Source organism: Triturus cristatus, chromosome 7 (assembly GCF_964204655.1).
Source record: "Triturus cristatus chromosome 7, aTriCri1.1, whole genome shotgun sequence".
In the NCBI taxonomy this organism is placed as follows: domain Eukaryota; kingdom Metazoa; phylum Chordata; class Amphibia; order Caudata; family Salamandridae; genus Triturus; species Triturus cristatus.
The window spans coordinates 58,612,726-58,684,814 of NC_140590.1; the positions used below are offsets into that span (position 1 = coordinate 58,612,726).

The window sequence follows — 72,089 nt, forward strand, 5'->3', positions numbered from 1 at the left end:
CCTACTAGTCGTGTTCCCCCAATGAAAATGGTCCCTGAAGGTCAGCGTCGGCGGATACACCTATGCTCGAGTGTGAATGCAAGTATGCGTGGCGTGTGCCATCCCTGGACACGTGTTTCGAGGTAGTTGCCTCTCGTCAGCAGGGAGTAGGAAAATGTGTGGGGTTGCTGTGTAAGCTGCTAAAATCGTTATCAGGTCTAGTACCTCTCGTAGCGCGCAGGTGCGTAACCAGAGTCCGTCGACTCCACCGGCTCAAGGGAGCCTGAATATAAAGTTAAACCCGATTGGTCGCACACTGCTACACCTACCAGTCGTGTTCCCCCAATGAAAATGGTCCCTGAAGGTCAGCGTCGGCGGATACACCTATGCTCGAGTGTGAATGCAAGTATGCGTGGCGTGTGCCATCCCTGGACACGTGTTTCGAGGTAGTTGCCTCTCGTCAGCAGGGAGTAGGAAAATGTGTGGGGTTGCTGTGTAAGCTGCTAAAATCGTTATCAGGTCTAGTACCTCTCGTAGCGCGCAGGTGCGTAACCAGAGTCCGTCGACTCCACCGGCTCAAGGGAGCCTGAATATAAAGTTAAACCCGATTGGTCGCACACTGCTACACCTACCAGTCGTGTTCCCCCAATGAAAATGGTCCCTGAAGGTCAGCGTCGGCGGATACACCTATGCTCGAGTGTGAATGCAAGTATGCGTGGCGTGTGCCATCCCTGGACACGTGTTTCGAGGTAGTTGCCCCTCGTCAGCAGGGAGTAGGAAAATGTGTGGGGTTGCTGTGTAAGCTGCTAAAATCGTTATCAGGTCTAGTACCTCTCGTAGCGCGCAGGTGCGTAACCAGAGTCCGTCGACTCCACCGACTCAAGGGAGCCTGAAAATAAAGTTAAACCCGATTGGTCGCACACTGCTACACCTACCAGTCGTGTTCCCCCAATGAAAATGGTCCCTGAAGGTCAGCGTCGGTGGATACACCTATGCTCGAGTGTGAATGCAAGTATGCGTGGCGTGTGCCATCCCTGGACACGTGTTTCGAGGTAGTTGCCTCTCGTCAGCAGGGAGTAGGAAAATGTGTGGGGTTGCTGTGTAAGCTGCTAAAATCGTTATCAGGTCTAGTACCTCTCGTAGCGCGCAGGTGTGTAACCAGAGTCCGTCGACTCCACCGGCTCAAGGGAGCCTGAAAATAAAGTTAAACCCGATTGGTCGCACACTGCTACACCTACCAGTCGTGTTCCCCCAATGAAAATGGTCCCTGAAGGTCAGCGTCGGCGGATACACCTATGCTCGAGTGTGAATGCAAGTATGCGTGGCGTGTGCCATCCCTGGACACGTGTTTCGAGGTAGTTGCCTCTCGTCAGCAGGGAGTAGGAAAATGTGTGGGGTTGCTGTGTAAGCTGCTAAAATCGTTATCAGGTCTAGTACCTCTTGTAGCGCGCAGGTGCGTAACCAGAGTCCGTCGACTCCACCGGCTCAAGGGAGCCTGAATATAAAGTTAAACCCGATTGGTCGCACACTGCTACACCTACCAGTCGTGTTCCCCCAATGAAAATGGTCCCTGAAGGTCAGCGTCGGCGGATACACCTATGCTCGAGTGTGAATGCAAGTATGCGTGGCGTGTGCCATCCCTGGACACGTGTTTCGAGGTAGTTGCCTCTCGTCAGCAGGGAGCAGGAAAATGTGTGGGGTTGCTGTGTAAGCTGCTAAAATCGTTATCAGGTCTAGTACCTCTCGTAGCGCGCAGGTGCGTAACCAGAGTCCGTCGACTCCACCGGCTCAAGGGAGCCTGAATATAAAGTTAAACCCGATTGGTCGCACACTGCTACACCTACCAGTCGTGTTCCCCCAATGAAAATGGTCCCTGAAGGTCAGCGTCGGCGGATACACCTATGCTCGAGTGTGAATGCAAGTATGCGTGGCGTGTGCCATCCCTGGACACGTGTTTCGAGGTAGTTGCCTCTCGTCAGCAGGGAGTAGGAAAATGTGTGGGGTTGCTGTGTAAGCTGCTAAAATCGTTATCAGGTCTAGTACCTCTCGTAGCGCGCAGGTGCGTAACCAGAGTCCGTCGACTCCACCGGCTCAAGGGAGCCTGAATATAAAGTTAAACCCGATTGGTCGCACACTGCTACACCTACCAGTCGTGTTCCCCCAATGAAAATGGTCCCTGAAGGTCAGCGTCGGCGGATACACCTATGCTCGAGTGTGAATGCAAGTATGCGTGGCGTGTGCCATCCCTGGACACGTGTTTCGAGGTAGTTGCCTCTCGTCAGCAGGGAGTAGGAAAATGTGTGGGGTTGCTGTGTAAGCTGCTAAAATCGTTATCAGGTCTAGTACCTCTCGTAGCGCGCAGGTGCGTAACCAGAGTCCGTCGACTCCACCGGCTCAAGGGAACCTGAATATAAAGTTAAACCCGATTGGTCGCACACTGCTACACCTACCAGTCGTGTTCCCCCAATGAAAATGGTCCCTGAAGGTCAGCGTCGGCGGATACACCTATGCTCGAGTGTGAATGCAAGTATGCGTGGCGTGTGCCATCCCTGGACACGTGTTTCGAGGTAGTTGCCTCTCGTCAGCCGGGAGTAGGAAAATGTGTGGGGTTGCTGTGTAAGCTGCTAAAATCGTTATCAGGTCTAGTACCTCTCGTAGCGCGCAGGTGCGTAACCAGAGTCCGTCGACTCCACCGGCTCAAGGGAGCCTGAATATAAAGTTAAACCCGATTGGTCGCACACTGCTACACCTACCAGTCGTGTTCCCCCAATGAAAATGGTCCCTGAAGGTCAGCGTCGGCGGATACACCTATGCTCGAGTGTGAATGCAAGTATGCGTGGCGTGTGCCATCCCTGGACACGTGTTTCGAGGTAGTTGCCTCTCGTCAGCAGGGAGTAGGAAAATGTGTGGGGTTGCTGTGTAAGCTGCTAAAATCGTTATCAGGTCTAGTACCTCTCGTAGCGCGCAGGTGCGTAACCAGAGTCCGTCGACTCCACCGGCTCAAGGGAGCCTGAATATAAAGTTAAACCCGAATGGTCGCACACTGCTACACCTACCAGTCGTGTTCCCCCAATGAAAATGGTCCCTGAAGGTCAGCGTCGGCGGATACACCTATGCTCGAGTGTGAATGCAAGTATGCGTGGCGTGTGCCATCCCTGGACACGTGTTTCGAGGTAGTTGCCTCTCGTCAGCAGGGAGTAGGAAAATGTGTGGGGTTGCTGTGTAAGCTGCTAAAATCGTTATCAGGTCTAGTACCTCTCGTAGCGCGCAGGTGCGTAACCAGAGTCCGTCGACTCCACCGGCTCAAGGGAGCCTGAATATAAAGTTAAACCCGATTGGTCGCACACTGCTACACCTACCAGTCGTGTTCCCCCAATGAAAATGGTCCCTGAAGGTCAGCGTCGGCGGATACACCTATGCTCGAGTGTGAATGCAAGTATGCGTGGCGTGTGCCATCCCTGGACACGTGTTTCGAGGTAGTTGCCTCTCGTCAGCAGGGAGTAGGAAAATGTGTGGGGTTGCTGTGTAAGCTGCTAAAATCGTTATCAGGTCTAGTACCTCTCGTAGCGCGCAGGTGCGTAACCAGAGTCCGTCGACTCCACCGGCTCAAGGGAGCCTGAATATAAAGTTAAACCCGATTGGTCGCACACTGCTACACCTACCAGTCGTGTTCCCCCAATGAAAATGGTCCCTGAAGGTCAGCGTCGGCGGATACACCTATGCTCGAGTGTGAATGCAAGTATGCGTGGCGTGTGCCATCCCTGGACACGTGTTTCGAGGTAGTTGCCTCTCGTCAGCAGGGAGTAGGAAAATGTGTGGGGTTGCTGTGTAAGCTGCTAAAATCGTTATCAGGTCTAGTACCTCTCGTAGCGCGCAGGTGCGTAACCAGAGTCCGTCGACTCCACCGGCTCAAGGGAGCCTGAATATAAAGTTAAACCCGAATGGTCGCACACTGCTACACCTACCAGTCGTGTTCCCCCAATGAAAATGGTCCCTGAAGGTCAGCGTCGGCGGATACACCTATGCTCGAGTGTGAATGCAAGTATGCGTGGCGTGTGCCATCCCTGGACACGTGTTTCGAGGTAGTTGCCTCTCGTCAGCAGGGAGTAGGAAAATGTGTGGGGTTGCTGTGTAAGCTGCTAAAATCGTTATCAGGTCTAGTACCTCTCGTAGCGCGCAGGTGCGTAACCAGAGTCCGTCGACTCCACCGGCTCAAGGGAGCCTGAATATAAAGTTAAACCCGATTGGTCGCACACTGCTACACCTACCAGTCGTGTTCCCCCAATGAAAATGGTCCCTGAAGGTCAGCGTCGGCGGATACACCTATGCTCGAGTGTGAATGCAAGTATGCGTGGCGTGTGCCATCCCTGGACACGTGTTTCGAGGTAGTTGCCTCTCGTCAGCAGGGAGTAGGAAAATGTGTGGGGTTGCTGTGTAAGCTGCTAAAATCGTTATCAGGTCTAGTACCTCTCGTAGCGCGCAGGTGCGTAACCAGAGTCCGTCGACTCCACCGGCTCAAGGGAGCCTGAATATAAAGTTAAACCCGATTGGTCGCACACTGCTACACCTACCAGTCGTGTTCCCCCAATGAAAATGGTCCCTGAAGGTCAGGGTCGGCGGATACACCTATGCTCGAGTGTGAATGCAAGTATGCGTGGCGTGTGCCATCCCTGGACACGTGTTTCGAGGTAGTTGCCTCTCGTCAGCAGGGAGTAGGAAAATGTGTGGGGTTGCTGTGTAAGCTGCTAAAATCGTTATCAGGTCTAGTACCTCTCGTAGCGCGCAGGTGCGTAACCAGAGTCCGTCGACTCCACCGGCTCAAGGGAGCCTGAATATAAAGTTAAACCCGATTGGTCGCACACTGCTACACCTACCAGTCGTGTCCCCCCAATGAAAATGGTCCCTGAAGGTCAGCGTCGGCGGATACACCTATGCTCGAGTGTGAATGCAAGTATGCGTGGCGTGTGCCATCCCTGGACACGTGTTTCGAGGTAGTTGCCTCTCATCAGCAGGGAGTAGGAAAATGTGTGGGGTTGCTGTGTAAGCTGCTAAAATCGTTATCAGGTCTAGTACCTCTCGTAGCGCGCAGGTGCGTAACCAGAGTCCGTCGACTCCACCGGCTCAAGGGAGCCTGAATATAAAGTTAAACCCGATTGGTCGCACACTGCTACACCTACCAGTCGTGTTCCCCCAATGAAAATGGTCCCTGAAGGTCAGCGTCGGCGGATACACCTATGCTCGAGTGTGAATGCAAGTATGCGTGGCGTGTGCCATCCCTGGACACGTGTTTCGAGGTAGTTGCCTCTCGTCAGCAGGGAGTAGGAAAATGTGTGGGGTTGCTGTGTAAGCTGCTAAAATCGTTATCAGGTCTAGTACCTCTCGTAGCGCGCAGGTGCGTAACCAGAGTCCGTCGACTCCACCGGCTCAAGGGAGCCTGAATATAAAGTTAAACCCGATTGGTCGCACACTGCTACACCTACCAGTCGTGTTCCCCCAATGAAAATGGTCCCTGAAGGTCAGCGTCGGCGGATACACCTATGCTCGAGTGTGAATGCAAGTATGCGTGGCGTGTGCCATCCCTGGACACGTGTTTCGAGGTAGTTGCCTCTCGTCAGCAGGGAGTAGGAAAATGTGTGGGGTTGCTGTGTAAGCTGCTAAAATCGTTATCAGGTCTAGTACCTCTCGTAGCGCGCAGGTGCGTAACCAGAGTCCGTCGACTCCACCGGCTCAAGGGAGCCTGAATATAAAGTTAAACCCGATTGGTCGCACACTGCTACACCTACCAGTCGTGTTCCCCCAATAAAAATGGTCCCTGAAGGTCAGCGTCGGCGGATACACCTATGCTCGAGTGTGAATGCAAGTATGCGTGGCGTGTGCCATCCCTGGACACGTGTTTCGAGGTAGTTGCCTCTCGTCAGCAGGGAGTAGGAAAATGTGTGGGGTTGCTGTGTAAGCTGCTAAAATCGTTATCAGGTCTAGTACCTCTCGTAGCGCGCAGGTGCGTAACCAGAGTCCGTCGACTCCACCGGCTCAAGGGAGCCTGAATATAAAGTTAAACCCGATTGGTCGCACACTGCTACACCTACCAGTCGTGTTCCCCCAATGAAAATGGTCCCTGAAGGTCAGCGTCGGCGGATACACCTATGCTCGAGTGTGAATGCAAGTATGCGTGGCGTGTGCCATCCCTGGACACGTGTTTCGAGGTAGTTGCCTCTCGTCAGCAGGGAGTAGGAAAATGTGTGGGGTTGCTGTGTAAGCTGCTAAAATCGTTATCAGGTCTAGTACCTCTCGTAGCGCGCAGGTGCGTAACCAGAGTCCGTCGACTCCACCGGCTCAAGGGAGCCTGAATATAAAGTTAAACCCGATTGGTCGCACACTGCTACACCTACCAGTCGTGTTCCCCCAATGAAAATGGTCCCTGAAGGTCAGCGTCGGCGGATACACCTATGCTCGAGTGTGAATGCAAGTATGCGTGGCGTGTGCCATCCCTGGACACGTGTTTCGAGGTAGTTGCCTCTCGTCAGCAGGGAGTAGGAAAATGTGTGGGGTTGCTGTGTAAGCTGCTAAAATCGTTATCAGGTCTAGTACCTCTCGTAGCGCGCAGGTGCGTAACCAGAGTCCGTCGACTCCACCGGCTCAAGGGAGCCTGAATATAAAGTTAAACCCGATTGGTCGCACACTGCTACACCTACCAGTCGTGTTCCCCCAATGAAAATGGTCCCTGAAGGTCAGCGTCGGCGGATACACCTATGCTCGAGTGTGAATGCAAGTATGCGTGGCGTGTGCCATCCCTGGACACGTGTTTCGAGGTAGTTGCCTCTCGTCAGCAGGGAGTAGGAAAATGTGTGGGGTTGCTGTGTAAGCTGCTAAAATCGTTATCAGGTCTAGTACCTCTCGTAGCGCGCAGGTGCGTAACCAGAGTCCGTCGACTCCACCGGCTCAAGGGAGCCTGAATATAAAGTTAAACCCGATTGGTCGCACACTGCTACACCTACCAGTCATGTTCCCCCAATGAAAATGGTCCCTGAAGGTCAGCGTCGGCGGATACACCTATGCTCGAGTGTGAATGCAAGTATGCGTGGCGTGTGCCATCCCTGGACACGTGTTTCGAGGTAGTTGCCTCTCGTCAGCAGGGAGTAGGAAAATGTGTGGGGTTGCTGTGTAAGCTGCTAAAATCGTTATCAGGTCTAGTACCTCTCGTAGCGCGCAGGTGCGTAACCAGAGTCCGTCGACTCCACCGGCTCAAGGGAGCCTGAATATAAAGTTAAACCCGATTGGTCGCACACTGCTACACCTACCAGTCGTGTTCCCCCAATGAAAATGGTCCCTGAAGGTCAGCGTCGGCGGATACACCTATGCTCGAGTGTGAATGCAAGTATGCGTGGCGTGTGCCATCCCTGGACACGTGTTTCGAGGTAGTTGCCTCTCGTCAGCAGGGAGTAGGAAAATGTGTGGGGTTGCTGTGTAAGCTGCTAAAATCGTTATCAGGTCTAGTACCTCTCGTAGCGCGCAGGTGCGTAACCAGAGTCCGTCGACTCCACCGGCTCAAGGGAGCCTGAATATAAAGTTAAACCCGATTGGTCGCACACTGCTACACCTACCAGTCGTGTTCCCCCAATGAAAATGGTCCCTGAAGGTCAGCGTCGGCGGATACACCTATGCTCGAGTGTGAATGCAAGTATGCGTGGCGTGTGCCATCCCTGGACACGTGTTTCGAGGTAGTTGCCTCTCGTCAGCAGGGAGTAGGAAAATGTGTGGGGTTGCTGTGTAAGCTGCTAAAATCGTTATCAGGTGTCGTACCTCTCGTAGTGCGCAGGTGCGTAACCAGAGTCCGTCGACTCCACCGGCTCAAGGGAGCCTGAATATAAAGTTAAACCTGATTGGTCGCACACTGCTACACCTACCAGTCGTGTTCCCCCAATGAAAAGGGTCCCTGAAGGTCAGCGTCGGCGGATACACCTATGCTCGAGTGTGAATGCAAGTATGTGTGGAGTGTGCCATCCCTGGACACGTGTTTCGAGGTAGTTGCCTCTCGTCAGCAGGGAGTAGGAAAATGTGTGGGGTTGCTGTGTAAGCTGCTAAAATCGTTATCAGGTCTAGTACCTCTCGTAGCGCGCAGGTGCGTAACCAGAGTCCGTCGACTCCACCGGCTCAAGGGAGCCTGAATATAAAGTTAAACCCGATTGGTCGCACACTGCTACACCTACCAGTCGTGTTCCCCCAATGAAAATGGTCCCTGAAGGTCAGCGTCGGCGGATACACCTATGCTCGAGTGTGAATGCAAGTATGCGTGGCTTGTGCCATCCCTGGACACGTGTTTCGAGGTAGTTGCCTCTCGTCAGCAGGGAGTAGGAAAATGTGTGGCGTTGCTGTGTAATCTGCTAAAATCGTTCTCAGGTCTAGTACCTCTCGTAGCGCGCAGGTGCGTAACCAGAGTCCGTCGACTCCACCGGCTCAAGGGAGCCTGAATATAAAGTTAAACCCGATTGGTCGCACACTGCTACACCTACCAGTCGTGTTCCCCCAATGAAAATGGTCCCTGAAGGTCAGCGTCGGCGGATACACCTATGCTCGAGTGTGAATGCAAGTATGCGTGGCGTGTGCCATCCCTGGACACGTGTTTCGAGGTAGTTGCCTCTCGTCAGCAGGGAGTAGGAAAATGTGTGGGGTTGCTGTGTAAGCTGCTAAAATCGTTGTCAGGTCTAGTACCTCTCGTAGCGCGCAGGTGCGTAACCAGAGTCCGTCGACTCCACCGGCTCAAGGGCGCCTGAATATAAAGTTAAACCCGATTGGTCGCACACTGCTACACCTACCAGTCGTGTTCCCCCAATGAAAATGGTCCGTGAAGGTCAGCGTCGGCGGATACACCTATGCTCGAGTGTGAATGCAAGTATGCGTGGCGTGTGCCATCCCTGGACACGTGTTTCGAGGTAGTTGCCTCTCGTCAGCAGGGAGTAGGAAAATGTGTGGGGTTGCTGTGTAAGCTGCTAAAATCGTTATCAGGTCTAGTACCTCTCGTAGCGCGCAGGTGCGTAACCAGAGTCCGTCGACTCCACCGGCTCAAGGGAGCCTGAATATAAAGTTAAACCCGATTGGTCGCACACTGCTACACCTACCAGTCGTGTTCCCCCAATGAAAATGGTCCCTGAAGGTCAGCGTCGGCGGATACACCTATGCTCGAGTGTGAATGCAAGTATGCGTGGCGTGTGCCATCCCTGGACACGTGTTTCGAGGTAGTTGCCTCTCGTCAGCAGGGAGTAGGAAAATGTGTGGGGTTGCTGTGTAAGCTGCTAAAATCGTTATCAGGTCTAGTACCTCTCGTAGCGCGCAGGTGCGTAACCAGAGTCCGTCGACTCCACCGGCTCAAGGAAGCCTGAATATAAAGTTAAACCCGATTGGTCGCACACTGCTACACCTACCAGTCGTGTTCCCCCAATGAAAATGGTCCCTGAAGGTCAGCGTCGGCGGATACATTTCTGCCTAATTTGTAGGCCGTATTAAATTGACCAGAGGGTCCTGTGTTACTATATAACAAACACCCTGGGACATCCTTAACACTCAGCCAGCATAAAACCCCTGTGTAGGCCCTTCTGTTCAATATGTAGGCCTCTTTGTTAAATTGACCATAGTTCTGCCATTTTACTGTATAGCAGGTTGAAGGCAGGTCTGACCCAAATCATATCCAGCTCCTCTTTCTGCGAGGCCTCCTGCTCCAAACTAAGAGCCCCCACCCTACTTGTGTGCTAAGTTCACTATCTCAAAGTTCAACATCCCCCTGTTCTTTCGACATGCAGCAGACTACATCCTGGGCTGGTACATACTTTTAAGGAAGTAGCCACCGCAGATGTGTCAAGCTAAGGAACACAGGAGATTTATATATGTATATATAGAATCCCTTTACAATGCCCATTTTTAGGTCTCGCCTGACCCAGCGCATGCGCTGGTCTGGCAAGACTTTTTGAGAGGGCTCCAAAAAGTGCTACCAGGCCAGCCTAGAGCTACAGTGCATGTGCACGGGCGCGCGCCGCGCTTGACGTGATTACTTTCACTTTCGCGGCCGCTTTGATGTTTGATCACGATTGCGATCACTTTCGCGGCCGCACGGCCGCTTGTTTGTAATGCTTGCGTCACCCCTTTCGCATCTCCCTGCCTAATCGGGTATCTGGATTGGGATATAACATTCTCAAGTCCACCTTACTCTCATCAAATGTTCGGGGTCCCGCTACACCTAATAAGTCCATTGCTACCCCTTCTGTTTCTACCCTGCGTTTACTCACTTCATCAAGGGTGTAAGGCTGCCTCTTTGCCACTCGCTGCCCTCCGATGTATCTTGGCATGCATTGCGGCTGCCATTATATTCCCTGGGTCTCCGTGCCTTTCTTCACCTCGTGATCCCTCTCAAGCTCTTATGGAAGCTGGTGCAAAAACCATATTGCATCCTAGTTTAACCCCGGAGGTGGAAGTACCACTGAATAGGAAATACTAACGAACAGCTGTTATTTAGAGCACTTAAAAATGACAGGAGCGCTGTGAGAAGCGCTATTTAAAAATGTTTTTTAAAATTTTTATTCTGGGTTATTATTCACAAATATACGAGAGGTTAAAGTGAGCATCTTGGATTTTCACAGAGGATCAAATTACGAAAGCTTACCAATCTCAAGGTGCCAGGCGGCAGCCGTTCTTTAGCCCAGCAACTCTTGTGTCCAATGTTCAAGCCACCAAACCCGAAAAACCTTTCATAATCTTTCCATGTCGAGTCTGTCTCAGGTCTTAATAAAGAGGTTTAAATTGGTTTCGCAATCTAGAGATTTGTTTTGTATCAAACTATTTCGAAACAAGTCTGATTCAGATGCCATAGACCCAGATCTCAAAGGTGTGTGTTCCCTGGATTCACAAAAGCATCGTAAAATGATCAGCCTTCTAGCCCATGCCATCATGACCGTCCAGAGCCGAGGGCGCAGTCTGTTGGTGGCTCTCCTTCAACAAGAATTAGAGCAGTCTCGCCCTCTCCAGGGGGTCTTCCTCCTCGATGGCCAATATTTCGAAACAATAATGGTCAAGAAAGTTAAAAGGCAAATGAGAAAAAAATTAAAAAGAACCTGCCAATGTGAACAATATAGCTTGTTGTTAGTCAAGTTTTAATACACATTTTCTGTGGCTCCAATTTAAAAACAAGCATTTACAATGCAATAGGTCGCGAGTTTGAGCTATTGACATTGCAAATAACAATGCCTTTTATTTTTATTTTATTTTTAAAAACATAAATAAAAGGCATTGTAATTTACAATGCCAATAGCTTAAACTCGCGTAACAGCGAGACCTATTGCATTGCAAATGCTTGTTCTGCTTGCCCTATGCAATTTACGATGAGCGCTTGGCCTGAGAAACTGACCTTTTCCCCTAGTCTAGACGTCTGATAAAAACTGCAGACCAAGCTTTTAGGGTAGACTGACGTAGGTAGAAGTGGCGTGAGATGACGTTATTGTAGGCGCTTCTCATAACCTAAAACCATATAAAAGGGGAGCTCACACAATCCTCGGCGGACTACCCCACCCGTCTGTTAGTAGATGGCAGGCGGATCTAGGTGGTTCCCAAAAGCTTTTGTTTTTAAGATACAATTTAACTTGGTAATATATTTGCTGTATATGCTATGTATGCTATTTTGTTCCTAAATTGGTGTTTTCTTATTGAGCATTCCATACTTATATTACATTTGCAAAGTTGCTTTCTTTTAGGTTTTAGGTAGGTACGTGAGTATTCTCAGTATTTTTGATCAAGTGTGTTATACATTCTGAGAACATTTTCCTTGATGTAACTTATGTTTCTCATAATGCATTTATAAATGTGTCTTTGAGGTTTAGTCTTTCTCTCTCTCAGACAGTACAATAGTTTTAATACAGAAATGCCATCCTATCCATGTGACTATCTGGATTCTGTATTTTGTATTTTTATGCCTTTGTCTTGCAGTTTTTGAAGTTGTACCTTCTTAATTAAACTGCTAAAACTCTCAGTATCAGTTTCTATGGCTCACATGTCTGTTTCCTTCATTTTTAGAGCAAGCGTTCCCAGACACCCTGGCTCAAATTAAGGTGCCCCTGTTTCCCTAACTCGCTCCCTCGATCACTCCGTGAGACAGCTGGGACCGAGAGGACGCAGACTAAATGCTCGTGACTCCTTTCTGACTGAAACCTCAGAGAACAACACTCGGGTAAGTCTATGAGTGCTGCCTGACGTGACTGTCTTTTGGTAACAGTTTTTGAGAGGAGCGCTTGTGAGACCTCTACGTTCCTTCTCCCTTTCAGTATTTCTTCCCTGTCTGGCTGGTCTCGCTTAAGGACATTCTAAAGCTGAGGAAGCTTGTGTGCGAAATGGAATTCTGAGCCAGAGAGTAAAGTTAGGAAGTTAGGTGCTTTACGTGTTTTTCTTGCTATAAATAGACGTATGTTATTACTGTGCCTCTCGTAGAGCCAAAGAGAAAGACTGCGTCTGGCATTTTTCAATGGCTCACTTTGCTTCATTTATGTCATAACTTGTTACCGTGCCTTTTTTTTAAAAAGCCAAGGGAAAGACTGCGTCTGGCGTCTTTCAGTGGTGCTCATTTTTTTATTATTATTGTTATAGCGTGTTATGGTGCCTCTCAACATATAGTAAAACAGGGAGGGCCTCTGTCCCAGGAGGTCACAAGGGACCACCTGACAGAGATGGAAAGGTTGCATTTACAATCTTTCTGTGATTATTTATGTGTTTTTTATTTCCAGTGCTCCTCTGATAATTCAGAGGGGACCCCTATTTCAGTACCAATAGGGAAGAGGTTGATTATTCCGGCTCGCGTAGCTAACAAGCTTAGGGGTATCTCCTGGTTAGAGTGGCTTACAAGTGGTTTCCCCGGGATGATTTATTAGATATTATGTTTTCGCTAGCTTAAGCATTGTTTTTTTTAGGACGCGCATTATGGCTTTTTTACTATTATATAGATATATTTTGTGTAACGGAGATAGAGTTTATGCCTGTGCAAGAAGGCAAGGAGTTTGCATGATGCAAATCTCAGCTTTTTGCGGGCTCAGGAGCGGTTCCGAGTCACGGATAAGATGTGCCACTCTGCGTCTTGTGACTGGCACATGAGAATTTATGATAAACAGCTATCAGACTTCCTCGGCTTTTGCGAGAGACTGTCAGTATATATTTTTATTTCCAAAGACAGTCAACATGAGTATTGTGTGATTATGGTTTATGAACAGAACACCTTCCAATGTGTTTTTTTGTTCTCTTCCTGTGTTAAAATGAAATGTAAAGACGTATATTTTTTGGCTATGTTATTTTAAGACACTCTTCTATACGCATTTAGGCCAGCAGAGGAGAATGCGCAAATAGCGCTGTGGGTTTATATATATAGATAGACATGTACATAATATGCTTCACAATTTGTATAATTGAAGTGCGAATATTTTACGGTCAAAAGTCTTTTTATTATGGGCCTTTTTTTTTTAGCATGCATTGTGGAAATAGTATTATATAGTTAACCCTTGCCCCCCCCCAGCACCTGTCTGACCCATGTGGCGCAGCACCACATTTAATTAGCACAAGTCATTTTCAGATAACTGACCACGTAGTGCACAACAATATACCCCAAATTGTTTAACTATTTCCTCACATTTATAATTTGAAGCATGTACTTGGTGACAGGAGGTTGTATCTGGCGTCTCAAACTTTGTGCCACAAATACATGTTTATGGAACTGTGTCTGGCAGCTCACATTTGCTTTGAATTTTGATTACTTATTTGGTGTAAATTGTATTGTTTGATAGTTTATTTCTGCAGGGAATGGGAGGCATCTTATCGCATTGAGTTTAACAGTGTCTTTTTTTTCAACTGCGTACTTCCAAAAGGGGAGCTACTTTCCTTCATCACATCGCATTGTGTTTTCCTATCTCAGGCCTGGCAGTAGCCAACGCCTTTCGACTTCTCTCTCCATATTGTAATGGGTGTCCTCTGTTCTTCTCCTTTTTCAGCTACATGCGGTGTACTTTAATAGATATAATGTCTGTCACCTTCTCTCGATTTGTAATTTAGCGTCTCTCCCTCTCTTACCTGGCTTATAGCCCTTTCTCCCTGAAGTGACGCAAATCCTGTTCACAATAGGTGCTCAATTTCATTATGGTTCATGGTCAAGTATCCTGTGACCTTTGATAAAAAATTTGTAGCGTGGGTGGCACTTCAATTTTTTTAATATTTCCCAGAAGGGACCACAACTGCGTCATGTCCTATAGCTCAGAGGCACTTGATAATGTTGTCCTTTTGTGGTCAATAGTTCATCATTAAAAGAGTATAAAAATCAGCTCCTTAGTCGTTTCGACGGACTACCCCACTGCAGTGACCCCTTGGGTCACTGACACCTGTGTGGTCCCCTTCAGCCCTCTATCTAAGCATCTTTGGCTGAAGCTTTAATTTCTTATTGTACTTCGAATTGATCTTTTTCTCTCTCCTCTGCATTGCCCTTATTCTAAAACATTATAACAAAGCACTAATGGTTGTCCCGCCTAACTTAACATGTGTATTCCTAGCATTGCAGTAAAGTGTGTGTTGCATTTTGAAAGTATTTCCATTGACTTAAAATATATTTGCATTACATGAGTTTGTTCTTCGCTCCAGAAATGTTTCTTTAAATGCCAAGACTTTGTTAAGACTTCCAGCCTATATATTGAATATTTTTTTTATAAAAGGGGTTCTTCTTTCATATAGGACAGACAGCTATTTTTCCCTATCGTTCACAGGTCTATTTTATCATACTTTTGCAGAAGCACCCCCACAAATAAAGCTGCCTTGGTGAAGTGCCCAAGGACCATGAAATTTCACCCTTTTCATTGCATTTAAATGTATTTTGAAATTGTAAATTCTTGCACGATTAATTTTCTCATTTAAGGGTTTACCTTCTAGATACTTGAGCGTCATAAACATCTATTCTTGTGTTACTATTTTTGGCTGATTACAATTGTAGTTTTGAATAGTCTTTCTGGAGCTAACAAACTGATGAATATATTCTCTGCTGTGTAATGATTTGATGAATAAAAGTGTCACTTCAACGTAAGACCTTTGTTTTTAGAAGGGAAATACTTACCAATAATATCTTATTTTGCTGCTCATCTCTTTCTCTCACAGTGGTACCAAGGAGATGTTATATATGGGTGTACGTCTCTTGTGCACTGCAGTAAGAAGAGATGAGCAGGAACATCTGGGTATGTGAAAGCACACCAACTTTAACTGAGACAGGTTCAATTAGAGACCAAGCAACTGGTGCGCGGTACATCCAGTGAATACTGTGTTTAGCTTCCAATTAGCTGCCTTCACGACTATTAATTACGTCTTTTTGAGCACGGTTTTAAATAGGATCCCCTATTTTAACTCATTACACACTAAATTAAGTACATTCTGTTCCTTGACAGTCACACCTCACGCTTCTCATCGCACCTTTCTGGCGTGCTTGCACCCATAGTAAAGGATCCTCCCACTTGAATATTCAGTAAAGTGGTAGTAAGAGGGGGAGGAAGGCTTTTTGAATGCTTTTTTCGCCACAACACACAGCACCTTTTTAGCGTTTTCAGGTTGCTATTACGCCCTAGACTTGGCCCAGCATTAAATGGTAGACCGGCCACACAAAAGAAAGAGTGACATAATATGGTGAGGTCAAGGAATGCCGTCCCTTACCGCCCAGAGCACAATGATAGAAGATGTAATACCAGGTGAAATGGAGCTGTTCCTTTTGATATTTTTGGATCATGGCCCACAGTATTAAAAGGACTAAAAATGCCATCAATATAAGTAATATAGTTTTCTGGCAGAAAAGGAGATACTTTCAGTTTCAAATGCATATTAATATCTCTCTATTTGTATGGCCAATTACAATTCACACTGAAGATTACGCCAAATGCTGTAGTACTGAGCAACCAAGTACAGAATAATTTACTCCTACTTGCGTCCAAATTCAGCAGCAACTGAAGCAGGCACAAGCAGTTGCCCATCATGCTAGGGCAGATCCAGTAAGTGCTGCCACAAAGAGCACACAGTTGGGGTTAGTTAATAGGGATAATTTTGAAATTGTGTCTCACGGCCAAGAAAGTTAGTGACACTAGACTTAGGGCAACGTAAATGTCGGAGCAGATGGTGAACATTAGACAGAAGATTGGAATAAGCAAGTTAAAACTGGAGACTGTTCCCTTCCAATTTCTTGTGCGCCGAAGTGCACAGAATAGGGGAGATAAAATGATGGAGTGGAATGCGCGCTAGATATACCCATGGTTTGACTTCATGGGCACACGTCAAATGCTGCTAGGCCTCCTCAGCCTTTCATCTTTCCAAGTTGAATAAAATAAGTACGATTGAGTTAGGGGAACAATAAAGATTTGCTATTTTGTGCCACAACACCATTCTGAGTAAACGTGTGCTTTACAAAAAAGCCATATTATTTTAAAATAAGCTATATTTTACGTACAATTAAAGACAACACGTGTCTGGATATTACATGGTGTTGAAAGGTTAACAGATTTTTGAGGCTGCCTTCAGAAGTAGCATTCCTGGCCGACCACAGATTCTGGGCGTTGAGCCAGGCAGGAAAAGGTCTTCCTGTGGTTGGCAGCGAACATAGGATTTAGTAGAAAGAATATGTATGTGTAGAAATATATTTGTGTCTGTGGAAGTGAAGAGGAATAGTTGCCTAGAATCACACAATTTGGTAACGGGGGAAGCCGAGATTGAATACAGTGTTTTCAGGTTTCACCTGGTGCAGTTCAGTGAAGGAATATGTATGTGTTTATGTGCAGATGGGTGAGAGGAAGTAAGGAATACGTTTTCGGATATGCACAGCTGTGTGCAGCCTTCAAAATATGAGACAACCAGAGATTCGTAGGAATAAGATTACCCCAGGTAGCCACCACATGCCCCAGTACTAGGAAAATACAAAAGAATAAATAATACGCGCAGAGATAAAGTAGATCTCAGTATTAAAGGATGGTATGCATAGAGTAAGCAATACTCAGTATTGCAGTATTGCCAGAATAATAGGTGTGAATTAAAAGAAGCCTTCTAAAATTAGATTTGCAGACTTTAGAGGTGGTTGCATATATTTTGCAGTTCGACCACTACAAGTTTTTATCTCTCTTAAAAGTTTCTATCTTCTGTTTGGGTTCTTCTTCGCTTTCTTAGTTAATGAATGATTAGAGGTTATTATTATTAGATTCTTCCCTGCGTCTCCAAGAAGTGTACTGGATTTCCTGTCTTCGGGATGTATGCTTACATAGGCTCAATGTTATTGCTTTCATCACCTCGTGTCTGGTTAGAAATAAAATACAAATAGGAAAATTAATCATACCACAGGCTCAGGCCTACCACATTTCCCCACACGTTTGGTTGACAGCTAGACCATGTGTCCATTATGATATAAAAGCAGCAACAACTTTCAGCAATACCTGAATGGACTGTTTAAAGGTAATAAATTGAGAGAAAGCAAAAATAGTTTATTGCCCATGGGTCACTCTGTTTTCACTCACAAATATTACAATGTTCTGACAACAACTTAACGCCCCATATACTTCTCCCTGATCAATTAATATATGTATAGGTCACATCAACTAGACATCACAGTGGCATTGAAATTATGTAAGAAGGCATATATTTGTATAAATTAACACCCGCTGCGAAGTTTCTTTCTACTCAGGTATTCAGGCAGAAGGAGAAGGGCCCGCCCCATCATCCCTGAGTCCAAAGAAGAAGAGGACAGGTGATCAGCCACAACAGGAACACTGCCGTCTTCACAAGCAGATGTTCTTCAGAGCTGGAGAGAATATTGGAGTAATAAATTACAGTGTAAGGTGGAATGTGCTAAAATGCATTCTAAATGCAGTGCATTCACCAGGGACACAAAGGATAGGAGTAATAGGAAAAGTAGTAATGTTGTGTTTATATTATGTTTAGGTATTGATCATTTGTAATGATGTGCTTCGTATTATAATGTTTCAAGGATACAATGTGTACAGATTTAATGTGTGTTTTGATATATAGGTGCAATATTTCAGGGTGTTTGAAAATAGGTTTCAAGGTGTAGGGATTGGCATAAAGGAGTGTGGAATTCAATGAAATATCTACATGTTCATGGGGCAGGTTGCTTCTTAAATATACTTGTCCTGCAACAAAATATTTACTTGTCCCTTTTGTGGCATGTAATGCAGCGACAAATTATGGCAGCAATGTCATTATATAAAAGCTCTGAAGTAGCCTCTCTGATTATGTTAGGACTTCTTCCATAGTAGGCTTTGAATACTAACAATTCACTTATGTTGCCACGTTTCCGCAGATCTACATACTGGGGCTGAAGGTAATAGTAAGCAACAGTTCTGGCTCACAAAAAAGCAAAGAATTATCACTCTTGCTTTCGAGCTTCTGCAAATATTTGCATCTAATTGAAGAGCATTCTGAGAGCAGTATACATAGCCTCACATTGCTAAAAATTGAAAAAGTGTGTACACATTTTCATACTCTAACCACTGTCAGTAGTGCAGTCTGAGCTTACAACATTTACTTAGAGCGCTCACCCTAATAATAAAGCCTTTGCATTGATGAACAATAAATGCAAGGTTGAACAGCATTAACACATGGACACAAATATTACCTTAATTGCAGACTATGCCTTTCCCTGATCCATAGTGTGGTACTGTAAACTGACAGCCAAGGGGTGTGTGCTGTAGGGGTTGAACCTACTTGTCCTAAGGACGAAATATGCATGAAGGCTTGTTGCCCTTGACCTCAAACGGATATGTCCTGGGCGTGGGGCTATTGGAATTACACATCCCTGGGCACAGTTTGACAACTATGAGTGTTTTGATTACTAAAGGTGTTACTGTGACAGAGATTTTAATCTGTGTCCTCTGTTGGGTCAAGCTATAGTACAATGTTTTAATTCCTCTTTTGCTTTTGGAGATAATGAATTTCGTTTTAAAATCTTGTATGGGGATGCCAATATAATTTTTGGGTTCTTTTCTTCATTTGGAGTTCCCTCCTTACCTCAGCTGGACAACACATGCAGCGTGTACCATTAATAGCTCCACAATTGCAAGGCCTGCTAAATTGTAGAAGGTGCTGCACACGCCTCTCCCAAGGACTGTGTATCAATTGGTGAAGAATTTATTGATGCAGATGTACAAGAAAGAATAGCATATGACACTAAATATATTATTGAAAGGGCTGGGTGTAAGAAAAGGAAGAAGGGAACAGGGAAGGATGTATACAAACATAAAAGAGATATGAATAGGCCCAAATGGAAAGAAATATTTACCAATGATAATGCTTGCCCCCATGGCCCGTCTTTTTTCATGGTTCAACACTTGTACGATGTGATAGGAAGACCAGAATGCTTTCCTTAAAGCTGTATTTCCACTGCCTCAGGCCACTTCATTTCCCCACATGAAATGGACTTCATCAACATACTAAGGGTGGGCGTTGTGCTCCGCTTCGCCCACTGAGTGCACGTAGCGCTGCCTGCTTCGCCGTTTACGAAGTAGGCGTAGCAGGCAGCGCTACGCCCACGCCGCTGCGAAGCGAAGCTTACCGCCACCCGCCGCCTGCCCGCCCTCATTTTAAAATACTTTAAAGAATAGAAAAAGTAAATAAAAGACCTTACCTGCAGTGCGGCGTCCCGGGGCTCCCTCTTCTTGCTTGCCGGTAACTTCTTCACACAAATGCGCATGCACGGACGCCCGCGCATGTGCATTTCTCGTGAGAAATCTTATATTCTATGAGACCCACAAAATATCCTTGTAGTTTTATATGCTCGCCTCCATATGCTAAGGGGATAATGTCTGGTTTCATTAAAGTAATTTTTCTCTTTAACATTTTATTATAAAATTCATTAGAGATTATTGTGATTTTAGCACCAGAGTCAAATAAGACCGTAGTGCTTTCCCATTCAACTATAATCTCATCAAAGGGGCAAGATTTGTTATTGGTTTTGTTTTCAACCTAAATTACTATCTGTCCACATTCAAAATCTTCTGAACCTGATCCACCCATAGCACCTTCATACATTTCCACCTCTTTAACCCTAGGTTTAAGTCTGGTTTTACATAACGCTGTTAAGTGACACTTTATTTTACATTTAGAGCACGTTTGGTTAAGTGCTGGGCACTTTTTATCATTGGCAAGCTGCCCAGCTTTGCCACACCTGTAGCACTTTCTCTCAGTCCAAGTTTTAACATCTTCTTTCTTATTCTTTAAAATTTTATTTTCACTCATGTCTTTGACCACATGTACCTTTATATCCTTCTCAGAATCTTTTTTTATGACAGCTACACATTTAATGGAATGTTCTATTCACTTAGCCACTGTTAAAACCTCATCGAGAGTTGGCTCGTCTCTCAACCACAATTCCTCTCTGACCTTTTCAATGTTGCACCCGAACATAAATTGATCCCGGATGCGCTCATCAGTGAGATTCTCAAATTTACATGACGAAGCGAGTTTTCTTAAATGAGTCACATACCTTTCAATTGTCTCCTCATTTCCCTGCATACGCTTTGCAAATTTATATCTTTCCAATATCGTACTGACCTTCGGAAGATAGCGTTTGTCAAGTTTTTTTATACAGATTTCATAGTCATTCAAGTCTCTGGCTTCTGTGGGAGAAAGATCAGGCAAGTGGTCAAAAATATCTTGTCCTTCAGACCCTAAACAATGAAGGAGCAAAGAGGACTTCCTTTCAGCGCTAAGAGAAGGACCACAAACCCTAGCATATCTTTCAAAAACCACTTTCCATTTTTTCCACTGTATGGATGGACTTCCAGGACTGGATAAAAAGAAAGGAGCTGCGGTAACATTCTGCATATTGCAAATTATAATGCAATACACAAACGCAATTAAACTTTTGCACAAATGTTGTTCAAACAATAGGATATTATGCTCTAAGTAAGTAACGTGAAGAAGTCCATGACCATCAAGAGAGTGTGTGTGCCACTGAAGTGTTGCAAGCAGCAAACGATGAAACAATTATATAGAGAAGAAATCCACAACCATAAAGTGTTCGTGTCACTGGAATAGCATTTAAAACACTCTGTCTTAAAGAAGTGTGCGTATCACTGAAGACACTTTTAGTAGGCACGCTAATAAGTAAGTGTGCACGTCACTGTGATGTCATATATAAAACACGCTAGTTTAAGTAGTGTGCGTGTCACTGATGCTTTATCTACAATGCACCCTGAAAAATTAGGAACATGCCAGAATGAAATAGTGTGCGTGTCACTGATGCTTTATCTACAATGCACCCTAAAAAATTAGGAACATGCCAGAACGAAATAGTGTGCGTGTCACTGATGTTTTATTTGTAATGCACGCCAAAAATCAGGAACATGCTACAATAAGTAGTGTGCGTGTCACTGATGCTTCATTCGCAGTGCGCGCCCAATTGCCAATGCCAGATTATCAATGCGGAATTTGTTGACAGTAACCAAGCGACCAAACCAATAAGGCCGCCACACACACCCAGCTACGTGATGACGAAAGGCACAACTTCAGCTTACAATTCCAAGAGGAGAAGCTCACAGCGTGGAAGCTGTTGCTAGTAACCAAGCAACAAATCAATATGGCCGCCACGCACACGCAGCTGCATGATGACGAAGGGCGCAGCTACAGATTACAGCTCAAAGCTGAGAAGATCACGGAATGTCGGAACCTCAAACACTCTCAAGGTTGATGACCTCGGACACTCTGAAGATTGATGAGGTAAGAGAGCGTTGATGCGATGTTTACCTTTGAATGTAAGTTCTGTTGTAGCTCAAGCAGCCCTACGATTATTCCTTTAAAAATCATATCCTTGCAAACCATAAGTTAGTACCGGAAAGGAGTCAATTTGACAGATTATAAAGGAACACAGTCAATTTCAAAACACAGAGTGACTGACTGAAATAACACCACAAGCTTAAGGGCCATATTATCAAGCCCAATATCGCCGCTTTAGCGGCTGTTTTAGTCCGAAAAGCGGCAATTAATATATCTCACTATTATCAAGGACACACTAACGCGTGTTTCCTTGAGTTGGCAGCCGTTTTTACTCCACTTTGCATGTCAGCGATTATTATCGCTAATGACATGCAAAGTGGGCGTTCCTCGCAATGTCTGCATGATAGACAATGCAAACACAACATCGCACTATTTACAATGCCGCCCCAGCGATAAGAAAAGCCGCGCTAACTGCGTTTATCGCCGGATTGTAACGCCTGCTTTCAACTTTACTTAGCTATATTCACAATGGGAGGTGGATTGACAGCTTAAATCCACACTCCCCTATTAGCAAGCTTCTCTGTTATTGCCAGATTTCCCTCGGTAATCTTGATTATCGTCGTCTGTCCCTGTGTTTTACTTCGCCTAAGTGCTACGCTTTGCTGATATGCCGCTAACACGGTGAAGTAAAACAGCGATAGACGGCGATATTTAAAAATGCGCTATGCGCGTTTAGCGATAATTATCGCATGTCCTTCTTAAAATGCCCCTAAATTTCTTATCCAGGATCATCAAAACGAGAATGTTAAAACAGTTAAAAGTTCACGATGCGATAATGTAAGCCAATCTACAGCCTCTTAAGTCTCCCAATCATAAATTCCAGAGGTTATCGCTAGTATTAACAGCACACCTCGTTCTGGGTCAAGGAAGTAAGTCACTTGAAAGGAACAAAACTGTTGATGCTCTTAAATTCAACTTAAAAGTAGCTTCATCGCTGCATAACTAAAAGCGCATTCAGTTCTTGATTCCAGGAAGACTTTATATTAAGTAGCTTGTCAGTTAAGTGAGATTAAATGTCTAATTTAGTTCATAACTCCAAGGAACACTAAAAAAAAAAAGATATTTCTCACCAATCCTTCGTGTTGGGATCTTCTCTGTTAATCCTGCCGACTACACCAGTGAAGCGTTCCTGGTAATAAACTCAGGACACAGGAATGCCATTTCCAAGTTGTGTATTCCAAGGGAAAGATGCCATCCATCAGCAAGCAGGCAACGACAACTGATCAACTATAGAACATTCTCATCATTAGAACATCATGACATGCATAGAATTAAAAATGTGCGAACATTCGTGACAAGAATTTTCAATTCTATTAAGGACACAGAGGCGAAGATTATGCTTCTCATTTTCTTTACTGAAAATTCTCAGCAGCCAATAAGATGAAAGTAAAACAAATAAACACTACAATACCCATGAACACTTACTGGGTATCACATGACAACCATAGAGTAACCCCTATATAAAGAGTACAAGAGAATACCATATCCTCTTTCTTTATCAAAATAAACCGTTAAGTCCATGAAACACAGTCTCAAGTCCGGGAACAATATGGAAAAGAGAACAAAACTTCTGAATGAAAACATTAGTCCAACAGGCCGCAGAAAGCAGTCTTGAAGCTTGCATCAACAATACATTCTGGATATGTTGAAACCATGAAGAAAATCAATGGAGGAATACCAGTGAACTTTATTTGAGATCCGATCCTGAAATGAAAAGATAAAGCCGTAATACCTTACTCCCCAAAAAAGTATGTTACAGCAGAAAAAGGGGAGGGAAAAAACATAGGAACATAGGCACAGTTTAAAATATATACTCAAGGTAGATAATGCAAAATTACAATAAGCAATACATAATTCCTGGGTGGGAAAATCTTCGTCTCCGTGTTCTTAATAGAATTGAAAACTCTTGTCACGTATGTTATCAAATTTTTAATTCTATGTCAGGACCGGAGGCTCTGATTATGCTTGTTTAAAGCTGCGCCACCATGACAGATGCAATATCCACAATAGTTTTATAGTAAAAAGACTTAAACGTAGAGTCAGATGACCAATCAGCTGCATTCATGAGATCTGATAAACTGACACCCATAGAAAAAGCTTTAGAAGCCATAGCTCCATGAGCTGAATGTGCACCAAATTTAGAAACATCTATTCCCACCTTGCTCATGAGCCAACGTACCCGTCTGGGTAAGGTAGCTGGGGTCACTTGGCGGAATGGTTTCTGCAGAGCAATTAATAACTGACCTCTCATATCATGTCGGAATTCTGCAGTACTTACCTTGTAATCTCGAATACATTGTACCACACAAATCTTAGGATTATCAGGAAAAACCGGATAGGTAATAGTAGCGATATTACACTTAGCGCGTCTGGTGATCACAAAAGTAACACCTTCCGGTGAAAATCTACAACCTGCTAGATCCAGTACGCGGATATCCGAAACCCGTTTACAGGACACTAAACAAAGTAGCATAGTCAATTTTGCAAAAAGCTGCTTACGGGATAAATATTTATTGGAGGGCCATGCTTCCAAGAAGCGCAAAACAGTTGACACATCCCAGAGTTCAGAATATTTAGGACACTGTAATTTTACCAACCGGATACCCCTGAGCAGTTTGCATATCAAAGAATGTTCACCAGCTGGTTTGCCATCAATCGCTACATGATCGGCAGAGATGGCAGACCGGAAATTATTTACAGTTCTATAGGCGAGACCAGAAGAGGCAATGGACGCGAGAAAATTCACCATCAAGGAGACATCCGCTGTAGCGGGATCCAGCGCCCGTTGAGAGCACGAACCACACCGTTGTTTCCAGGCTGAAGAATAACACTTGTGTGTGTTGGGAGCCCAAGCCTCCCCGATAAAGCTGGTAGCGTCTCGTGAAAGGCCTGGGATTTTCCAGCGATCCCCGAAACCCGCCAAGCAACCAGGAGGAGCTGTCCAGATAGCATTTCCAGAAGAACAGGGAACCATGCTTGAGCCCTCCAAAGAGGAGTGATCAGAACCAATTCTGACTGATAACGTTTGGTTCGGGCAAGAACCCTGGGAACCATTACAAATGGAGGAAAGGCATAACACAGAGTTGGTGGCCAATCCGGCAGAAAAGCATCCGTGGCCAGAGCCTCCGGATCCGGACGCCAGCTGAAAAACGCAAGAACTTGCCTGTTGAGGCGAGAGGCGAAGAGGTCGATCTGACAAGGACCACAAAGCCGATTCAACGACTGGAACACTCGATGATGGAGTCTCCAGTCGCTGAAATCTCGGAGATGACGAGAGTGCCAATCGGCAATCTGGTTCTTGCTCCCCGGAAGATATTCCGCTACCACTAATATCTTGTTTTGAAGGTAAAAGTGCCAGAAATCCTTGGCAATTTCTGCCAGAATCTGGGACCTTATTCCCCCCAACTTGTTCACATAATGAAACGCTGACACATTGTCCATGAGGAGAAGAATGCAACAATTCGTCTGGCGGGGAGATAGGCAGCGAATCGCAAATGAGCCCGCCAGAGGCTCCAGGCAACCTCCACGAAGGAATGAAAGCCGTCGCCGAGTGGATGAAGAACAGCTGTCTGAAGCTGAACTCGGACAAGTCAGAAGTCCTCATACTCGGCTCCACCCCCTCGGCCTGCGACGACTCCTTGTGGCCGACCGCACAGAGAGCAGCACAAACACCCACCGACCACGCACGCAACCTGGGGTTCATCCTCGACTCAACAGTCTCCATGACCAAGCAAGTCAACACCATCTAATCCTCCTGCTTCAACACCCTCCGCATGCTCCGCAAGATCTACAGGTGGATCCCCACCGAAATAAGAAGAACGGTCACCCAGGCACTCGTCAGCAGCAGGCTGGACTACGGAAACGCCCTCTATCTCGGAGCCTTCGCCAAACTCCTGAAACGACTACAATGCATACAGAACGCCTCTGCACGCTTGATCCTCGACATCCCTTGCCGCAGCCACATCACACCCCACCTGAGAGACCTGCACTGGCTTTCCGTAAAGAAGAGGATCACCTTCAAGCTCCTCACCCATGCACACAAGGCACTCCACAACACCGGACCGGCATACCTCAACAGACGTCTCACCTCCTACAACCCCCAACCGCCAGCTCCGCTCCACCAAGCTCGCCCTTGCCACCGTCCCCTGCATCCGAAGAACGACCTCCGGCAGCAGATTGTTCTCCCACCTCACCGCCAAGACCTGGAACACCCTCCCCACCCTCCTACGGCAGACCCAACACCTACTAACCTTCAGGAGACTACTCAAGACCTAGCTATTTGAACAGTAGCAGCATCCCTCACCCCCTCCCCAACGCCTTGAGACCCTCACGGGTGAGTAGTGCGCTTTACAAATGTTCTGATTGATTGAATGATTGTAAATTCAATTCCTCCTGAGACCAGCGGCTGCCCGTAGATAACTGACCGCAACAGGCTCCCCAACCCCACCGACTGGCATCAGATTCTATCACTACCTCCGGAGTGGCTCTGAATAGGGCTCGTCCATTCCAAGACTCCATATGTTCCAGCCAACACAACATCTCCCACCTCGTCTCCTCTGAAAGCGGAATCTGATATGAATACTTGAGGCCTTTCTGGTGATGCTGGATCTTGAGCCGTTGCAATGCCCGGTAGTGAAGGGAACCCGGGAAGATCACCTGGATGGATGAAGCTAACAGTCCTACGATCCGGGCTACAGATCGCAACGATACAATCTGCTTGTGTAAAATCAACCTCAACTCTCTCTTGATCGATCTGATCTTCTGATTGGGCAAGAGGAGTCGACGAGTGAGGGAATTGATCAGGAAACCCAGAAATTCGATTGATTGAGACGGAATCAAGATCGATTTTGACGGGTTCACTTGAAACCTGAGACTCTGCAAAAGGTCTATGGTCCAATGCAGATGAGTTAGTACCAGACGAGGACAACGAGCCATGATGAGGATGTCATCAGAAAGTAAATAATGAGACGAACACCTCGGGCTCAGAGATTCTACTACAGGCCTCAGAGGTTTTGTGAAGCACTAAGGTGCTGACGAGAGGCCGAAGGGGAGGACTTTGTACTCGTACCAGACTCCCTGCCATTGGAATTGAAGAAAACGATGATGAGGTGCGTAAATGGGCCCAGACAGATACGCATCCTTCAGATCCAGACGGACCATCCAGTCCCCTTCCTGAAGATCGTGAATAAGATGGATGCCCTCTATCTTGAAGTGTCGACATACGACCCATCCATTGAACTCCCTGAGATTTAAAACTAGCCTGGATCCACCCCCCTTCTTCTGCACTAGAAAAATGTTGCTGATGAAACCCTGGGGGTGAGGAGATGCCAGCACAATGGCACGTTTTTGAACGAGAGATTCTATTTTGTTGGAAATAAAGGCCTGATCTTGAAGGGAAAATACCACCGGGAGTGGAGGAAGAGTTTGAGAGGAGGAATTGAAGAACTCTATCTTGTAACCCTGCACAGTGTCCAGGATCCATGCATTCTGCGAGATCTCTTGCCAATTGTGGAGAAAACATTTTATCCTGCCTCCCCAACATCACTTCGGAAAAAGAAATCAAGCTCACCTGAAGCTGAGGTATCCTGTTGTCCTCCCTGGTTACCTCCATAATGGCCTTTCCTGAACTTGTTCCTAGCTCTACGTGTGGGATAGAAGGAGGAGGAGGAGATATAGCCGGAATCCTGATATCTTCCGCGCTGTAATTGAGAGCCACGCTGGGCACCTTGAGGGAAACCACGGCCGAACGACTGCCCACGAAATCGTCCGGCCCGGCCAAAAACCGGTTGAAAAGCGCGCTTGAGTGAACCTTGCGCTTTGTCGAGGCCACTGAAAGTGGCGACAAATTTTGTCAGCTCTTTAAGAAAAGGCTGACCAACCAGCAGACCTTGAGCTAAGGGACCAGATGTTGAAATCTCTGCCAATTTCGGGTCGAGATTCAAAAGAATAGAGCAACGGCGCTCGCAAGACTTAGCGTAATTCGCGTTCCCTAATTTACAGATGGCCTTTGAGCCCACCCAATCAGCTCATCCAGATCAATAGCGGAAGCGGACTCTTTCGCTCAAAAACCCAGATCCAAGATTTTTGTAAGACGGCCAGTTAAATCCAACAACTTGTCCTGACAAGACCGCAATGCGCGATCAATCCCCTTCTTAGGATCCTTCGAGTATTTTTTAAGGTAAGTGAGCATGGAGGGGTCCACCTCCGGAGTATCCGCGACCTTGTCAGCAAAGTCCGGGCAAGGACATTCCGAATGCAACCGCGTTCTTACATTTTGATTGAACGCCTGGCGAATATGGGTTTGCACATAGTCAGCAACCTTGGAAGACGGGAGCCAGGAAGAGGAATTAGGATGGACAATCTCTATGGGATCAAAGGTGAGAAGTCTAGGATGGGAGGTCGCATCCACATAACGTTCTTTACGCAACTTCTTAGCAGGGGGAGAAGAGTCTTCTGGCTCTGAAGCAGGATCAGAGGAAGTATCACCGTCATCCCCGTGAGGAGAGCCAGACGCAGGGGCCTGCTTAGAAGAAGAAACATAGGAGTGGTCATTAGACAAGGCTTTGGCTAACCTGGCGAAGTCAGAGACGTGAGGATTTATAACACCTTTCCCACTAGTGGCGGGACGACTGGTAGAACCAGGAAGCCAGCCTTGTTGCAAAGCATAATTGGCGTTTCAAAGGTTCAATAGCCCGGACCAGGGCTTTGTTAACGGACTGTTGAACCACCACATCAAGAGCTTCAACAAGCTCCTGCTCCAGTGACCCAGAGGGTCCTTCATCAAGATACTCCACATCAAAATAAAAATCCGAAATGTTGACACAATAAAGTGACACTTATACCCACTGGAGGAGATTTTGTGCACTGAAACACTATAGAAAGTGCAACCAGAAATAGAACAACAAGTCAGTAAGGGGGAGTGGCGAACCCCAAACAAGCCAATGCACGAGACACTGAAAGAATAACAGCGCATGCCAATAAAATAAAGCGTGAAGGGAGGGCTTGCCAAGAAAGACCACTCTAGCCAATGCCTATGCAATAGTTATACAGCCCAATTCCCCAAATATGAAAAAGGGCATCACTGGGGTCTTGAACAGGCAAGTGGGTGTAGAGCAAGTTCAGCGCTGCTTCCGCGCTCCTTCAAACCCGGTTGCTAAAGAAAAAAAACGTGAAAATGGCCGCCGCGCATGCGCGGTACGAGCCGCCTGTGAAGCCAGAAAGAGGACTGCGTGTCGAAGCGATGTGCGTCCTCACACCTCTGCACTCCCACTCCACAAAAGGAAAGCGCGGGCGGCAAGCATCCGAACCGGGGAGGATAAAACGCTCCCACAGACAGCGGGAAAGCGACAGCCTCAGTAAGACCGCGCACCCACAGGAGCATGAGAAAAAGGTCGGCAGAAACAGTTTGCTGGTTGCGCACTGAGAAACCCACACGCGATCCGAGCAGGCTGAACGGGAAGTCCCGTCAACTACGCTAAGCTGCACGGATTAGCGGAGGGGAAAAGTGACACAATCGGACACAGAGATACAATGTAACATAGATCAAAGGCAAGCGCAACAGTACTAGAAACGCGCTAGGAAATAATACAGTAACAACAGAGACAATGCAAATAAGCAAGAGGTAAATGCACTTAACTGGCCACGGAGCCAGACATGCCAACCCTACCGATTCAGGCGGGAGACTACCGATTTCAAGGCTAGTCTCCCGCCTCCCGATTCCTGAAAGCAAAAACCCCATTCCTCTTGAGTTTCAGCTGACAGGGCTTGGTATTGTGTAACGTGCTAATTCTTCCAGGAATAGTCTGAGTGGGGATGCAGGGGTTCTAGAAGGGGTGAAAAACCAACAAAGCCCCATTAACAAGCAAATGGTCTTTTAAAGACCTGTGAAGTACTCTGGGCGGCTGTGTGTGTGCCTGGGAAGCTGTTTCAGCCCGGGCTGCCACACACCAGGGGGGGTGTATGCACTGCCAGCAACCTGCCAGGCCAGTGCACAACACTTGCATCACCCTCTCTCTTCCTGCCATTGCCCTCCATGCTTCTGAAATGTAAGAAAAAAACGTGCATTTGCGTTTCAAATGTCCAGTCCTGCAGCAGCACACTTCCAAAGCCCATACATGACAGTAACCCGATTCAAGGCCCCATTCTGCGGATTTTTTTTTTTTAAATCTCCCACTTTGCTCTTCTGAAATGTTAGCATGTATGCGCGGAGCAGCAAAGAAAGGGGATATGGTATTCTCTTGTACTCTTTATATAGGGGTTACTCTATGGTTGTCATGTGATACCCAGTAAGTGTTCATGGGTATTGTAGTGTTTATTTGTTTTACTTTCATCTTATTGGCTGCTGAGAATTTTCAGTAAAGAAAATGAGAAGCATAATCAGAGCCTCCGGTCCTTGGCATAGAAATCCACTTGGCATAGCATAGGACTTTCATTAGCCAACATGCTGAGATAACTAAGGAAGGATAAATGTTATGTTATGTTATGACGGGTATTTATAAAGCGCACGGCTACTCCCAGGAGTGTCCCGGCACTAATGTATTTTAAAGAACACATTTTTCTAAATATTACATTTCAATAGGTTAGTTGTTATTGACTGTGGTCTAGTTACTCAAAGATGGCCGCCCTGATAAGTATTCTGTGCCTGTCCTCCAATTTATAACCGTTCTATGTCTATGAACCTCCGCTGCGTGTTCTCGCGAGATCTCGACGCAGGCGCTGTGCGCATGCTCGCCCTCTCTTGAGCGGCTCGTAGACCCCGTGCGCTCCCTTTTCCCTTTCCGGCAGCGGGAGAGACGCAAGGTGATGGCGGCTCTGGGGAGTCTGGGTGTGCGGTGCACTGAGCTGGGGGCCGGTAGAGGCCGTCAGAGAGTGGAGGGGAGGTGTCACCTAGACCGGGGTGCCAGCACCGGTGGTTAGGCTGAATTTGGAGGCAGCTCTGAGACGGAGCCTTGCGTGCCCATGCCTAGCGTTGCTTCTTGAAGGCTCCTTTCTGCGCCCAGCTCCGTTCCCCTTCCCTGTTACACGTGGGTCGGGTGCTCCCGTGGCGTCAGCGAAAAGGTCCTGTTCTCTGCTTCTACTGATCCTGGGCACCTTCTTCACCCACTGCATCACCCAGTTCAGTCATCTTATGAAACGAGGCTGTTAGGTTAAAAGCCGGGTAACTGCTATTCTAACATCGTTGCGTTTAAAAGAGTATGTTCTTGAGAGTGATTTGGGTGGAAAGCCAGCCAAGCTAATTACGTGGGCGCACCAGCAGTCTTTGATGCACATTTCGAGCTTTATAGCTCTAGACACAGGGCCACCCATAAAGAAGCAAAACACATGTCAAATTGCCCAAATCGCTAAGAAGATATCACGATTATCATTACATTTGAAGCTTTAGACTGCTGGCCTCACATCTTTGTTTTCCTGTATACGGGCCGTAAATTCGGTCGTTTTTTTTCTCTTCTTTGTAATTTCCACACTCAACTTCACGAGACTTAGTGTAATGTTTTGACTAACGTTTTGTTTGCTGTTTGTCCACAGATGCCCGGTGTTACAGTAAAAGACGTGAACCAGCAGGAGTTTGTCAGAGCCCTGTCTGCTTTCCTGAAAAAGTAAGCTTTGTTCTGTTTATCTTGCTTAAAAATGTTTTTTCTGTTTGCTTGTCCTACTTCTGTGTAGAAAATGAGCACTGTTGATGGGAGTGTGGTAAACAGATTTGTTTCCATAGCTTCTTATTGTAGTAAAAAAAGAGTGAAGTATGGTGCTGTGTAACGGTCCGTTGATTCTGTTAGACTAAATGTACTTTCTTGTTCCTCAAGGTCAGGAAAACTAAAGGTACCCGAATGGGTGGACACTGTCAAGCTGGCAAAGCACAAAGAACTGGCTCCCTACGATGAGAATTGGTTTTACACCAGAGCTGGTGAGTGTGAAGCCTTGAACTGTTATTTTTAAATGTAGTATTCAGGTTTACATTTCGGCCTGTAGCAAAAAGGGGAGCTAAGCAGTATTTGCCTGGATCCAATGCCAACCTAGTAGTTGGCAAGGAAATGCCATCCAGGTAAATTATAACTTTATCTGGAAACAGAATTGGCGTGCCCAATGGCATCACTGTTTGGTGAATCTTTGTTTATCTGCTGTAGACGCTAGGAAACCCTGTTGCCAATACAAGTTGTTTCGACATCCTGTTTCTGATTTCCTTTTGGGATGGTGCCGTGGGTCAATAGATGTGAGACTCGACCCTTTTGATTTGCCTAAAGCAGGGGTCTCCAACGTTTTCTGTAGTGAGAGCTACTTCTGCTCAAGAAAAGTCTTCCCAAGCTACTGGCAAATTTTTTACCTGTAAAATAGTGACTACACTATGACCACCCAAAACAAAATTTTCAGTGGTTACCACCCAAGTATACCAAGTGCGGTTACCAGCAGAAACGCTGGGAAAAAGTTCTTCAATATAAAATGCCTCCCGTTGACTTATGAAGTAACATTCAAATCTTGACATGCCCAGTGGCACAAAGGACATAAGCACAGCAGTATGTCTCCCCAGCTCAGCTTGAATTATCATTCACCAGTTTCTGAAAATGCACATCTAATACTACTTTCCACTGTGGGCAAACAAACTCAATTTTCCAGAAGCAACCCCATTTTTTAAAACTAAAACTGCCTTTAAAGTATCAGTTTTTGAGAAATGCACAGTCTCTAAACATCAGCTTGTCATTATCATCATGTACTCCCATGTACAAATGCCTCATATGGACAGACTACTTTGAATTCCCAGATATTAGTCATATGCCATGGATGCTCACCATTGGTATGGGAAACAATGGTCCTAGACTTCTTTAAAGCTACAATTCCGTAATTCTGGATCTTCCTCAGGGGCTGTATCCTGACTGTACCTCACCCTAGGTTGCCTCCCCTCACCCCATCCTGAGGAAGACCCGCCTGCTGAGGATATAAATTATCCTCATTGCACCAGGGTTGAAACATTGACACTCTTCCCCCAGTGGGCCTGTCCCTGATATCATCCCAGCCTATTCACAGATGAATGTTCTCTGTGCGTCATCAGAAAATCATGAAATGAATCTTTGTAAATTCATAAGGGACCGGCCTATTTGTAAAACTGGTGCCACTATGAACCACGACCAGTTTTACTAAGGATACCAGAATGTGTAATTGATTGGTTATTGAATTTGCCTTTTGGATTCCCCTCATTTATATCTGTCCTACCTCACAAGCACTTTCCTTTTTCACACTTCCCTTGGAGCAACCTTTCTTTATTTGGAGCATTGAATATGGTGATCTGTTATAAAAGTAACTAAATAATAAACAGTCACTATTGGAGCGATATTTTGTGCCTTTGTGTCTTTTGAGGATATACTTGTTTGCATTGTAAAGAAAATGGTGGTACATTAATGATACAATGCTAATTCTATATGTACCGGATGCCCTTTGACTAATGAATGTTTTTCATAACTGAATTGTGGCTTTAAAGAAGTCTAGGACCGTTGTTTCCTATACCAATTGTTACCCAGGTCCGTGGACAATTGTGGGTTACCCCATTATATCATAATGGATTCTTACCATAGCACCACGGATGCCTGGATTATGCAAGTAATGCCCACCATTATACTAGGGCCACAGTTGTGCCAAGGCTGTAAACCAGAAGGATCAGGGATAAGACCACATATCAGTCATGGCCATTAATATGCCAGGAATAGGTACATATAGGCAAGTCAAGCTCAGAGTAGGTCTATGATGGCTGCCAGCATACCACAACTAGACCATAAATACTAAAATAGTCAAGAATGACCATAATCATGCCATTGGCACTATTATGCCAGTAATGGACACAATTATGCCAAATATAAAACCTTTTATGATGGGGCTAGCATATATATTTGGCGATTCTTGGCACCAGGCATAGTTTCAGGAAGCAATAGTGTTTATTATGGACACACACATAAATGTTGATGAATCTCTTAATTTTCTCTGGTCTGGATCATACCCTGTTCTCCTAAGGTCTTGAGCTGCTCATGCATCTAACTGACACATTTTCACTCTGACTCCTGCAGTCCCGCACTTTGGTGGGTCAGCACTGATTGCGGCTCAGGCTACTGCTGGCATACTTTTTTGATGGTGCACTGTTAAACATGTTATGACTGATAAAGGAGGGACTGCAACAAGGTCAATCTCCTAGTGGCTTAATTATATTGACATTGGATACAGACTGTCATGTAGCTGGTCCTATAAGCTGGCTCAGTGTGTGTTTGAGTGTTAGTATGAGTTACTGTGATAAGTTTGGCTGGCTGTCACTCTTAGGGTCTTGAGATGATCAGTGCTGCCTTCTTTAATAGGAACCTACTCTGAAATTGATACTGGACTTGACTTCACCTCAGAGAGCTACTTTGAAGGTACTGGCGAGCTACCAGTAGCTCCCGAGCTACTCGTTGGAGACCCCTGGCCTAAAGTGTTTGAGCCAGAGACTTTATGCATTATTAGCCTTTTAGTTTTCATGCCCTTTAACACTTCTTGCTGCCTGGCTGTCCGTAAACCTAGATGTGTCTGTAGTTAGAGGTGTCGGACTGATTAGTTAATTACTTCGACTGCACAGCATTTCGCATCACTTCATCTACATAATCCGAATGATGGGCTTAGCTGCTATCAGCCTTCACTTGGCCTTCCAGAATGCCCCTTCACCATAGCCTCGATGACTTCCATTGCTGGCAGTGAAACTGGCAATTGCTCAAATTAGCAATGGCGACTTCCAACTGATGAACAAGGGTAGCAAGATGAACAAGTTTACTAAAAGGATGTCTTGAGAGGAGGCTGCTTGGCACTTTAAGCAAGTCAATGCCAGCTCTAACCAATGGAGGGGGAGGGGGGGGGGGGCAGCAGAATGAGGAACTGTAAAATAGCCTGTCACTGTTATAAGCTGTTGAAAAGACTACCGTGATTGATGACTGGCTTCTTTACGCAGTTACTTTTTGATTATTGTGTCCCCTTAAGTTGACTGGCCTACCAAACCCGCAGGGTGTGCAGTATTGTACGTTGGCGAGGCATTGAAGTGCTTTGCAGCGAGTAGCATGCTACTACGGTATCCAAGACTAGAGTTAAAACATCAGTCATATGTTTTCTTTTTAGGTCGTGCCTAATTAGTTCTGGTAGCCAGTACCTCACTGCTGTTCGAGTCAGGGCAGCACCGGACGAGTACAGTCTCCTTGCAGTTTCTTTGTTTTGTTTTTTGTGGGTGGGAGGGGGATGTGGAGAACTATTTTTTTATTTTTTTTCCCCCCGCTTCCACTGCATGTTATGAGCCCCCTGCCTCGGAGCACAAAACCTGCTATTGCCTTAATAAGACCACAATGCCTTAAGACTATCTGAAACGATTAATAAATCTTACAAGTCGTTACACTCAGACTGTGTGGTCCTGTCTCTGCACTCGCCACTAATTACAGGTTGCAATGATGCATGCAATGCCACGAGTGGAACATCGCTTAGACTAGTACTGCCGCAGATCCTGGGAGATTCCATCTGGTACTATAGAAGCTGGATTATGTTTAACTTGCTGTGTTTTGGGATGCACTGGAAATGGTTACTGTGAGCACAGTAGCATGACCGTTGTAGTCCCCAGTCTTTGCAGGCGGCATGGAAGTTGTCACGAGATGTGATGTCCAGGTGATGGCTTCCTTCTGTAAAGAAATGTGCACTACTTCCGAGTTAGCATTCCAAACGTTAGGCTGGTTTTTATGTACAACTGCTTTTTTAAAACTGCTCATGTGCTTGCCGATTCTATGATTAATTGAAAGTAATGTGAGTAGTGGACAAGGATTGGTTTGGAAAGAAATTTAACACTAGCTGGAGGAGGCCTGTGATGTCTGTATTTGGTGTATATACTCTTATGCTTTCGTATTTGTTAAGCTCGCTTACAATGTCACTTATTGTCTACTAGCTGTCGGACATACAATTTTCTTTATTTTGAAAGCACATTTTACGGAAAATATAGAATTTCCTTTATCTCTACACGTTTAGTAATGGGACGTTTTTTATTTAAAGTTTCTTTGTAACTATCTTATAAGATTCTATCTTTGAACATGTGTCAAAGCTGGTGTCCTCATCCGCTCCTACAGATGAAATCTGACGGAGTCTGGTGGTGAGTGTGCAGTGGGAGACGGTGGCAAATGCTGCAGTGTAGGAGCAGGGCTGCGGTGTGTCCTTGGTCGAGGAGGGTGCGGATGTCGTTTGTGGCGGCGAGTAGAGCGGTCTTGGAGCTGTGTTCTGCGCGGTTTGGGAGGGGTACAGGATGGAGTTTTCTTAGCTAAGTCTTGTCAGCTGGGCATTGACTGTCTTCTCAGTGACTTTGGCGGCCAACCGGAGGAGGGAGATGGGTCGGTAGATTTTGAGGTCCGTGGGATCTGCTGAGGGCTTCTTGAGCAGGGGACAGACTTCTGCGTGTTGCCAGTCGTCGGGGTAGATGCTGGTCTTGAAGGCGGTGTTGATTGTGTGTCGTAGTTCTAGCGCGATGGCGGCTCTGTGGAAGATTTGCGACAGGCAGGGGCCCAAGGGGGCTCCTGAGTGGATGCCTTTCATGGTTGAGGTGGTGTCTTCGGTGGTACTGGGTTCCAGGAGGAAATGGTTGGCTGGCGTTGCTGGAGGAGGATGTGGTTTCGGGGTCAGGCGTCTTGTTGCCGAAAGTGTCGTAGAGGCCCTTGATTTTTAGATGAAAGTAGGATCCAAGCTTGTTTCAGAGGTCCTGGGAAGGGGTGATGTCCATGGTTTCGCTGGGGGGCTTGCTGAATTCCTGGATGATGCTGAAGTTATTCGAGTTGCTGGAGTTGGCATGGATCTTGTTTTGTTTGAAGGTCCTTTTGGTGAATCTGATGAGTTGGTGTTCCATCATGGCTTTCTTGTAGGTAGTGCGATCTTCAGACGTCTTGCTGTTTCTCCAGTTCTTCTCGAGGCTTCTGCAGGTGCATCTGGTTTCTTGGAGACCTGCAATGTTTCAGTCCCAAAATGATTGCCTCTGATGTAAAATCATTTTTTGCAGGCTAGAACCATAGATTCCTGTTCTCAGAGGTCCTCCTTATTGGAAGAGGAAACCTCACAAACTTAGTGTCATGCTGAGGAGGAGTCCTCTCCCCACCCTGGTAGGACGGTGCCACCTGGGCGGACTCAACCTCCTCAAAGACTGACTAATTAGGAGTGAGTTCTTGCATAAATCTTACTGGACAACACCATGTAACAGGGGATCCAGATGAATATTCTAAAAATACCTTGTCCCTGGGGAAATCTACCTTTATTAGTGGAACGCTAGGTGTGATTAGAAATGGGTTGGGTATTTTAGTATAGTTATTCTCACCCAGCGAAATTGCCAACATGTTTCTGCCCACTTTATTAAAAACAATGCTTTTTTTTATTGGCACCAAAATCGTAATTGACATATTACACTTCACTGCTGCTCAAAACCAACCAGGAGTTTGGTCCAAAATGTTAAGTTTCACAATTCGTAAGTCCACAGCGCCCACTAGATGAGAGCATAGAATCTCTCTCTCTCTCTCGTCACTTCTCAGGTGAGAACACACGTTTTCTATTTTACAAAGTACATAAGTTTTGCCCTGATTTGTGACATGCATAGGTTACACTTTTTTTCTCTTTTAGTTTATCCAGAAGGAACTCCATACAGAGGTGCTGTGGTAGCCGCCATAAGGATTTACCTTTGTTCTATTTTATTTCTTTGCACTAGACTGCTAAATTAAAAAAAACTCCGCCTTCTATTAATCCAAATTTCAAAATTGTAAGCGTGCCATACTTCACGGAACGTGCACTTCATATTGAATGAGTTTTTTATCTACATTACATCTGCTTAGGGAGGATGTGCGCCTTTTTTAATCGTGTTTTTGTTGTCTAAGTATTAGTCTACATATAATTTGGGGATATGTTATGTGACGTTGCAATAGGTAATTGCCTTTATGGATTTGTGCATTACAAAAGCACAAATGAAGCTTGTAATTGCAATAGCAATCTTACTGGAATGCTAATGTAGTGCCTCTTATATTCATGCAGGCCAGTTGCAAAACAAAAACTGTGCTTATTCTTCCTTCTTAGGCCATCTCTGGCTTCCATCCTGGCGCCTGCTTCAGACAAAAGGCTTGCGTCAGTGACAAGATTCCACTTTGCTAAAAGTTGTCCGAAGTGTACACACACTATATAGAGTTTTACAAATACATGTACCAAATCTTTAACCTTCTTTTTACTTTAAACTAGTCCCATTGGTGATTCCTCATTCTTACTCCTCTAGACAGTGCTACTAGCTGTCTCTAGTCACAGTGATAATTCCTCATTTTAAGTCCTAGGCAGTGCTGCAGCTGTGTTTCTGTTTCCTGTGGTAATTCCTCATTTTCAGCCCACTAGGCAGTTCAGTGCTTCTCTGATCGCGTCTGTCGCTCCTCCCTTTTAAGTCCTCTAGACAGTGCTGCATGCAGCTGCGTTTTGGTTCCAAGTGGTAAATCCTCATTCTTGGCCCTCGAGACAGTGCTGATATCTGCTTCTCTGGTCCCAGTGGTAATTACTTATTCTCTGTCCACTAGACAGTGTTCCTACTGTGGTCCTGTCAGTAATTGCGCGTTCTAAAAATTCTAGACAGCTGCTAGCTGCAACTCTGGGCCCCGTCGGTAGTCCCTCATTCTAAGTCTCCTAGAGACTGCTGCTACTCTGGTCTCGTCAGTAACTCCCCATTCTAAGTCCTCTAGGCAGTGCTGCTAGCTGCTTCTCTGATCCCAGTGGCACTTCTAATTCTCAGTCCTCTAGGCAGTGCTGGTCCCAGTTGTAATTACTCATTCAAAGTCCTCTAGACAGTGCTGCAGCTGCTACTCTGGTCCCGTCAGTCACTCCCCCATTCTAAGTCCTAGGCAGTGCTGCAGCTAAGTGTCTAGTCAGTGTTGAATCCTCCATGCTAAGCCCTCTAGACAGTGCTGCAGCTGCTTCTCGGGTTGCAGTGGTAAATCCACATTCTTAGTCTTGTATACAGTGCTGCAGCTGCACGTCTGGTCATAAATCCACTGTACTCTAAACCAAAAGACAGTCATTTACAACGCCAATAGCTCGAACTCTCAAATGCGAGACCTTTTGCATGGAAAATAGTTGTTTCAATCACTTCCAGACATCTTTAACTGGTGGTGCTCGTCTGAAAGTTATGCATGGCCATTTGGAAAGCAGAGGACCAATAACTAGAGCAGAATAAATTATTTGGCCAATTCTTTTTCTAAATAAAGCAATCACTTTTTGTTAGGAAACTGTTTCCTAATGTGTTTGGGGGACGACAATCGTCTGCCAGGCCCTTTTATTTGCAGATGCCTGGGCGTTCCAAATTACACATGCTATAACCTGTCTCTAAACCTCTTTTGCATTAATTCCTGACATTAAGGTATGTCTTTTGGTGTGCTGCAACTTCTCATAGGGGATACATGATTTTGTGTGGGATGAAAGCTCATAGCATGTAGCGCTGTGCTCCCCGCTGTGGGCTTCCTGTGTAATCTAGACTCCAATTTATTATTTTCAATGTACATTTCAAGGTCTAAAATGTGATTAATTTTGCTTATTTCAAATCGATAAGTTTCACAAAATCCTTGGCTGATTCCATCGAGCCCTTCAATAAAATGGATAGATTGTCAATGTACCTAGTCCACACAATTGCATTCTCATCCGCAGTTTAGTGTGGGTTCTGCGGAGCACCTGCTCCTCCCACCAGCCTACGTGTAACCACGCGAAACGGGGGGCAAAGCAGGTGCCTGTTGCAGTCCTGCAGATCTGCTGAAACAAATCACCAAAAAGGAAGTAGTTATTCTCCAAGGATCTTCTTGCCATAGTGAGAATCATCTGAATGTGTTTATACAAGCTAATTTTCCTATTTCTTAAATGACTCCTACATTGCAACCAGTTTTCATGACAAATACCGGTATAAATCATCTCGGGCTATAAATTCCACGGACTGGATATTCTCGCCTCAGTGCCTATTCTAATCCTGGGTCCCACGCTGCAACTCTGGGCAATAGCTTGCTTAATCTCCACAACGGCCCCAACAGCGCTGGGGTGCCTGGCCTCACCATGGGGGTGCCCAGGAGTGGACACCTCACATGGAAAGCCAGGAAGGGTTCCTTCAGCGGTACGAGTACAGCGCTGAGATACCCATAGTGGTGGTCGGCGCTATATAAATACCTATACATTTACAAATCGCTGTTGTCTTACGCCATTAGGACACAATCCTGTCCCATTGATGTCATTCATTTGGCGCAAGAAATCCCCCACTATCTTTTACATGCTCAAGTAAAAAGAAATCTATATACTCTGAAGTATATTCCAGCTGGCTCCCTCGAGCCAAATTTGTAGGGCAACCCGAAGGCGTATTAGCATTTTGGGGAAGGGATTAAATACATCCCAAGTGTGTGTATATATGTGTGTTGTAACCATTGCACCAGCTCAGTCTATTTGAAATTGCGATTACATATTAATATACATCAATACATACTGCTTGGTATTTTCAGTAAGGTACATTACTGAAGCATGCGGTTCTGTCTGCGCCGTATGGTACTAATTTGTTTTACTAGTCACGTAATGTGCAGTGACATTCAAAAGACTAATGAAAGCACAAAATAAGTGCGGCATGCATAGTTCTGGAATATAAAGGTAAGAATGCAAACATAAATAGTGCATGTCAACAATATTGCTGTAATGGGGCAACCGGCATCTACCTCGGCCTGCTGCATTTCTAAGCTCCTGAACTCCGGCTTTTGATGCACACGCACATCCATTTAGTACATATTTTTGTGTTTTCTTGTTATACCTAAAACAAATCCATAAACTCGTTCGATTATGTCTGTGTACACCTATGACTTCTTGGCATTTGGCCATGAAAGTGTAGATATCTCTGTACATCTACATCGAACTGTGTATAATAATATACATAAAATGGGCACTATCACTAATATGGATGTACAAGCAATACTTCTATATAGAATTCCAGCCAACCATTCTGAACATTTAACTTGTAAACTTTTAAACTTAACTAGAAATATGCCTGGGTGTACGCATCGTTTCTGTATCGAATTTTACTAATTTCTTTTACTTAAATTATTATACCACCCAGCCCCTCTGGACCACCACTGCATCAATTTCACCGCCACCGCGCCCGCCATGACTGAACTGGAGCAAGGTCACAGAGGAACTCCTCATCACCACCCTCCATCAAACCCCCCCACCCCCTCCCAGCGCATCGACCGACACCAACTCCACAGCCAGGGAATTGCACCGCTGGGTCTCACGCCAAGGAACTGTTCAGCGTCCTTCAGCAGTTCGCCATAGTAACCTGCGAAGCCACAGGCGTCACACCCTCCCAGGAACTCTGAAATAGGAGCTGAGCTTGTGGCAATCTGGAGATCAAGACCCTCTACGACAACTTCAGCGAACCATCGCCGGACACCACCCCCCTACCCACCACCGCCAACAAGCCGACCATGACGTCCTGGGACCTAGCTACCTACGAACTAATCGCCACGACCATGAAGAAAACTCACTCTGGAGCCCCAACGGACCCCTGCCCACCGCACATATTCCACAGGGCTGCCATCGCACCAGGACGTACCATCCACGCCTACCTAGGATCTGGCATCTGTGCCGACTGGAAACAGGCGGAGTTTAAAACCCCTCCTTGAGAAACCAACAGCCGATGCAATGGACCTGAAACTACCGGCCCATCTCTCCTCCCCTTTGCGGCGAAAGTCAGAGACTAAAACTCCCAGCTAACCACCTTCATCCAAGGTAACTCCATCCTAGAGGCCCGCGCAGCTACCACAGCCCGAGACCGCCCTCCTCGCTGCCACTGACGACATCCACGGCCCTCCTCCTTCTAGACCTCTCCGCAGCCGTCGACACTCACATCGCACGCTCGCAGCCATACTCCACAATGCAGGGATACCCGGAGCTGCCCTCGACTGGATCCAATCCTTCTTCTCTGCCAGAACCCAGAGGATTCAACTCCCTCCCTTCCTCTCTGACCCCACGGAAATCCACTACGGAGTACCCCAGGGATCGTCACTCCGCCCCAGGCTCTTCAACCGCTACATGACCCCCTCGCCGCCATCGTCCAACAGCATAGGCTCGGCTCAGCATCGTATCCTACACAGACGACACCCAGCTCATCCTCTCACTCACAAAGAATCCCGAAAACACCAGACTCTGCTTCCAGGAAGGAATAAAGAACGTGGCAGCCTGGATGAAAGACGGCTGCCTGAAGCTCAACTCAGAAAAGACAGATATCCTCGTCCTCGTACCCTGCACCTCCGCCTGGGACACCTGGTGGCCCTCCAAACCATCCAGAATGCCACAGCCAGACTTGTCCTCGGGACACCACGTCATGAGCACATGACCAAGTTGGACTAACGGCTAGGGCGCTTGACCTGGGGAACTGGGTTCGAGCCTCTGTAGTGATGCTGAACATCCTGTGATTCTGGGCAAATCACTTAATCTCCCTGTGCCTAAAAAAAAATGAATGTGTCATCATGCAATGTAACTGGTGCTATGTAAAGCGCTCTGATACCTGATTGGATTCGGGTCAAGTTCGCGCTGTATAAAACTCTGGGGGGGGGGAGGGGGGCACAACACCTAAGAGGCCTCCACTGGCTCCCCGGTGCAAAAAGTCACCTTCAAACTCCTCACCCACGCCTACAAATCCCTCAACATCGGACCCAAATACCTCAACGAGAGCGTATCCTTCCACGTGCCCAAGAGGATCCTCCGCTCCGCCGACCTCGCCCTGGCAGAGGTCCTCCGCAGGAACAGAACAGGCGGGAGAGCTTTCTACATCGCAGCCAAGACCTGGAACGAGTTCCCTGTGAACATCAGACGCTCCCCGACCCTGCACACGTTCAGGATGGACCTCAAGACCTGGCTCTTTGACTGATGCTCTCTTCTCTCTCCCCCCCCCCCCTTTCTTTTTATGACTTGCCTTTTTGGGTTGGGGGAGGGGGGGGCGGTGCTTTTGATCCACATTCACATGGCACAAGGTTGCCACCCGGTGGTTGAGGAGCAATTCTGGTCTCCATTCTGTTTGTAATTCGTAATTTATCTTTCTGAAGCTTTTGAGTATTCAGTGCTGCCTTGATAACGCCCTGAAGCGTATTAATATGCCAGTAATATTTCCACCCCATTAGCGAAGTGGGTCATATTTTAAAACTGTTCAGTGTGAACCGAGGTTTCCCCACTAAGATCAGATAATTGTGAACAATGTGCTGCTTTTTAGGATGTAGCTATTCCTTTATCTGCTTTTTTGGGGGAGGGGGGGGGGGGGCTGGTGCAGTCTTGTGATTGGATTGGTCTGCATTGATACCTGTTGCATTGCTTGGATGTACAGATTGCGTTAAACTGGGTAGAACGGTTATTTTCAGAGTCTATGCACACCCATGCCTCACTTTCCCATTATTTCTTTTAGCTTCCACCGTCCGTCACTTGTACCTCCGTGGTGGTGCTGGCGTTGGCTCCATGACAAAAATCTACGGTGGGCGGCAGCGGAACGGCGTGATGCCCAGCCACTTCAGCAGCGGCTCCAAGAGCGTGGCACGGCGAGTGATGCAGTCTCTAGAAGGAGTGAAGATGGTGGAGAAAGACCCCAATGGGTGAGGCTTGCAAGCTTGTGGAATAAAGTCTCAGATGTAGTTCTAATAGTGATCTGCCCTGCCTAGCTAAACTGAAGAAATAGTGTAATACATATGGTTGAGTGCCTTTGTGCACCTTCGTGCTGAGCCCTTGCTGTAAGTTTAACTTTTGAACTCTTATTTTCAGAGGTCGCAAGTTAACTCCCCAGGGCCAGAGAGACTTGGACCGAATCGCAGGACAGGTAAACAAATCTTGCTTAACATGTCCATTTGTCACCTTAAAATGGCAGTAACTGCTGTGTATTCTCCTTCGATACTGTAGTGGTTATGGCACTACTGGCTATAACTTCTCTACTGTGTGCATCTCGAAGGCTCGAGACCTGCAGTATCTGATTCGCTACATGCACATCACATACATGTAGTAAACAATACATTACGCTGTGTACATGATGCAACTCTATGCTAGGAACTGTAGAGAGCATCCTTCCAACTCTGCAGCCCAAGTATGGACTTAGGAAGTGACTCAATGCTAATCAGAATTTTTTGTTTTACAGGTTGCAGCTGCAAGCAAGAAACAACATTGAGATGAATTGCAAATAAAAAAACTGTTGAATTTATTCTGGTTTCTTTATTTTTTCCCCTCTAAATGTGAGCAGTGATTTATGCTTAACCGTATGAAGAGTGGCACTTGGTCACCGAGACCAATTTGTCTGGACTGGGGACTAGGACTTTTTTTTTTATAAATTCATCTACACATTCGCTGCTGGCCCTATACTTTAATCTTACCCGTTTAATATATTTGTACTCATTTGCTCAACTAATTAGAAAGTACAATTATTTTTATACTTTATCTGATTATACGGAGTTAACTTTGATTTGAGTTCCGACTAGATGCTCTAATCTCTTTGCAATGTTATGAAGTCGGTGGACCTAAATTGGCTTCTTGGCATGGAGAATTCACAGGTCTTCGAGGGTAGCAACCAATGTTCCCTCTAATTTGTATTCCTTTAAGTGCAGCAATAAAGGTGCTTTGTGCACTACAAAGTCTGTGTACACTGAAGACAAGCAACAACTTAATATGCAAGTGTGTGCTGCATGCAAGCTATCAAAATCAGTGGCATAGCAAGGGTACTTTAGGCCCTAATCTAAGCGAGGAAAAATTGACCCCCCCCCACCTTTTGGGTTTGTATTAGCACCCAGTACAGGGGGGGGGGGGGGGGGAGTGGGCTCCTTGCTTCTGAACCCCGGTGACGCTCTATATTCACTAATCGTTTTACGTATCCTTCCTGTCTCTTCACTATCATAGTGAATCTTATCTTCTCACACCTTTTCTTATCCCTATCCACTTCCACTCTCACTTGTCCTTTTCTCGTTCCTCCCTATTTAAGTTTGTCTTTTCTCCTTGCGCCTCTTTTTATCTTTCTCCTACTTCTCCCTCATCCTGCCTCCTCTTCAATCCACATCCTACCATTCTAGTTTCTCCAATTTCTTTAATCTCCCTGTCCTCTCATTCTACCCTTTCTCTATCAAATATGTATCTTGACTGCATTGTAGGTATACAGGGCCCAGGCTGCAAGCCATCTCTCGTTGGCCACAATGCATTTGCAGGCACCCTCAGCATGTGCTAGGCCTCGGAATGTACCTCTTCTGGAGTATGCCTCACTGCGGTCATATGCCTACCCTGTAATTCAAGAGATGGAATATGTGACAATGTGTAGGAGTGCAAATCAGCTTTCAGCTGTAACTCCATCCAACTCTGCTAATGATCCTTCACTGGGCCCTCCAAGCCCAGTACTGAGGTCCCCATTCCCTCTGAGTTCTCCACAGTACTGATGTGCTTCTTCTGTGATCCCTGCAAGCCAATCTTAAAGCCCTTCATACCCCTGCCCCATGGCTGTCATGCCCCTCACTGAGCCTCACCCTTCCAAACTCTACCTCCACTTGTTAGTGAGAGCAGACTGATTCTCAGAACTCTATTTCACATTAGTATGCCTGGCTACTCGTTCTCATGGTACTAACAAAGGCATACAGCTAAAAGGTACACCTTGAGGAACTGTTACCCAACTCATTGGTAGTAGCCACAACAAACATATTTGGCTGCACCAGACTAGACCCGAGCACAGAGCTCATTAGTGCTATAAGGTATGTTTTAATTATGTCAAGCACAAGATAATCCAGATTGTAGCCCAGCTGAGGAGCCTTAGAAAACATTGCTTGTATTCAACGTATCAGTAGTACACTGTACTGCAGACGTCCATTAAATGATGCCTGTGCTAATAATTCCAAACAGAAAGCAGAGGCCAGCGCAGGGACTTTACCACTCATCAGCTGACCCCCGGGTTCTATGAGTAGCTCATATTGCAATGCATGGCAAGTGCTCATACACACACACATTCTCTTCTGTACACTGAGTGCATGTGTAGAGATCGTGTGCACCAGCAGGCAAAGCAAGGCAGGCACATTACACTGTCAAGGTATGGAAAACCAATATACATGTACACGTGTTTCAAACCTTTGCTCTATTAAACCGATCCCGCAGTCCTAGCACTTTTCCCATAACTATTAGCCATGTTGCATGGCTGAAAATTATTTAAAAAATGGCTCAGTGCTGCTTTGTAGTGCTTTGAAAAAAGTTATCACAGCCACCACTGTTTTTTCCTTTCAGTCATGCTACATGGCAGCCGTGCTGCTGTACAACATGGGTAAAAGACAATGACAAAGCCAATACCTTTTCATCAATCCACGACCCATTTATCCACTATTTCACCTTTCCATCCACACACACATTTCTATCAATCACTCTTCTATTATCCTTTCACCTAATATCCATCTATTCACTCATTTATCCTTTCACCCTTCCTGTCCCCTATCGATCCTCCCAGTCATCCTTTCACTGTTCATCCATTCACCCATCCTTTCTTCTATTCTCAACTCATCCAGCCACCCAACTCCTTTCCATGCACTCTTCCATCTTTCCATCCTTCCATTAATCTTTTTGTTCCACCAGTCTTTTCATTCATCCATCCTTTCATCTTTCCAAACCTTCTTTCACCCTTCTTTGTTTTCCTCCAACCCCCTTTCCTTCTGTCCCTATTTTAATTATTTCTTTCACAATTCCTTCTTTGCACCCTTCTTTTGTTTCACACTTCTACTCTTCCCTTCACATTGCTTTGTTTTATCCTTCCATTCATACTTGTATCCTTCCTCGTTCTTTCCTTTTTTCCCTTAATTTCACAATTTATATTTAGCAATCTATTTCTTTTCCCTCTTTGAAAAATGTTATTTTCTTTCTATGTACCTCTATCTGTTGGATGCCTCTACTTCTCTGGTTGTCCACATTTTATTCATTCAGTCCTCTGTCTCTGTCACGCACTTGGCTCAGTTGTCGGCCGTAGGCCTATACGCCTCAGCACTTTCTGTTCTGCAAACCTGAAGACCGACTAAGCCCTCAAGAGTCAACATTTTAGTGCCTTATCAGCCAAGTGGCTCGTGTCAACACCCACCACACCTCTAGCTGCTATAGTAGAGGGTTTAGGCATAGACAATAGGTCTCGCCTTTGTGACCTTAAGTGTTTAGTTATCCAGCACAAAATCTTTGGTGCAACAACATCAACTGTTGCATGGCTAAACACTTATAAGGACCCAAAGGTGAGACCTATTGGCTATGCCAATGCTTGTTAGCCCTAGCTGCAGCTGCCGACAGAAGTGCAGGGCCCTAACTGGATCCACGCCAAGTACATTAAGTTCAAAAGTTATTCAATTTTAAATAAAATATATATATGATTAAAATAAATCATATTCAAAGAATTCACATCGAGTAAGGGGGCAATGTTAAACCCTTTGCAAAGTGTCGAAATACATTTTGTTTAAAAATTAGCAAATCTTTAAAAAGTAGTACCATCAAATATTGAGCTCATTGTATATATGGTGTCTCCCAATGAGCAACACTACTTCCATAGCGCAATCTTTTAGTGACCATCCCCATGACCACCATTTCCATGCATTCCCACACTGCCACCCTCCTGCACTGTACTTCATCTCTTAAGTGCCCCTCTCACACACCATTAATTTGTTGTGTAGCACTACCCGTAACAGTGTAGGGTGTCAGTGCTTTGTCACATTTACATTACACACAATTCATTGTCTTTGTATAATCAGTCTATATTGTTACATAAGACTGATTAAAGGATATAGGAATTACATGTCATCGATACTAGGCAGTATATTTTAAGAGTGTTCAGTCTGGAGAAGCATAAACCCCCAGATTTAAAGAACAAGTTATTTATCTTCGGTAATGTATTTGTAAGCCATACATTAGTTATAGATTCCTTGGCGTTATCCCCAGGCGTCGGACTAGATCCTGGAGAATTTTTCTGGAGCAGTACCCTTGTGCGTCTAGGTGGCGTCTGTTCCAAATTATCATCATGGTCGCCGCTGTTCGTTCTGGCCAAACTTTCCACGCCAGAAGCGCAGAGCCATGAAAGATACTGACCACTGATGCACATAACTGGAGTCCTGGAAGGGAGCCCCCTATCCCTAGAAGTCAGTTCGCAGTAGGGGAGGATGGGTGGTGCGGTAAGGAATCTATAACTAATGTATGTCTCTTACAGATACATTAACAACGAAGGTAAGTAACTTGTTCACCTGAAAGAGAGTTATAGATTCCTTACCTTAGAATAGATACCCAGCAATGCCAAACCTGGAGAAGGTCTGCAAACGAAGTTCGCGCCAGAAAGTCCTGGAGAAGAGAGCGGCCGAAAAAGTGGTCTTTTCTGGACATGGCTATCCAGGCAGTATTTTTGTGAACTTGTGCAGGGATGCCCACTTGGCTGCCTGTCAGATGTCAATCTGCGGAACTCCACTTCTTTAAAACAGTAGTTGCTGCTGTCGCCCTGGTGGAGTGGGCATACAGTCCTATTGGGGGTTCCTTTTTTGCCAAAGAATAGCAGATGTTAATACATGGGACAACCCCTCGAGTGATGGTACATTTGTGCATGGCCCAACCTTTCTTTGCACCCACAAAGTTGTTAGTCCACCCAGAAATCTTTAGTGCGGTCAAGGTAGGATAGCACACGTTTTGGGACCAGATGGAGTGTCCTCTTTGGAAGGGTGCGGAGGCGGGAAGGTGGTGAGCAATGTGATGGGCTGACCTATGTGGGAAGAGGTAACCCTTTTGTCCAGATGAACAGCAACAAAGGGAGGCTTGGAGGACAGCCTGAAGCTCACCCACCCTGCGAGCAGAGGTGATAGCAAGCTGGAAAGCGGTCTTCAAAGTATGACTAAGTGTAAACTAGTGGCTCAAAGGGAGCACTTGCAAGATGAGGAAAGACCAGATTCAAACCCCATTGGGGCATTCCGAAAGGAATCAAGAGATGAGTAATGCCCTTTAGAAATCTATTTGCAATTCGGGACTTCAAAAGAGATGGCTGATCAGGAAATTGAAGAAAGGTCGATGGCTGAAAGATTGTCTTTAGGAGTGCGCAGAGACCTGCTGGGCCAAAGATAGTATGAAGAGAACATCTGAAAGAGGGCCAGGAATGGGAGCCACAGCCTTGGCTGTGCACCATGCCACAAATTTGTTCCATTTATAGACTTGTACCATTTTAGTGGAGGGACGGCTGGCTGCCAAGATGACGGTACAGACTTCGGAAGGAAGATCGAAAGCGATCAACTGTCACTGCTCAATATCCACGCAAGGAGGTGGATGCTGGGCAGGTTCGGGTGGAAGACCGTCCCCTGCTTCTACAACAGAAGACCCCCCCCCAAGAGGCAGCCTGATCGGAGGATCGATGGTCATGCTCAAGAGCTCGGGGTACCAGACTCTTCGTGTGCAGTCCGGAGCCACAAGAATAACTTTGGCCCGATCGAGCTTGATTTTCTTCAGGACTCTGGGTAGAAGTGGGACAGGCGGGAAGGCTTACAGGAGGTTGCAATTCCACTCCTGCCGAAAAGATTCCTCTGATGCTGCGCCCATTGTAACTTCAGTTCCCACTGCAGAGCCTGCATATGCCATCTGGCATGATCCACCAGCCGGATGCATGAGGCCCAGCAGTCTGTGCCCTCACTGAAATCTGTGGGATAGAAGCTGAAACATTGATATCGTAGCCCGAATATCCCAGACTTGCTGCTCGGGAGGATAATCCTGAAACTGCTGTATCCAGAACTGCTCTGATGAAAAGGAGCTTCTCAGAGGAGAGAAGTTGGCCTAACGGCTAGGGCGGTCGACCTCGAATCTGGGGAACTGGGTTCAAGTCTCGGCAATGATGCTGAACATCCTGTGATTCTGGGCAAATGACTTAATCTCCCCCTGCCTAACAAAAACAAGCATTGGCATAGCCAATAGGTCTCGCCTTTGGGACCTTATAAGTGTTTAGCCATGCAACAGTTGCATAACTAAATACTTATACGGTCCCAAAAGCGAGACCTATTGGTATGCAAAGCGGCCGTGAAAGTGATCACGATCAAACATCAAAGCGAAAGTAATGCTGTAAAGCGCGTGCCCGCGCACATGCACTGCAGCTCTAGACTGGCCTGGTAGCACTTTTTGGAGCCCTCTCAATAAGTCTCGCCAGACCAGCGCATGCGCTGGGTCAGGCGAGACCTAATGAATGTGTCCTCATTGTAACGCAACTAGCGCTATGTAAAGCGCTCTGACACCTTATACCTTCCGGTCAAGTTTGTTCTATTTAAAACTCTGTTAAAGAAAAGGGAATCTGGTGTGACTTTGGCATGTTGATGGTAAACCCCAGTGAATGCAGGAGGTCTGCTGGAGGTGGGAGACGACAGCTTGGGTAAGACTGCCTTCAACAGCCAGTCGTCGAGATGGGAAAGACCGGAACCCCTGATCTGTACAGATGAGCTGCGACCTCTGCCATCACTTTCGTGAATACCCGAGGGGCACTGACAAGGTCAAAGGGGAGCATGGTAAAATGAAAATGCTTGTGACCTACTGTGAACCGTAGGTAACGCCTGTGAGCTGGCAGGACGGGGATGTGGAGATCGTCGTCCTGCAAGTTCAACGCTACTATCCAGTCTCTGGGATCGAGGGCAGAGAGGACCTGAGCCAGCGTGAGCATTTTGAACTTCTCCTTCCGGAGGAAGCGGTTGAGGGCCCTGAGGTATAAAATAGGGTGCAGGCCTTTGTCCTGCTTGGGTACCAGAAAGCAGTGGGAATAGCAACCATGACCTACCTCTGGCACAGGGACCTGTTCGATAGCTCCCTTGGCCAAGAGCTGCAACTTCATGGCCGAGAAGGGCCAAGTGATCCACTGACGTGATGGAGTTCTGGTGACATGGAGGGAGTAGCCCCTTTGGACTATCTGCAAAACTCACCTGTCTGATGTGATGTTTTGCCAGTGGGGGAGGTGATGGCAAATCCTGCTGCCCACTTAACTGGTGACCCTGAAAGGTCAGACTAGGATTGTGTGGAGGCTGCTGTAGGGTGGTATGGGTGGAGTGGCCTGGTCACTGGCCTCCAAACCTGTGTCGCTGGGTCCCACATCCGCGGCCATGCATAGACTAGGTAGCTTGTGTGGCTCGATTGGGTGGAACGTGGTGGGCCACCCCTTCCATAGTCACGAAAAGGGCAAAAGGCAGACTGCGAGGGGTTGCTGAGAGGCCCAACTCTGGCCCTAGTCCTAGAATCCCTGAGTGCTAGAGCACTGAGTCTGCCTTGGCACCGAACAGGTGACTGCCATCAAAGGGGCATGTCCAAAAGGGTGGATTTGACATCCCCGAGAAACCAGACTTCCTCAACCAGGCGTAGCGCCTCAAGGCTACTGACCGCTGACTGAGAACGGTTTGTTCAGCCTCCTCTGGGCACTATGGCAGCACTTGCGCAACCGTATCCCCCACACTGGGTATAATGGCCCAAGAGGCATGCGGTGTTCACCGACCACAGCAATAAGCTGGAGGAAGAAAACCTCTTCCCAAGGTGGTGCAGCTTCTTGGATTCCCTATCTGGGTGAGCAGTAGGGAATGCGCCCTTAGACTAGGCTTGGACCACCAAGCTCTCGGGGGTCTGGTATTGGAGAAGAAAAGTGGGTTTCCCGGGGCCAAGTAGTGGCCTCGGGCAATCATCCTGTCCACAGCAGCCCCTGTACTGGGCTTGGATAAAATGACATCAGTGAGCCCTTCATTAAAGGGCAACTGGCTCCGGAGAGGCCTCTGCTGGTTGAAGTACCTCTGTCAGGAGGTTAGTCCTGACTACCACCATAGGAAGCTCCAGGCCCAAGGCCTCAGCTGCCCTACGCAACACCACTGCGTATGAAGCTCCCTCCTCTGGCCACTGTGGGAGGGGAGAGCATGCCATGGTCTGGAGAGTTATCCAAACCACTGGCATTACCCAGTTCCTCTCGCCTGTCCGGCTCTTCAAGCTGACAGGCTAAAGAGTACCGACCCCTCCTCTGGCTGCCACCTAGGGTGATAAGAAACGCCAGGAACAAACAGAGGCACAAATGTACCTTCTGGTACCGATGTTGGTCAGGCGCTGTGTAGGTCTAGTGAGGCTGGGGTTGAAGCTAGTTGGGGGCTCAACTGGCGCAGTGGGTGTTGTCACTGGAGCTGCTGCCGGGGAAGGTACCATGAGGTTGCCCGGCATCTATCTGGATCTTCGGGGACCATCCGGTGCCGTAATCAGACATCGAAGGCCCAGGGCCCCCAGCCGAGTCTGCAGGGCCCAAAGGCGTGGAGTCGGGCTGCCCAAAGATGCTTTGCAGCGCTTTATAAAAAGCTCGAAGCTCGGCAGGGGGCGCTCCGGGAAAAGGAGGGAAGTGCGGTGCCGTCCCAGAAGCAAGCTCCGAAGACTGAGTGGGAGAGCGACGACGCTCTGGGTCCTGCGTTGGCCGGCGGATGGAGAGACTGCGAAGAGTGGCGACGCTTCTTCATCCCCTTCTTGTGCTTTGACTTACCAGAGGAGTGTGAAGACTTGACTGACGAGTGGTGGTGGCTCAGCGACCGGTCCCGAGACCTTCTCTTTGCTGGGACGGCGCAGACTGCCAGGCCTCCAAGAGCTTTCGGAACTGTTCCCGCAAAGACTTCGGATTCATGGCCCGGCATTAGGACACGTCTTTGAGTTGTGATCGCGCTCCAGAGGCACGCGAGGTGCAAATCCATGACTGACATCAACTTGTGACAGGAGTCACAAGGCTTGAAGCCTGTCCGCAATGGGACATCCCTTTTGCTACCAGGAGGCGATGGACTCAAAAAAGATGTCAAGTCGAAAAAGGTTTAGTCAAAAAGGGACTAAGGAGCAAGCTCCCTCTGGAGCACCGCTGGCTGGCACGGAAAAAAAGAATGGACATCAGCGTCTAAGACACCTAGATGTCATCCCTGCAACCACAACGCCGACAGACGTGGGGTCAACGGACGCGCAGGGGTACTGCTACAGAAAAATTCTCCAGATCCAGTCTGACGCCTGAGGGTAATCTTAAAGTGAGGAATCTATAACTAATGGTCTCTTTAGGATATGTACCCGAGTGGTTGGGTTAGGCCCCAGTGGTTGGGGTTAGCATTACCAATAATACTCCATTTCCACCCAAGCAAACCCTTTTAGCAACATTAGGATAATGACAGCCAAGTAAAAAAGCATAAAGTTCTAACCTATCTGACCTATACCATGCAGTTTGCATGCAGCTCTGATAACTTTCATGGGTCACTGTGCTATATTAGGGTTGTGACTTATGAATTGCAAGTAACAAAAGGATCTCTGACAAAAACAGTAACCACTTGAACTATCCACATAAATACAGTTCTGTCATTTGTATGGTAATGTCCATAATGAAAAGTTAAAATTGACACTAAACAAAGAGCCATCTCTCTCCAACAGGAACATTAATCACCAGAATAGTTTTGACATTTTACTGTTGCCTGAAACCCCCTGAACACAGCACAACCCTAAAACCAGACTTGCTCAACATGCATCCTGATGGCCAGTATTTGAAGGGGCTCTTGTATGCAATAATGAACAAAGAGGAGGCTTGGTAAAGTATTTGCCAAGTCTTTAAACCAAATCCAGTTCAAAGCCTTTATTTCAAACCGCCCCGGATTGGCCTCCTCAAATGCAGCATTCTTAGTTGAAGTAGCAGCCTCTCTGTTTCCGGTGTGTCCTGCCCTCCTGCAGCACAAGGAAGTTTTGACACCTGCCAAAAAGGACATTTCCTTGACGCCATGCAGCAGATGTGAAAACGCTTGCCATGTGGCGAAGGCAAAACTGCCTTTTATTGTCCTTTCACACCTGGAAATGGCCAGGGCGCTCCCAGAGACGGTGAGCGCAGGAAGAGGCAAGGCTACGCACGCAGCCTAAAGGGAACATGGGGAGCAACCCTATAACCTAGTGTCCTATTTGGTCCAATGCACCTGTCTACTTCTCACTGTGAAGTGAGCTGTCAAGTCTAGGTGGCAAATTTAACCCAAAGCTTAAACTGGATGCCATATCTCAGCAGTACGGGCATCATGGCTGCCTATATCTCAGCGTTAGTGTCTTCATGTGCTCTTCATCTCTGCAAATTAATGCGACTGCGTGATTAGCCACTATTAAAGGGACTCCTATTGGCATGCATTACATCTTGGGATCGCTAAGCTTGAAATATGCAGGCTACACATTGTTCAGAATCGATCTGCCTGGTCTGTTCTAGCCTTGCCATTCTATCCATTAACTCGGAGATTTCCAAACTCTGTGTCGGGACACAGTACTGTGTCGCCTGCCATGTGTGGGTGTGTCATGGGATGATGCATAGCTGCCAAGGTTTCAGTTTGTCATCATGGTTCCCTCTACAATCAGCGCGCACTACAAAGGATTCCACTGTATTCAGTAAATACTTCACGGCAGCCTCTGAAGTGCGGCTGACGGTGATGCTGCTGCGCTTCCAAATGCATTTCTAAAGACGTGTGTTTCGTCTTTAGAAATGCTAATGGAGGACTTTTAAATACCTACAGGGCTGTCATTAAACAGCAGGAGATCATTCCCAGAGCTTTCTCTGCAGCCCGAGTCCCGTTTGCCAAGTCCACAGACCTCTGGCTCCTCCACCTTTTGTTTTCTCCTTCTCTGTCTGGCTGTGGCGTGACACGTGCTTGTCTGAGGCCTTACCAGTCGGTATGCTGGTTGGTCTCATTTCAGCAGCCTCTGCTATTTTTGCTGGCCATTCACCTCTGCAGTACTTGTTAAACTTTTCTGTACTAGACTTTTGGTTCTCGTTTATAAAACGCAAATAACATATTTGGAAACAAAAAAGAGTAAGAGGCACAGCTAGAAGTCTGGGCTGATCTTAGAGGCTGATGCTTTTTACCTGAAATGTTAGCTTTAGAAAAAAGAAGACTAAAAGGGTAACTTGATTTAGTCCTTACTATACTGTACCTCACCTGTAACATCTATACTTTGAGAACCCCCCCCCCCCCCGCCCCCTCTTAGGTTGTTTGGGCTCGCTCGCTACACTGCTTTACCGTGTCGCGAAATGATGCATGTCTAGAAAGTGTGTCACCAACATGAAAAGTTTGGAAAGCTGTGCGATTAACTCATTCTACTGCTACCCGTTCATAAACTGATTAAATTCAAGACTTTATGCTTTGTTTACATTACAAATGACTGCTCAATTACTTGTCAAATTTCATTATTCCTCTGTCTATCTTTGGACACGCCACCACGATTTAAAACAATCTTCCGAATATCCTTCCATTTGGCCTACAGGTTACCGTCAAATACCTCCTTTTACTCGATTAAAACTTACTGTTCGTCTTTCTACCTCAGTACCCCTCTGTTGTAGCAGCAAGAGGCCTGCATGTTCAGGTTGTACATTTGAGTACATGGCAAGGAGGTATTGTATTACAACATTAATAAAGCTCATACTACCGCTATGTGGGGCATTGAAGCGCTCGCCTGCTTGGAAGCATGCTACACCATGTAGTATTTGGAGAAGTACTCTTTGTTTTGAACCTGTGTGGAGTGTTTCCTTGGTCTGAATGACAACCACAGTGGTGTGGTTGTCTTGTTAGGGAAGGTAGTGCTTAGTAGTCCGTATTTTTGCATTTATTTTAAGCGTGAGGTAGGCATGCAGTTTATAGGTTTCAATAAGCTGGCGGCTTTAAGATGCTCAATGCCTGTGTTTTTGTATTATGTTTCTCCACTTAGCTGGTTACTGTACTGGGTTGTCCATTCTGAGATACAGCCTTGAGCAGGCATATGTTAATGAGAAGTGGTGGAGATTTGTGCTGGGGTGGACTTTGTCACAATCCTCCCGAGTCTGATTGTTATAAGTCGCCAATAAAATGTAGTGATCAAGTCCACATCCAGAATGAAGTTTTATGTAGATTTATTTAAGTTGGTTACAAGATGTAGGTTCAACTGTATTCAGCCCCACCAGGAGCAGCCAACAAGGCGCTCAGCCCATCTCCAACTGTGGATTTCATTGATGAACATTCCATATTGCATCATCTCCACAGTGTTCCACTGGTGAAGCAGTGAATGGCAAGAACAGCACTATAACAAGATACTACATATCCTCTTTTCTTCCAGAAGGAAAACAGAAAAGAGAAATATAGAATAAGATGTAGAAACTAGAAGAACGAAATAGGGAGGAGAGTACTAGAGAGAAACAAAGTAGAGGTAGAGAGAAAGGAAGCAACCAAAAAAAATAATAAAGAAACAGATAAACATAACCTGCTTCCCATCCTCCTTTCTAATAATGGAAGAAATAAAGAAAAGGAAAAGAAACCATCAATGAGTACTCTCAGTACACAAACTGGCCAGGTAAGTATGCGAGAGCAATCCACATCAGGAAGAAACAAGATGGCAGAGAAGAAGATAAATACAATCACAGAGAAGAAGAGAAATACAAAAGATTACTCATGTTTCCCTGTAATAGAAAAATATTAAGATAATAAAATATTAACAGCACTGGGTGACACAGTCTCCTAAGACAAGAAGCAATCCGTAGAGAATACAACTAAAACCCAGTGTACTGAAACCCTGCATGCAAGAAACAGGACAAGAAGAAATCATACTATGCACCCAATAAGGGTAATAATAAGCGTGTGCAGGAATGACCTCGAGAGAAACTCTGAATAATGTGCACTGTTAAAAAAAATAACATGACCAACACTAGACACCTTAGGAAAGGTAAAACGTGCACTGCAGTGAAGGCATAAGACATGTAATGTGATGTCCATGTATGGACGCACCTCGACTGGAGGTCAACTGATGTGCACTTGAAAGTGGGAAATAAACCCAAAACACACCTCTCGGAGAGGTCATTAGATGTGCATGAGTGAGTGGGACTACAGTCCACGCAACACCTCGTGTACCTGAGGAGAGACACTGTGCACTGTAACAGTGGTCGAAAACAACCCAAGGAAAACCTTGTGTGGGGAAGGAAACGTTGTGCACTACAAAAAAACAAGGAGTAAAGGCACCTCGTAAGGAGGTAAAAAAACAATGTGCACTGTAAATACGGAACTAAAATCCCTGTGAAGAACCTCGTGTTGAGGTAGAGATTGTGCACTGTGAGAAGGTAAAGACCTTAAATAAACATTGTGCACTGTTAAAAATGGGCAAAGGACCCATAAACAAAACCTTAGACACCCTATGTAGAGTAAAGTGTAAGGTAAAGCAGGACTAAAACCCACTCCCACCCCTTATGCAGGGATACAACAACTGTGATGAAAACATGGATGAAAAATATCGCCATACCACAGTCAAGAAGGTGAATAGAATCAGCAGTAGATAAGTTACTAAGCGTAAGCATGACATGTTTAAAAAGTACACACACTTATCTTGAAAGAATGAAATCTCAACCATTTAGTATGTACTGTCAGGACAAAAAAAAACATGCTTGTAATGAAGACAACGTCAAAGGTGTGCCTGTCACCGGGATGATTAGACAGGCGTGCGACAGTTCTTGTTGAGATCCCAGAAGATAGTACTCTGCAACAGATACAGTGCCCAACGAAACTGAAAAACATAAAAGCTTGAAAGAACCAAAGTACTTGCCAGCATATCATACTACTAGACAGTAGATTGCAGAAGCCATTATGCCCACAGGAGATTGAAAGAACTGGTGTCCAGTGTTGAGCGACGTGCAGAAGGGAGACACTACTCAAACGTTGAGGCCGATGAGGAGTAGAGCAGCAAACCCCATGTTGAAAAGGAAGTACTGACATCGTGCGCTGCTAAAGACGTGCCATCCTAAAACAAAACTTTTTTCATTGAACAATGGTTGGCACGTTATTGGAGGGCACCGTAAGCAGACGATAATGGGCAAGGTAAAATGCATGGATCTGCTAACACCAAGATGGTGGGACGCACAGGAGACGCATGGCGAGTGGTTCACGACACGCTCCTGCTGCCAAATGTCCATAGACAGCATCAAAGACCAGGAAAGCCAAAGACGTCATGAAAGGCTCAGGAGAAACTCCACATGGCATCGTGGCCAAGGTAGGCTGCGCAAGCCAATTTTGAATTGTAAACAAAGCGCAACTGTCATGACTCAGGAGACATAGCAGAGAAGGAACCTCAACCGGAGGTCAACTGATGTGCACTTGAAAGTGGGAAATAAACCCAAAACACACCTCTCGGAGAGGTCATTAGATGTGCATGAGTGAGTGGGACTACAGTCCACGCAACACCTCGTGTACCTGAGGAGAGACACTGTGCACTGTAACAGTGGGCGAAAACAACCCAAGGAAAACCTTGTGTGGGGAAGGAAACGTTGTGCACTACAAAAAAACAAGGAGTAAAGGCACCTCGTAAGGAGGTAAAAAAACAATGTGCACTGTAAATACGGAACTAAAATCCCTGTGAAGCACCTCGTGTTGAGGTAGAGATTGTGCACTGTGAGAAGGTAAAGACCTTAAATAAACATTGTGCACTGTTAAAAATGGGCAAAGGACCCATAAACAAAACCTTAGACACCCTATGTAGAGTAAAATGTAAGGTAAAACAGGACTAAAACCCACTCCCACCCCTTATGCAGGGATACAACAACTGTGATGAAAACATGGATGAAAAATATCGCCAAACCACAGTCAAGAAGGTGAATAGAATCAGCAGTAGATAAGTTACTAAGCGTAAGCATGACATGTTTAAAAAGTACACACACTTATCTTGAAAGAATGAAATCTCAACCATTTAGTATGTACTGTCAGGACAAAAAAAAACATGCTTGTAATGAAGACAACGTCAAAGGTGTGCCTGTCACCGGGATGATTAGACAGGCGTGCGACAGTTCTTGTTGAGATCCCAGAAGATAGTACTCTGCAACAGATACAGTGCCCAACGAAACTGAAAAACATAAAAGCTTGAAAGAACCAAAGTACTTGCCAGCATATCATACTACTAGACAGTAGATTGCAGAAGCCATTATGCCCACAGGAGATTGAAAGAACTGGTGTCCAGTGTTGAGCGACGTGCAGAAGGGAGACACTACTCAAACGTTGAGGCCGATGAGGAGTAGAGCAGCAAACCCCATGTTGAAAAGGAAGTACTGACATTGTGCGCTGCTAAAGACGTGCCGTCCTAAAACAAAACTTTTTTCATTGAACAATGGTTGGCACGTTATTGGAGGGCACCGTAAGCAGACGATAATAGGCAAGGTAAAATGCATGGATCTGCCAACACCAAGATGGTGGGACGCACAGGAGACGCATGGCGAGTGGTTCACGAAACGCTCCTGCTGCCAAATGTCCATAGACAGCATCAAAGACCAGGAAAGCCAAAGACGTCATGAAAGGCTCAGGAGAAACTCCACTTGGCATCGTGGCCAAGGTAGGCTGCGCAAGCCAATTTTGAATTGTAAACAAAGCGCAACTGTCATGACTCAGGAGACATAGCAGAGAAGGAACCATTGAAATTAACAAAAACAAACTCCACCATGGTCACAGTGTTGATCTCCTCTCCAGCAGGCGGGGAGACTCGGCATTCAACAACAATTACGGCTTTGATCACACTCAAGGGGCCAATCCACAAGTAAATAGGCACCAGTAAACTACATAACGGTGCTGAGCCAACACGAAGCTGCGCCCCAAAAAACAGTCAGACATCCAACCCGCAGAAAAGGAAAACGTGGGTGAAAAATGATATGGATGTTGAACCAGCAAGCAAACGTCTTGCATAAAACACAATAACTTCACTTCCCACCAGAGACTCAGTCAGACACAGAATACCTTAGATCTTGAAGCACAGAAGACGTTAGTAGTGGCAGCGTAGACTTTTGTTGTGACTTAGTAGACCTTAGTAGAAGCGAAAACGTAGGCAGCTTTGATGACTTATTCCCAGGTGTTGAAACGACTTCACAGCACGCTTGGGATTGGGGTGCTGTGCTGAAGGGACAGCAAACAGACTTTTTGGGATGCTGAAGGAACAGCAGGGAACACACATTGATGAGTGCTTGGCTTACCCTTTGTTGAAGGCACAGTTCAAAGTGTTGTAGAGTGTCAGGCTTACCCTCACTGAGGGCACAGCACGGGAACCGACTGGAAAGTTGATGAGGGCGACCGATGTAAAGGTCACTGGTGGGGCTGACGTGGCATTTTGAAGGTAGTACGCAGACCAGGTACTGAAGAAGATTGCTCGAGGTTCCCAGACACTTCCACTTGAACTTGAGAGGTACAGATCGCAGGTTCTTTCTTTAACTCGTCGCCAAATGTAGTAATCAAGTCCACATCCAGAATGTAGTTTTATGTAGATTTATTTAAGTTGGTTACAAGATGTAGGTTCAATTGTATTCAGCCCCACCAGGAGCAGCCAGCAAGGCGCTCAGCCCATCTCCAACTGTGGATTTCATTGATGAACATTCCATATTGCACACCACAAGATACCGTTAATGCTGTTAGCACTAATAGTAATCCTAAATATCGTGGTAAGCCTACACAATCTGTTCATCAACCCTCCAAGCCCAACTCAGATGCAAATAATTCAGTTAAAGCAATTTCTAAAAATATGTGCATTAGGTGTGGTAATCCTCCACATAGCAAAGGCTCACGTTGTCCCGCAAACAATGTCATGTGCAACTATTGTAAAAGAATGGGGCACTTTGCGAAAGTATGTTTAAAAAAAAAGAATGTAAGCAAACCTGCTGTTTGTAGTGTGGAATCTGATGGGTAGTCAGACTTGGAAGTTGTCTCTGTTGTAAGGAGTGAGAACGAGTCAGACTCAGTCAAGTCCAACTCTTCTCGGAATGTTGTTACAGGAGATCCTTCCTTATGCATTGATCCCATTGTTGATATCAAGATTGGAGAGTACTCTGTTAAGCTCTTGGTTGACTCTGGGGCAAAGATAACTATGATTACTCAGAAACTGTTTGAAGAAACGTGGAAGGGTTCCCAATCCTTATGCCCCCCTGATCGCTCTCCTGTCTCTTATGAAGGACGTAAAATAGATTTGATGGGTTATTTTGAAGATGAGTTGGAATTTAAGGGAAGGAGGATTCAAGGAAAAATATATGTTGCCGTAAAAGGTCTCAACATATTAGGGTGGTTTCACCGAGGCCTTTTTGGCATGATACTAAAACCTGGTGAAAAAGAACAAGTATTGGTTGTTGGTTGTGAAGATACCAGCTCGGAATGGAAGTATAAATACTTTTCAGTAATGAATTGGGAAAAATTAAGGGGTTCAGACACAAGATAATTGTAAAAGAGGGTTCTCTCCCCGTTAAGCACAAACTAAGAGGGGTTCCTTTCAGTGTTAGAGAGGATTTAGAAAAGAAATTAAAGGAGTTGTGTGCCAAAGGGATAATTGAGCCCACGGACTCTTCTTTATGGCTTTCTCCATTAGTCGTCGCGAGAAAAAGGGGGGGAGATCTTCGCGTCTGTGTGGACTTGAGATCCCTAAATAAGGAGATATGGGTGGACTCCCACCCTTTACCCAAAATAAGTGACTTATTTGCCTCAACAAAATGTGCACTGTACTTTTCCAAGTTAGATTTAGCCAGTGCGTACCATCAAGTAGAACTGGATCCTGAATCACGCCATCTAACTGCGTTTGTTTCGCCTCTTGGAACGTTTCGCTACTGTCGCATGCCTTTTGGGCTAGCGTCGGCAGGGTCCGTCTTTCAGAGGATAATGGGCAGCATGCTCAGAGATGTTGATGGTGTCCTTGTATTTCAGGATGATGTTCTTATATTTGTGAAAGTTGTTCCATCTCATAACCTTGCTTTAGAAAAGGTGTTGACCCTGTTCAAAAAACGTGGTGTGATTGTAAAAGAGGCCAAGTGTAAATTTCTATGTTCTGAAATAGAATATTTGGGACATGTCATTTCCCATGAGGGGTTCAGTCCACGACCGGGTCTTCTTCAAGCTATAGTGGAGTCACCTGACCCGGTAGATAAAGCAGGAGTTAAGTCGCTTTTGGGTTTGTGTGAGTACTATTCTCAGTTCATACCAAATTTTGCCACTATTGTCTGCCCTATAAGCAATCTCTTAAAAAAGGGAATCAAGTTTGTCTGGTGTCAAGATTGTGCAGTGGCCATTAAGTTTGTGAAGTCTGCTTTAAGTGATGGTCCCGTACTTAAACCGTTTGACCCAAGTTTGCCATGTTGTGTTACTGTTGATGCAAGCCAAGTAGGCTTGGGTGCAACATTAACCCAAAAGGACAACAACATTGAACACACTATTTGTTTTGCATCAAGGGTACTGAGAACTCCTGAACTTCAGTATTCAGTCATTGAAAAAGAGTTGCTTGCCTGCACATGGGCTATTGAGAAGTTTAGACCTTATGTTTGGGGAAAAAGGTTTGTGCTTTTGACAGATCACAAGCCATTGGTGAATATCTTGGGTGGAAGTATGAGTAAATGCTGTTCTCCTAGAATCATGCGTATGGTTACTAAACTTCTACAATACCAGTTTTCAGTACAGCATATTTCCGGTGGGAAGAATGGGAGGGCAGATTTCTTATCCCGTTTTCCCATCAAGTACAGTGAGATTGACGACGTGAGTCTTGAAGAGTTTTCAAATGAGGATTGTGATGATTGTTTAGTTGCTGTACTTGACTTACCTAATTCCAGTCTGGGTTCAGAGGATTGTTGGAAACAAGCAATGGGGTCTGATTATGTATTACGTGAAGTAACTAAATTTGTCAGGAATGGTTGGCCAAGAGAAAAGGTACTTTCTCCTGCTCTACAACCTTTCTGGAAGGTTGTGGATGAACTTTCCATGGAAGATGGGTTGTTACTCAGATGTGATAAGTTTGTTCCTCCTGTTCTTTTCCGCAAAACTATTATTGAAAGGGCTCATGAGGGTCACTTGGGCTCAACGCTCACAAAGCGGCGTATCAGGGATGTGTATTGGTGGCCAGGGATGGATTCTGAAATTGATTCTATGGTGTCCAATTGTTGTGTTTGTGGCTCTTCTGACAAAAGTTTAAAAGTGTCTGTTCCTCCAAAAAAGCCCGTGGTCTAAACTGGGAATTGATGTCATGGGTCCTTATGAGGTTCTCCCGGGTGGTTTTCGTTTTATACTTGTTTTAATGGATTACACATCCAAATGGCCTGAAATCAAACTCGTGAAAGATGCAAACACTATTGCGGATGTGTGGTTGAGAGAAGGTTTTCCAGAGATATTGATTTCAGACAATGGGAAGCAATTAGTTAGTACGGAATTTGAGTCTTTTCTAAAGGATTGTGGGATAAAGCACCATAAAAGCTCACTTTATCACCCACAGAGTAATGGTTTGGTCGAGAGAATGAATCGGGTGGTGGGGGAGTGTGTTAAGTGGGCTAGAGCTGGTGGTCATGATGTTTGCAAAGCACTTAATGCCATGATTTGGTTTTTACAGAACTACACCTCATTCTGTTACCAAAATTTCGCCTTTTGAGTTGTTGAGAGGACGTAAACCAAACTCCAGTTTCAGACCTGCTTGGATGAGCAGATGGGTTAGGTCTGAATCTGATGTTGCTCATTTGTTATCCTTAGTGAGTGAGAATACGTCTGCATCTCAATCCAAACAAAAAGTGTGGTTTGATTCTCGCAAAGGTGTTAAAGTAACTTCCCTGGAAGTGGGGAATATTGTCAAAATCAAAAGTGGTCTTCATGCTAAGAAAGGTGACAGTAAATTTAGTCCTCCTATTAGGGTCATCAAAATTCTTGGCAATGCTGTTATGGTTGATGGGGGGCATTGGTGGAACCTCAACAGAGTGGTTAAGGTTTGTGACAGTACCTCGGTTTCTTGTCCAATGAATAGCTCTTTTCCTGTGTGTGATCAAGTTCAATTGAGGAAAAGCTCAAGAAAGATTGTTAAACCTGCTAGGTACAGGTCATGAAGTTGTGGTTTTTTTTGTTACAGTTTTCTTTTGTTGCTTAGTTTTTTTTTTTTTTTGTTATTTGGAAGAAGAGGAGATATGTTGTACTGCAGCTTGTTGAACCTATTATACTGCAGCTTATCTGTACTCTGATGTATAAGTATTCTAGAATGTTTATATGGTAACCTAGCAATGATGTGTGGACATTCATGCTGGAGCTGTTGGCAGAGTGGGTCTTGTCTCTCTCTGCTGTTTATGTAGCTAATAAACTACCTACTTACTACTTCTGGATTGGCCTCATCACTAAAAAGATGCCAAGAAGTTGCTCTAGTATGTTACTAGTCGGGACCTTCAGTGTTGGTTGAAGTTGAGTCCTCCTTTGGCCAGTGGTATTTGACAGATGTCTTCCATTAATTTTGTGCCTGTTCAGTCGGCGATGAGTGGTTTTTAGGTCTCGCCTGACCCAGCGCATGCGCTGGTCTGGCGAGACTTATTGAGAGGGCTCCAAAAAGTGCTACCAGGCCAGCCTAGAGCCACAGTGCATGTGCGCGCACGCCGCGTTTTACCGTGATTACTTTCACTTTCGCCGCCGCACGGCCGCTTTGATGTTTAATCGTGATCGCGATCGGGATCACTTTCACTTTCGCTTTGCATAGCCAATAGGTGTCGCTTTTGGGACCTTATAAGTATTTAGTTATGCAACTGTTGCATGGCTAAACACTTATAAAGTCCCAAAGGCGAGACCTATTGGCTATGCCAATACTTGTTATTACTGTGGACTGGCACAGTACTGGGCCCTGGATATGACCCATAGCATGTTTGTCATGTAAGTGTCAAGCAGTAAAAGGGAATTACTACGCAGTCTTTATGAACTACAATCGACTGACTGCCGAGAGCTATACTTTCAGTGTGAGTTATATAGTGTATTTGCATTACATAGTACATGCTTCCCCTGACGAGGCATTGTTGTGCTTTATGCTAGGCAGAACACTGCTCCAGGTCTTTGGGTTGTTTTTTTTGGTCAGTTCTTGTTGGTTATTGGCATTAGTCTTGCACTCTACAGGAACCACTCCATGCCTTTACCCAAGATTTTTGTGAGGTAGATTCCATTTGTTGGAATTGGGTGTGATCTTTAGGGCAGTGTGTGAATGTATGCATTGATTGGTGGTAATAGAGCTACAGAAGTTCAGATACTGATGAGTAGGACTTTTAAAGGAGAGGTTGTGGTCTTCGAAATAAGTTGTGTGCAGTTTGCATAGCTATAATGAGGGTTGGGGCAAACATACATAATTCAGAGGAGCTGCACTCAGAGCGAAGGTATGCATGGGATCCAAAGGAAGGGGTCGTTTGAAAGGGATGTGAGTTGGGAGTCAAGTCAAACTGTTTTCATGCAGGGTTTTAGGAATATGTGGAGCTTTTTGAGGTGGCATGCAAACCTGTCAAAAGAAAGGGAGCGAACGTTGTCCGCTATGATCGGAGCAGTAAGATGTGTAGCATAAAGTAATATTACCATCCAGTTTGTGGGACAATTGGAAATATCAGTTTCCAATTACTAAAGTTAATTTTCCAAACATTATGGTTTATTGGTAAAAGGAAATGCTACTTTCCTGCAACAATTTCCAGCCTATAGTGTTAGCATTTTTAGGTCAAGCATGGGCGAGCCATGCTGTATTGGAGTATGGAATAGAAGTCCCGCCCACTCAAGATAAGCAACTGCATTGTAGAAGCATAGCTCGTGTGTAAGATGTTTGGGAACTGGTGACTTTGCGCCTTTCTCATCATTTAGTCTTTTTAGTAGTACACCTTCTTTTCAAAACCGTATTGAGAAAATAGAGCTTTGTTGTATACTTGTGAAAAAAGGCTATACATGTTCTGTATTTTTTTGTTCATTTTAAATGCATTCATATTGCTTGAAGGGGGAACAGTTGGTGACTACACACACTAACCAGTTCATACGTGGGCATGGGGAGAGGAGAGCAAGACTTCAACACCAAGATGTTATATGTTCGTTTGAGCTTTGCTTTAGGTGTTTACGTTTATTAAATCCATGCATTAACTATCCGGGTTACAGTAATTTAGCTGTCGCTATCAAATACTTTAGGACCCCAAGATTTCAATCCCTAACAAAATGTATCTTGCTAAGAGAACGCCCAGTTTTACATTTCAGCAATCTGGTCCTCTGCATAGGACTATTGCAAACAGCTGTTGAGTATCTGCGTACAGCTCTTGTGCCCTGGCCGTGCATGGCCAATACTGATTATACTGCTCCTTCTGCAAGAACATAGAAAGCTCGAGCTGCGTGCTGTCTCTAAGAAAACAGTTGAGTCTAAAACTTATTTATGGCAGAAATATGATATCGCTGTGTGACATAGCACGCTTCCACATTTTTCTCAGTGTTGGGTTATGCTTAGGGAAAACAATCTGTGCAGTGTTTTTCTGTGGAACATAGAGGTGTATATCATTGTACCAATACTTGATTGACTGTAATGCATGTTTTGAAAGACCGCACATGCTAAAATGTTTCAAGGCTGAATGCTGTTTCTTCTTTATCGTCCCAAAATGAAGCGGGGCAGTGCATTGTAGCAGCAATAAACCACTTAGGCATACATATCAATCAGTCCTTTGTAGAGCGCACTACACACCCGTGAGGGTCTCGGGGGGGGGGGGGGTGCTGCTGCTACTACTGCTCCAACAGCCAGGTCTTGAAGTCTTCTGAAGGTCAAAAGGTCAGCAGGTCCTGGGTCTGTCACAGGCGGATGGGGAGGGTGTTCCAAGTCTTGGCGGCGAGGTGGGAGAAGGATCTGCCACCGGCGGTCGCTCGTTGGATGCGGGGGACGGTGGCGAGGGAGAGATCAGCGGAGCGATGCTGGCGGTTCGGGATGTAGAAGGTGAGTCGTTCGTTGAGGTAGGCTGGTCTGGCGTTGTGGAGTGCTTTGTGAGCGTGGGTGAGGAGCTTGAAGGTGATCCTCTTGTTGACGGGGAGCCAGTGCAGGTCTTTCAGGTGGGCTATGATGTGGCTGTGGCGGGGGATGTCGAGGATGAGGCGTGCAGAGGCATTCTGTATGCGTTGTAGTAGTTTCTGGAGTTTGGCTGAGGTTCCCGCGTAGAGGGTGTTGCTGTAGTCCAGCCTGCTGCTGACGAGGGCCTGGGTGACCGTCCTGGTTCCGGTGGGGATCCATCTGTAGATCTTGCGGAGCATGCGGAGGGTGTTGAAGCAGAAGGAGGAGACGGCATTGACTTGCTGGGTCATAGACAGTGATGAGTCCAGGATGACCCCTCAGGTTGCGTGCGTGGTCAGTGGGTATCGTGCAGCTCCCAGCGTGGGCGGCCACCATGAGTCGTCCCAGGCGGAGGGGGTGGATCCAATGATGAGGACCTCCGTCTTGTCTGAGTTCAGTGTCCGGCGGCGGTTCTTCATCCATTGGGCGATGGTCTTCATTACTTCTTGGAGGTTGGTAGTGGTGGGGGCCTTGGTTAGGGAGAGGATCAGCTGGGTGTCTGCGTATGAGATGATATCGTGCGATCGGACGATGTTGGCGAGCGAATGTAGACGTTGAGTGTCGGACTGAGGGACGATCCTTGAGGTACGCCGCAGATCTTGGTATCTTTAGATCGGAATGGAGGGAGGTGGACACTGGGTTCTGCCGGTGAGGAAGGAGGTGGTCCAGTCCAGGTCTTTGCCGCGGATCCCTTCGTTGTGGAGGTGTGTGCGTAGGGTGTGGTGGAAGACTGTGTTGAAGGTGGCCGAAAGGTCCATAAGCATGAGGGCCATGGTTTCTCTGTTGTCCAGCAGGGCCCTGATGTCGTCGTTTGCGGCTGTTTTGGTGCTGTGGTTGCTGCGGAATCCAGATTGGGACGGGTCCAGGATGTTCTCTTCGAGTTAGGTCAGTTGCCTATCGACAATCTTCTCTGACTTTCGTAGGGAGATGGGCCGGAAGTTCTTGGGGTCTGCCTTGGGTTTCTTGAGTAAGGCATTGATCTCGGCGTGCTTCCAGCTCTCCGGGAAGGTGGCGGTTTCGAAGGATTTGTTGATGATTTTGCGGAGATGGGGTGCGATGGTGGCGCTTGCTTTGTTGAAGATGTGGTGCGGGCAGGGGTCTGATGGTGAGGTGGAGTGGATGGTGTTCATCATTTTGATGGTGTCGTCGTCTTTGATGTGGGTCCAGGAGAGCAGGGGGTTGGTGTGGCTGGGGGGCGGAGTCTCTGAGGTGTCGGTGGCTGTCGGTGGGGGGGGGGGTGGCCTGGTTGTTGAATCTGTTGTGTATGTCTGCGATCTTGCGGTGAAACAAGGTGGCTAGGGAGTCGCAGAGATTTTGCGATGACAGGATGTCGTTGGAGCTGGGGCTAGATAGTTCCTTCACGATGTTGAAGAGCTCTTTGCTGTTGTGTGCGTTATTGTCGATGCGTTCTTTGAAGGAGGTCCTTTTGGCGGTATGGAAGAGTTAGTGGTGTCTGCGGATGGCGCTCTTGTTGGCTGCATTGCTGTCCTGTGTCTGTTCGTCTTGCCACTTCTCGAGTCTATGGCAGGCCTGCTTCTGTTAGAGGGTTTCTTGATCGGGGCAAGAGTGTTGGCGCAGTCGTTGATCCATTGCCTGAGGTTGCGGGCGGCAGTGTCGGTGGTGTCAGTTTGAGGATATCGGGCAAGGGTGGTGATTAGCTGGTCTTCGGTGACTTTGCTCCAGCTGCGGCGGGGGGCCAGTTGTGCGTGGTGGTGTGCGGTGGGCTTCTCAAAGGTGAAGTGGATGCAGTGGTGGTCAGACCAGTAGAGTTCGGTGGTGTGGCTAAAGGTGACGTGGTTGCTGGCGGAGAAGATGGGGTCGAGCGTGTGTCCGGCAGAGTGGGTGGGAGACATGACGAGCTGTTTGAGTCCGAGGTTGTCGTGCAGGGTGGTGGAGTTGCTGTCGTTGGTGTTCTCGAGGTGGAAGTTCAGGTCTCGGAGGAGTTTGTAGTCCGTGGATGCAAGGGCGTGCATGCTGACTAAGTCGGCGATGGAGTCGCTGAACTGTGACCGGGGCGGTCTGTAGATGAGGGTTCCTCTGAGGGTGGTGTTGGGGTCGATGTGGATCTGGAAGTGCAGGTTTTCAACGGTGCTGAGGGCGTCGTTGGTGCTGGTCGAGATTCTGAGGGTGTTTCTGTGGACGATGGCGATTCCTCCTCCAGCTCCGTTGGTGTGGTCCCTGCGGGTGATCTTGTAGCCGTCAGGGATGGCTATGGCGATGTCGGGTGCCGAGGAGGGGTTCATCCCGGTCTCCGTCAGGAAGGCGACGTCTGGGGAGGCCGCCATAAGAAGCGGAGGTGGGAGGGAGGGAGGGAGGGAGGGGGAGTGGGAGTGGGAGGAATGGGGCAGCAGGGGACGCAGCAGCAGGAAGGGGAGAGCAAGACGGGCGGGAATACAAAATACAAGGGCACAAAACAGGCAGAAATACAGAATATAAAAGGGCGCAGAGTACAGTACAAAAACTAAAACTGTACACAAAGGAATAAAAAACAGCTGTCAGAAGTAAAACAGACAGATAGCAAAAAGGGGCAGAGCGAGCAGGCAGATACTCACGGCCCACAACTGGGCCAACAGGGTTGAGGTGCAGGTGGCAGCCTGCGGGTGAAGGAGGGGCTTGATCTTGCAGCAGCGATCAGCAGTAGGGACACGGGCACACAGGTGGTGCTGTGCGGCGTGGGGAGCGACCCGCCTGGATCATATCAATCTATTGTGCCTGTTGTACGACAAAACATTTGGCTCTTCTGGGTTAGCCTGTAGCGGGCCCCTGACCCAGATACAAATCTTAAAATCCCTTTTCACAAACATGTGCCAATCAAGCATCTGTCTGTCATCCATGTGAGTATGTATGTGACCAGTAAATGAGGGTCTTTTTAGGTCGAGCCTGGGCAGCGCATGCGCTGCTCTGCGGCATGCTGTATTGAAGTATGGAATAGAAGCCCCGCCCACTGTCTGCCCAGATTTGGCATTGCCCTTCGTAAATTCTGCCTTCCGATGTGTTAATAGGCTTGTCAGTCTTAGTAACGCCTTGTCTTCATTTATAACCTCCCATGAGGACTGACCCTCTTACTTCGGTTGTTACACTGTACCTCTTTTTTTAGTCTTTAAGCACTATTTTTTTTAACGAGTTTCTCCTGTTGCAAGCGTGACATGCTTTCCTGCACTATTCAGCGCGTCATACCGCTGCTTTGAATAGGTCTCGCATTTACATGTTTGAGCTACTGACATTGTAAATGAATGCCTTTTTATTTAATTAGCAAAACAGATCAATAAAAGTCATCGTCATTTACAATGCCAATAGCTTAAACTCTCTCAAATGCGAGACCTATATCATTGCAAATGCTTGTTTTTTAGTATTGTGGAGTTTAGAATGGAATGAGCGTTTTACACAACATGACTCATGGTCTGCAGGATATGCAACCTAGAAAATACTAGTATGAGATTGCATGATTCAGAAGAAGAGCTCTAAACCCTACGAGTGGGAGCAAGGGAGAGCGCAAGGTCACAATTAACAGGGTTCAGTCTCCCCAATACTTGACAAAACCCAGATTTGGCGAGGCAATGTCCATTAATTAATTCACTAAGTCCATAAATAACGTTTACGAAAGTCTTGAAAGGATGTGGTAAATTCTTTATTATTCTTTCTAATCTTCCTAAAATACAGCTAGACAGCCAATGCATTTACACACATAGAAAGGACCTCCCGGGCTTATGGTTTATGTGAGGTCTTACATTTTTCTTGCATAATCATACTCTGTGGTCATGAGTGACTCAATTCCATCTCAAAGGATCGTCCCTCAAATCTGTGTATGTGGGGGCACTTCTACATAGAATGTCATGGTGTGCCACATTAAATCAGAAGTTCTTTGTAAATGGGTGCAACACATTTGCTATCTGGCTCCATTTTATGACTGAGATTGGAAAGATTAATACAGAATGTAACTTTTTACTACTTCCTTTCAAGCCTATTGGCAACGTGTTTATCGACTTTCTTATTCTGGGACGTTGCCTCTCCCAATTTAGATCCTAATGTTACATCACTGAAGTCACAGAGATTGAAACAAATCCAAGCGTTGTACAAAGAACAAGTGTAGCAAATGTATGAAGCAGGCGAGCAGTTGAGGTGTAGTATGCAACTTATGGTGCATTTTGTAGCACTGTCGCAAATATATTACCAAGGTATGGTGTGGATTCATTTGAGTACATGTAGCTTTTCGTAGGGGTTGCCTACCAGCTCCCTCTGGTTAAAGTCTTCATTCTCACCTGGTTTTCGGGGGGGGGGGAGTGGGGGGGGGGAGAAGGTAGGGGAGGAGGAGAGAGCGACACAATAGGGGAGGGTGTTGCCTCTGGCTTATTTGGGATGTGTGATTTGAGAGCCAGTGGGCTCACCAGGTGAAGATGGTGAGACTTTGTGTGTAATGAATGTAATATGATCTGAGGTGGTGTCTTCTGCTGGCTTTCCCAGATACCCTACCTATTCCTTGTAGAAGCTTGTTGGGTTGGGGCGGGCCAGGGTTCTCCAAACTCTTGTGGAACATGAGCCACTTTTGATTATTGGAATTCACCATGAGCTGCTAATAAAAGTAACTGTTAAAGTAGATACCACATCAGACATGGCCAGTTTATTATTTTTTAATAAGTCTGTATACTTTGACACAACGCCCCCCTCCCCCCACCCGTCCAGCAATTGAGCTGCTCTTTTACTCAGCGTGACCAATAGTGTCAGGGCCCACTGCAGTTGGTTTGTTGCATTGCAAGTTTCATGCTGTTGGTGTGTTTGAGCATGTAACTTCGCTGTTTGTTAGGCTGACTTCTACTTCAAAGGTCTGCCACTTGGTGGGGCTCCCTCCTGTGATTCACAAGGTAGAACTGTTCAGGCACAGATCCTTTAAATTACTTACTAGGCTGTACTACATTTTGAAGAGCTACTTTATGGCGGGAAACAACCTTTACAACGCAGTCATTACATCACACTACCTTTACATAGCATTCATTACATCGCAACATCTTTTACATCGCATATCATTACAACGCAGCCATTACATCGCATGTCACTACAATGCAGGCATTACATCGCAAGTCATTACAATGCATACCATTACAACGCATAGTACCCTTACACTATCCAACACTTACCCTACTGTTGCACTCACTGGAGTTAGAATAGTAATTATTACCCCTATACTATCCAACACTAACCTTAAATGCGATGTAATGGTATGCGTTGTAAAGGTATAATGCAATGTAATGCGTTGTAAAGCTAGTTTCTGAATGCGATGTAATGGCATGTGTTGTAAAGGATGTTGCGATGTAAAAACTGTGTTGTAAAGGCATGTGTTGTAAATGTATGCGTTGTAACATCATACATTCCTTTCTGACAGCGGACGAGCTACAGGTAGTCACCCACCGCAACCACCAGAAACCGCTCCCAGGATGCTTGTTTCCGGTCCAGTGAAG

General features: G+C 46.1%; 1 protein-coding gene across 2 annotated transcripts; it reads left to right on the forward strand.

The window, feature by feature from the left end:
• The first annotated feature begins 30,461 nt into the window (after positions 1–30,461).
• RPS19 (ribosomal protein S19) lies at positions 30,462–44,032 on the forward strand. 2 transcript variants are annotated; one of them, XM_085615629.1, is made up of 6 exons: positions 30,462–30,594; positions 31,321–31,391; positions 31,599–31,699; positions 43,253–43,436; positions 43,603–43,657; positions 43,970–44,032. In XM_085615629.1, exons 2-6 carry the CDS (start codon positions 31,321–31,323, stop codon positions 43,997–43,999), a joined length of 441 nt encoding a protein of 146 aa, XP_085471755.1. In that variant the 5' UTR covers positions 30,462–30,594; the 3' UTR covers positions 44,000–44,032. The 2 variants fall into 2 exon arrangements, with proteins under 2 accessions (XP_085471755.1, XP_085471756.1); XM_085615630.1 differs by having other exon boundaries at positions 30,557–30,952.
• The last annotated feature ends 28,057 nt before the right edge of the window (positions 44,033–72,089 follow it).

What these genes read in the sequence shown, in the direction of transcription:
- RPS19 (XM_085615629.1), top strand. Translation starts at nt 31,321, where the DNA reads ATGCCCGGTGTTACAGTAAAAGACGTGAACCAGCAGGAGTTTGTCAGA. An exon ending in CTGTCTGCTTTCCTGAAAAA is followed by an intron (nt 31,392 to 31,598) that starts GTAAGCTTTGTT and finishes TTGTTCCTCAAG; the next exon opens with GTCAGGAAAACTAAAGGTAC. An exon ending in TGGACCGAATCGCAGGACAG is followed by an intron (nt 43,658 to 43,969) that starts GTAAACAAATCT and finishes TTTGTTTTACAG; the next exon opens with GTTGCAGCTGCAAGCAAGAA.